Source organism: Phaseolus vulgaris, chromosome 1, assembly GCF_000499845.2.
Source record: "Phaseolus vulgaris cultivar G19833 chromosome 1, P. vulgaris v2.0, whole genome shotgun sequence".
In the NCBI taxonomy this organism is placed as follows: Eukaryota; Viridiplantae; Streptophyta; class Magnoliopsida; order Fabales; family Fabaceae; genus Phaseolus; species Phaseolus vulgaris.
The window spans coordinates 16,802,035-16,874,123 of NC_023759.2; the positions used below are offsets into that span (position 1 = coordinate 16,802,035).

Here is a 72,089-nt window from a genome sequence, read left to right on the forward strand (position 1 = left end):
GAGGTTGCTCAAAGATCAATCTCTCAGAAAGTTCTTGGAAATGAAGGGAAACATCTACCTAGATTTGGTAAGGGTTTTCTACACAAATCTCAAGTTTGAGGGAAACAACCTAGTTTCTCATGTAAAAGGTGTAGATATGGAGATTACACATGAGGTGTGGGCTGCTGTTGCTGGTCTAAAGTACTCAGGCCTCGGGATTAACAAGGGAAACCTTGGAGTAGTGGAGGATTTCTACAAAATCCATACTACAAGAGTTGCTTGAAGAACCAACATGCACAAGTTAGGACTTGCTCGGTTGGAGGCTTAAAGCTTGATGAAAGGTTGCTAGCCCTCATTATGACTTGGATTCTAACTCCAAGGGGGAGCAATCATTTTGTTCTTACTGAGGAGGATCTGGTGTACATCTTCTGCATTATGAAGAAGATCAGAATTAATTGGATCCACATCATCAAAGAGCACATGCAAAAGGCAATGAGGTTAAGTGACTATCACTATCCATATGTTGTTTTGGTTTCTAAATTTCTACTCTATTTTGAAGTGAACCTAGAGGATAAAACATCTGAGTTGGTCAAGTCAACTCAAGAGTTGAACAATGGATCTCTCAGCAAACCCTTTGAAGGATGTTGAAGACTAGGTTGTGCTTGTTGTTGCTGAGCTGTTGATGTGAATGTAACTACAAGAACACGTGATTCTTGACATTCTTAGGAGCAACTTGAGCTGGATTTGAAAGGCACTTTACTTTAGAATTGGATCAATGTTCTAAATTCAAGAACTCACCAAAACTTAGCACCAACCAAGACTCATATGGAAGTCCATGTATTGTCAAATTGAATCAAACACAAGGAATGAAGAACAAGAATTAAAAACTGGACAGAATTGAAAAGCTAAGCTACTGCACCAAACAGAATCAAGGAAACAATGCTGGAAACACAAAATTAAACAGTAGAAAATGAAGTAAAACTCTAGGAATCAAAAACTACCGAATGGAAAATTGAAGAAAAAGGAAGAAGAACACTTATAGGAAGATGCTTGCTGGATTTTGAGAATTGGAAGAAGCCATTCACGCCACTTGGAACCTTGAACCAAGATAAGTGATGGAGTGCCGCCACTTGAAGCTCACCATTGCTCACAAGATAAGGCAAAGGAAGAAGAAGACTCAAGACTCACAATTTCTCTCCAAATTTGAGTATAGTCTCTCTACTATAAAATTCCAATCTGAATTGTGAAGGACCTAAGCCCTCCTTTTATAGGAGTAAGGGCTGGTCATTTACATAGCTTATTCCCTAAGCTACCCAAAAAATTCCTAAGATCACACCCCCCTTACTAAGCTCACTCCCCAAGCTTCTAGAATTTGCTAAACTAAAGCCTGAAGATGCTTTTACAAAAGAGGTGTCTTATGTTTCCCTCTAAGCACCTTTCTAAACATTATTCTATATTATTTACAATTTAAAAGAAACTATAAAGAGAGATATTTAATATGAAGCCTATTATTTAAGAGTTTGTAGACTTCTTTATCTTTAGGCTTGATCTTCTCTTTGACTTCTTTTAATTTGTGAGAAGACTAGAAGGAAGAACTTCAAATGTGTAGGTGAAAATCCTCTTCCTTCATTAATAAAATCCTCTCCTAGTGGATATCCATCAGCTGTCTTAGATAGGATCTGGGGTAGATTGTTTGTAATCCACTCTTGATTGAATCCAAAGCATACGCATTATCAATCTTTTAAAAAAGAAAAGTGTTTTTCAAACTAAGTGAAAAACAATCAATTGTTTTGTCGAAACAACCGATTGTTTTATACTTAGGTGTTTTGAGAAAAGGTTGAAAACTGTTTTTCAAATGGTTGAGCTGTTAAAACCAAAACAACCGATTGATTCGAAGAAACAACCGATTGTTTGTTTTGGTACCATAATAGAAAAACGGTTTGTGCTTTGACTGAGCATTAAATGTTTTTCTAACTGATTACGCTCCAGTTTTTAATGCTTTGACCAATCTTTAACTCATGAAGGTACGAATGAGGTAAAGAGAGCTAGGAAGCATACTCTAATCCAAGAGTATGAGATGTTCAGAATGCTCAAAGGTGAAACAATTGATGAGGTGCATAAAAGATAGGTATGGAAACAAGAAATCTAATGATTTTAATTCAAATAACTATACTTGTTTTGGTTGTGGTGAGCAAGGTCACATAAAGGCAGATTGTTTTGGTTGGTTGATGTAGCTCTGGGTTTAGAGTGAACCAGTATAAACATCGGTGTGCATTCTCTCTATCCTTAATCTCTTTAAATTCAGTTTTGATATTTGCAAACAGGTATAAACAACCGATTGTTCTGTGAAACAACCGAGTGTTTTTCTGGTGCTGTTGTTTTTGCTTATTGTTTTGGCAAACTGAATTCCTTATCTTTTGTTTCTTAAAGTAATTTCATTCTTGACTTAAAAGTTTTCGAAATCCCTCTTTAAACCATTCACCCCTCCTCTAGTTTAATGCCATCCATTCTAACAGAAGCTTGAAAGTTTCATTAGTAAATGCGTCAAAAATACTTCAACACCCTAGTCCCACATTAACTTCAAATCTTCAATTAAGGGACTTAGATAAACATCTATGTCACTCCCTGGCTATTTCGGACCGAATATCATCATAGACAACATCATGTATTTTCGCTTCATGCACAATCCAGGAGGTAAGTTGTAAATAACTAGTAAAATAGGCCATGAACTATGATTTGTGCTCATATTACCAAACAAATTCATTCTGTCTATAGCTAAACCAAGTCAGATATTTCTTGATTCTTTACCAAACTCTGGAAACTCATCATCAAATTTCTTCCACTGAATAGAATCAGCTGGATGTCGGTACATGCCATCACATTTCCTCTCATTTGCATGCCATCTAAGATTCTTAGCATTGTTTGGGTTTGCAAACAAACGCTTCATCCTTGGAATGATGTGAAGATACCACATAACCTTCATTGGGGGTCCATGCTTTTCTATATCTTCAATAGTATCATCATCTTTTTGTTTCAACTTATAACGTGATAACCCACACCTCAAACAACTTTTCAACAATTCAAAATCTTTCCGGTATAATATACAATCATTAGCACATGCATGTATCTTTTTATACTCCATACCCATTGGACAAAGAATCTTTTTTGGCTTCATAATTACGATTAGGTAGAGTATTTCCCTCTGGAAGCATATCCTTCAACAACTGAAGCAATTTTGTGAAGCTTTTATCAGTCCATCCATTTATTGCCTTCAAATTCATCAATCTTAACACCGCCGACAACCGTGTGAAGTTATTTTCTCCAGGATACAATGGAGTCTCTGCATCGCTCGACATACTTCCATATCTATGCGCTTCTACAAAAGACTGAGCTCCCACATCACAAATCATGTCCTCCAATCGATCATCATCTACATCATCATGTACTGCATCATCCATGATGGACCCCACATATTCTTCAGTTACAGAAACACGTGATAAATTTAACAATTCACTATGCCATGTCCAAGTTTTATAAGATCGAAGAAACCCATCACATAGAAGGTGTTCCCTCACTATCTTAACATCCAGTATCCTTTCATTTAAACAATTAACGCACGAACACCTGATCTTTGCATCATGAACAATTTTGCGAAGAGAATTAATCCAATTTCGATTCATTCTATTTTGAAATAATCATTCAGGTGTTTTTTAATCAGTGTTCTATCTCACGCGATTGTCGAGGGTCGAACACCCCCGGACTCAATACCAGCACGTATCAATTGTCGAGGGTGGAACACCCTCGGACTCAATACAAACACGATAATTCTATTCTAAACTAACAACTAACATAATATAAATTAAAATTAAAATAAACACTAAATAATATAAATTTTAAAAAATACAAATTATAATACATAAAAAAGATAATTCGTAACATTAAAAAAAATCAAAAAATAGAAAACATCACCAACCTTGTGTGTGAAGGCAACGTTGCCAAGAGTGGCACGACAGTGGACGCGAAAGCAGCAACGGAGCACACAAGAAACAAAGAAGAACCACGAAGGCAATGCAACAGTATCAATGAAGTTGTATCAATGAACCCACGAAAAAACATATATACATTGGTGAAAAAGAAAGAGAGCTCAGAAACTTACACAGGCACGAACGCGTATCAATGAAGTTGCAAGAAGAGAGGAACGTGAAGCGCAAATGCGAGCAGAAGTGCAAACGCGAAACGCAAAGAGGAGAAAGAAAGTAAGAAAGAGTAAGTGGCGCGCTTCTGAAGTTAGGGTAAAAATGATTTACGAGTGCGGCTATTACAAATAGCCGCATTTGTAAATGAACTTAATTTCAAAAATGTCACCGTTGTGTTTGTTCATAAAGTCGCACTTAATAAACAGTAGTTGTTTCTACATTTTGCACTAGTGATGTTTTAATTAATTATACTTGTAGGTATTTATCTATAGTATGTATTAATGACGGGAAACATGATGTTTACAAATTCATGGATCCCCAATTAGTTAATCTTATGGGAAATAGGAAAGTTGAAACCCAAACATACATCACGAACTCTCTAGTTACAGGGGGAAAAAGTATGTTTATCCCCTTATATTAATGAGTAAGTACAACTTTTAAGTTGTCAATTATTAGTATTCCATCAGTTGTACTTATATTAATGGTTTTTTCAATGCAGGTGTCACTGACAGCTACTTGTGATATCTCTAAATGGTCACCTTGTTGCGTGGTTCTGCTCATTACACTGAAGCAAATAGTCCATTGGTAATTAAATTATTAACTTGCGTCATTTTATTACTTAAATGTTTCCTAACTTGTGTTTTTTTATTATGTAGCTCATATAGTGGATATAACATTCTGAGAGGTCGACCAATTGCAAAGTCCCAGAAGCTTACATGGTTGCACCTAAAGGTTATTTTTAATTTTCATTAATTAATTTCTTATTTTATTTTGTTTGTGAAATAAATATCTTTATGAAGTCTTAATTAATATTCAATTTAGTGCAATAAACAATTGGAAGGATATGAGTGTGGCTATTATATAATGCATTGGATGACTATCATTGTACGAGTTGACATTGATAGAAGTTGGGACTAGGTAATCACATTTAACTAATTCTTTATATAAAATAATTTCTACTTTATGGATTAATTTCAACTTATTTTTTGTTACAATATTTTATGGATGTCTCACCACTTAATTCCAAATCAATGGATTGAGGAAACTTTAGGAGACATATTATCTTAACTTCTACAACTCTGTTATATATGATGATTTTTGGATTAATTAAATCTTAGGTTGTATAGTACTATTTTCAATTTATGTATTTTTAGTGTATACACATTTTTAGCATACGGTTTAAAAAAATTTAAACATATTTGATTACTTTCGGTGAATAGAAATTTGATTTCTTTACATATTCTACTTTTTTATGAGTATTTTATAGTATTTATATGTTTTACTAACATATATTTGCATCTAGTTGGGGCTTACTAAATTATAGATTAACAAAGAAGAGGAAATGAACTAAACAAATTGTACTAAAAAAATTTTAATATAGACAACGATTCATACTAAAATCGTAGTTTATATAGCCATATATGTACAAAACTGTCATCTATAAACGTTTTCTACTCTATTTTTTTTTGTTGCACATAGATATAAACTATGCTTTATCTAAAAATGTAGTCTATAAGTATAATTATAGGCGACGATTGTTTTCTAGAATCGTCTTCTATGTGAAATTTATAGACGACATCATTGTCTATAACATGTATGTTTAGACGATGGCTCCATATACAATGATTGTAAATTCGTCATACTACTCAAATAATCATAGCCTATGAGCCTTTTTATCGTAGTGATATTTTTGAAATACTATTTTAGAATAAGTTTTCCAATTTTAAAAGATAATGCAAAAAATTTAAAAGAGAAAAATGTATTATAAACATTTTTAGATGAGAAAAGTGTAAAAGTAAAACAAAATCAATTTTTTATAACTTAAAGTTCATTTATAAAAAGCTAATTGTAGAAGTTATTTTAATTAGTTTGATTTCAAAAAAAAACATTTTTACTTTATATATAAATTAATGTTAACTTATGAAGAAATTAACTTTTCTTTCTCTTCTATTTTTTTTCTTTCAAAAGAGTTTATAGAAGTTTTGATGACTGTTATTATTAAGATTTCGTAGAATAGATTTTAATACATTTATGCCGTTAGGATTTAAAATATTTTAAAGAAAGGTATAGATTTAAAAAAATAAAATAGAATTTCATAGATTTTTAGAAAAAGAATGAAAATTACAAGAGTTAATGAATAAAATACAAAGTTTGGACAATAAACGTAAAACTAATATTTGTTTACATTTTAATAGTAAATTGGTTTTAACTTCATGTCTTCCTATATTCCTATATTAGCCTTTTTATTATGCACTAACATGTTTTCATTTCAGTTTTTGGGTAGGGTTTGAATGGTAAATTTTAAATTATGGTCTTAGTTAATAATATGAATATAGAAAGATATATATGGTTAGAGTAACGGTTTGTGATAGAAAAAGTTAACACGACTGCACACAAATTTCTTTACCGCCTTAATAAGGAAGGAATGGATTATTTGTGATAGATACAAAGTATAACAATTTAAAAAAGAAAAAAAAATCATGATAAAAAAATTATATGAAATCCATCAAAATTCTTCTTAAAATATTATTCATTAAGTTTTGCATAATTTAGAATACCATAAAATTTCTATGTTTTAAAAAATATTAAGTGAACATCATCAAATTTTATTATTATTACCTACTTAAAAACATTTAGATTATCTTAAATTAAATACTAGAAAAAATTATATCATTTAAGAGTTTTGATTAAGTATAAAAAATTTCTTATAATTTTTTTAAAAAACCCTTGAAATCTCATAATCGAATACACTCCCCTACTATTTTTATGAATTAAAAAACATAAAGTAAAAACAATACTTCCATTACTATTCAAAAATAAGAATATATATATAATATATTCCGATATAGTAGATATTAAGTATGTTAAATAATATTATTAAAATTAATCATAATTTTTTTTTTTTAAGATCTAGAAAATTACTTTAGAGTAGAAGTGGTATATTTTAAATGACATTTGAATATTTTATTATTAAAATAAAAAGAACATATAAATAAAAAATTCAGTTATTCAGGTTTCATTTCAAAAAAATCATCATCTCTCTAGAAATTTATTTTTCCTTTCCTCTCCCTTCTCAAGATTCTAACATCCTCACACATCAGTTTGACGATTGGAGTCTGTCATTAGACTCCTGACAACGATATCTACAAGACTCCCCGATCAGAATCTCTGATAGAGTAATTTCAATTTTACTCTTCTCTTTGAGTTAAATTTTGAACTTGTAGATCTATCTCAATCTAAATTTACACATGTGACCCTTTTAACTTTGAGATTAGTCTTTGTTAGCTCAGAGTCCTAGTGGTATAGTTAGATTTTTTATTAGGACTCTGTGGTGCAGGTTAAGCTACTCTTGAAGCTTTTGGTAGATTTGGAGCTTAGTCAACATCTGCTCAAGTAAAGGTAGGGGAAGCTAGTTTAAAATTTTCAATAGAACCCTAGGCTAAAAGATCTGGATGTGGGGGTGACGTGGTCACTAGTTCCAAATTTCGTTGCATGATTTTTTTTTTTTAGTAAATTGTAATTTGATTGAAATTGAAAGTGTTGTGATTGAGAATTGATGGTTTGATATTAAATGATTTTGATTTAAAAATCATATATATGTACAGATTGACATAATAAAGCAATGATTTAATGAGAGTGCTTGTATAATTCTGAGCCGGAACTGTCAATGTAATGTGTAGATTTATAAATTTATGAAATGAATGAATTGTTGGTTTAGAATCTAATAGGTATAACAGGTTTATGCAGAAATTTTCTGCATATCTCGCTCAAGCGAGACCTAGGATGAAATTTTGGGTGCTCCCGAGTTGAATCTTACTCAAGAGAGAGAATTTTCGCTTGAGTGAGACTCATCGCTCAAGCTAGATTCTCTAGAAAAAAAAAAACTTAAAACTTTTAGTTTTGCTTTTGAAAGCCTAATGTATTATTGCTTATTGTTTTAAGTAAAAATTCTAAATCTTATTTTTTTTAAAAAATAAATAATTAAAGGAACTTAGTTATGTTTTTCATTTTGAGATATATTTGAATTATTTAGAAAAGTTTAAAATATGATATGATTGAATGATGCATTGATGTGTTACATGAGGTATGGAATGGTGTGAAAGTGTGATGAAGACATAGTATTTTCAGGAAAGGAAATACTGTGTTGAGATTGTTGTTAGGGTGTATTGGTTTGTCAAGCCCGTAATGAGACATCCTAACTCTACTAATATAATGGAATCACATAGATGAAGTTATTCAGTTGGTGAGAGTCGATGGAGGTTCATATGACTTTCTCTGCAGTTTGAAATATAATCTGGTCTTTCAATTCATATGGATTTACCCTGTCATACGAGAAAATGATGAGATATTGAGATGTTATGCGCATGGCTGTGTGGATTCACAACGAGTAGTATGACAGGTGTAGGTCCCAGGATTCTAATTTCAATACACGAGTCTTCTAGAAGTATAGTCAATTGTCTATGTGTTGTGCATCAGTAGAAGTCTGACATGAGAAAGATGAATTGTGAATTTCTTTGATAGACAATTGATGGTTATGTGAAATGCTTGAGAATTGATTACTTTATGTGGATGTTTAAAGTTATAGTTATATTAGAAGTTTTTAAAAATAGCTAGTTTACCTTTGATGGAGATCAAGATCAAGAAGAAATAGAAGCCAATATTCAAGGACAAGAAGAGGTAGAGGCCCAAGTTGTAGACGCTCAAAGAGTCATTAGCCCACCTCAGAGACTTACAAGGAGCAAGTTCAAGGAATTAGGAAATAGTGGAAGGTTGTTTTCTCTTTTTATAATATCTTTTGTTTCAAAAGGTGCTTAGAGGGAAACATTAGACACCTCTTTTGTAAAAGCATCTTTAGGCTTTAGTTTGGGGAGTGAGCTTAGTAGGGGGCGTGAGGTAGGAGTCTTTTAGGTAGCTTCTAGAATAAGCTTTGTAAATGACCGGCCCTTGCTCCTATAAAAGGAAGGCTTAGGTCCTTCATAATTCAGATTTGAGAAATTGATATAGCAAAACTCTCCCAAATTGGTGATAGAGTGTGTGAGAACTTGTCTTCTCCTCTTCCTTGTCTCATCTTGAGTGCCTTGGTTCTCTCAAGTGGCGGCATTGCTCACTTATCTTGGAGCCTTCACACTTCAAGTGGCGTGACCATCAACCAAGCTTTTCATTCTCATAAGTTCCTCTCTTCTTCATCTTTTCATTTCATTTCCATTTTCATACAAATTCAAAAACAGGTCTAGGTTCCTTCTATTCGGTGTTTTTGAGTTCAAATTCATATAGTGTTCGGTTCTTGCTCTCTTTTGTTGGATTCAAGTGTTTCTTCTTCATTTTCTCTTAATTTGTTCGGTGCAATTCAGTTTTCAAGCTTTTTAATCGGTGTTTTTGTTTTCTTAACTCTTTTAATCGGTTCAATTGGTAAGAAATGGATCTTCCATGTGAGTTTGGTGTTTGGTGCAAGTTTTCGTTAGTTCTTGAATCATAGAACATTGATCCAATTCTATTAAAAGTGCCTATTCATTCTCCAACTCAAGTTGATTCCATAAAATGTCAAAGAATCATCTATACCTTGCTAGTGGAATCATATCATGTGGTATCTAGAGTTTAGGTTTGTTCTTGTTTAATTTTGAGTTGTGTTGCACTTTTATTTCAAGAGCTCTATAATTCTTGTTGTTTATCTTTCTGTTTTTTAGGCTTACTTTTGAGTTTTATTGCTGTTTTCTTAATTGTGCCTATCATGTGTTTGTGTCTTTTCCTTTTTGAATCCTTTTAAGTTTTGTCATAGTCATGTTTTTCCAAGAATGTTATCAATTCCTTGTGTTCCTTTTATTGTAATTTTTGTTTCTTGCTTTGGTGTAATACAGTTTTTCTGAACTTGATTCTTCATACTTGTATTTTAGATCTATACAAGTTCTTATACAACATTTCTATTATGTCTTTGCTAGTTCTTAATTCTGTTTTTCATTCATATTAGGATTCCTCTGTTCTTCAGAAATTGTGCTCACTGTTTCGATTTATTGCAATTGATTTACTTACTGGAAAATTCTGAAATTCTGGATTTGTGTTCTTCAAAGTGTTATAAAAGAGTAGAAAAAAGAAGTACTTCAAAATTCAAAGTACAAAAAAAATGATAAATCAAAAACAAAAAGTGTGCAATTCTGCCGAAAAAAATACAGTAATCTGGCAGCGATTTTAGAAAATTTATCTCAATTAATTGGCTTACTTTTTTTAAGTAATTCCAGTGCCATTGTTGAGTAAGATCTTAAACTTTCTGTGGTTAAAATTTCATAATCCAGTTCGCTTTATATCATTCCAGATAAATCGGTGAACATCAAGCACAATTTGCATAAAAAAAAATTTCAGTAGTTCTGTTTTTTGTTTTCTTCATCTACTCTAGTGCTTTTCTTTAGGTATCTTTTGTGTGCCTTCTTTTTCATTGAGTACCTTATTTTCTTGCTTGTCTTTTGTCATTAATCTTTGATTTTGTCATATATCTAGTATTCCTTTTGTTATAGCCTTTTACTATTTCCACCTTTTCTTGTTTGTCTTTCATTGATTTATTGGTTTTGTGGTGATTTGCTTTGAGATTGTGTGCTCTTTCTTTGACATCTTTCATTTGAGGATACTCAAGGCCTCAAGATCAGATTGGTAAAGAGGAGTATTCTTTCTTTGGAGTGATTTAAGTGACACTTCACTTCGGCATCTTGCTCCAATTTCTTTTTGCTAACCTTGATTTCTTAACATTGTTTGCTATTTTGTTTGCTGTTTTCTTTTATAAATGGCTTCATATTCCAGCAGTGATGCTTACAAACAGAACTCTCCTAGTAAAGCTTCTGTTCTTGGTGAATTAAAAGAAGCAAAACGAACCATTACTCTCCAAGATGAAGCTATTAGACGGTTGGAGGAAAAATTGCAAAGAGTTGAAATGAAGCAAGCTAGGTCCTCTCATTCTGTCCATGGAGAGCGTCATTCTCATAGACCTTCATCTAGAGGCTTTTCCAATGATCATGGCCGTGAAAAGGAAAATAGAAGAAGGAGACCTCATCCCCACTTTCATGGATATACACCTCATGCTCATGGAGATAGACATCACCGTGAAGATGGCCACTACCAAAACGCCAAGGCTAAGCTTCCTTTGGTCAAAATTCCTAGTTTCAATGGGGATAGTGATCCTAATGTGTACCTAGATTGGGAGGCTAAATGTGAACAAATTTTTGAGATCCATGAGGTCCATGATGACCACAAATTTAAGCTAGCCACCTTAGAGTTTAGTGATTATGCCATGAGATGGTGGCATAGTGTTGTAAATGACATTATCTATCACAGGGGTCCTCCCGTGGACTCTTGGAACTCTTTAAAGGATCAAATGCGCCTTAGATTTGTGCCACCACACTTTAGGAAAGACCTCATGTTGAGACTCCAACGGTTTCAACAAGGCACGCTAAGTGTGGATGCTTATTTCAAAGAATTAGAAATTCTTTTGCTTAAGGTAGATATGCGTGAGAGTGAGGAAGCTATGATAGCTAGGTTTGTGAGTGGTCTAAGGAAGGATATTCAAGATATTATTGAGCTTCAAGAGTATTCATCATTGGGTTCTTTGGTTCATCTTGCAATGAAGGTGGAAGCCCAACTTGCTAAGAAAAATACTTTCAAAAATGCTCCCAATGATGGTTACTACAACAATTCTTGGAAGAACAAAAAGTCTTTTTCTAAATTTCCTTCTAAAGATTCTTCTTTCAAACCAAAGGAATATAAGCCTTCTACTTCTATGCCTAAATCACCAACTAAATCGTCTAGTAAGAAATGCTTTAAGTGTATGGGTTATGGTCACATTGCGGCTAATTGTCCTTCAAAAAGGAATATGTTTGTTCATAATGGCATTGTCATGAGTGAGCATGATTCGGATTCACCTAGGGATTCTTCACATTCTAGAGCATCTAGTGAGAATGAGAGTGAGAGTCCACTTGAAGGAGATTTGTTGGTTGTGAGAAGACTTGATATGGTTCCACTAGCACACTTTGAATGATTCTAGACATTCTTAGGAATCATCTTGAGTTGGTTATGAGATAGGCACTTTAACATAGAATTGGATCAAGGTTCTATGAACAAGAACTCACCAAAACTAGTACCAAAACACAAACTCATATGGAAGTTCCAATTATTGTCAAATTGAACCGATTAAAATGAAAGGAAAAGCAATTGCACCGAACAAAACAACATAGAACTGAAATGTACCGAACATAAAAGCTAGAAAATGCAAAACAAGCAAGGATGAATCGGTAGAAACACAAAACCGAAGCAAGAACAGCAAGATCCACAAAAGTACCGAACAGAAAATCAAAGGAAGCAAACTAGGACATGAACAAATAAATAGAAGGAAGGAAGGATAAGAGAAAGCTCATGAAGATGGAGGAATGGTTGGATGATCACGCCACTAGGAGGATGGAGACTCCAAGATAAGTGTGCAAGCCGCCACTTGAGGTAACCATGGAACCATCAAGATAAGACTAGTGAAGAAGGCACAAAGCTCTCCAATGCTCTCTCAAAAATTGAGTATAGTTTCTCTAATCAAAATTCAAATCTGAAATGTACAAGGGCAGCACCTTAATTTATAGCCTAGAGGTGCTGAAATGCAAAGCTAAATGAATTCAAAATTCCCCCCTAAATTCAAAAGCAATCGGCGCCAACTATGGTCATGAAGAAGGTGTGACCTTCTTTCTCGCTTTGGCACCTCCCTAGTTACTCCTACACCTATCTACTAACGCACCACCCCCCCTAAAACTCCAAACTAAGGACCTAAAGATGCTTTAACAAAAGAGGTTTCTAATGTTTTCCTCTTAAGAACCTTCACACAAAGAAATTACAAAAAGAGAAAATAAACGTCCCTTAGCTCCTAAAGCTTTGAACATGCTTCTTGTAAACCTTTGAGGTGGGCTTTGACCTCCATGGGCGTCCTCCACTTGAGCCTCAACCTCTTCTTGCTCTTGATGATTGGCCTCCATGTCCTCTTGAGCTTGATCTCCATCATACTCCCCGAGTTGGAGAGAATTCGACCACGAATTCTGGAGACCTACAGAAAAAGGAGTTAGATCGCTGACGTTAAAAGTATGACTACCTAAGAATGTATCAGGCATATCTAACTCATAAGCATTATCATTAATCCTCTTGAGGACTTGGAAAGGTCCATCCCCACGAGGCATTAGTTTGGACTTTCTTTGAGTAGGAAAGCGATCCTTCCTTAAGTGAAGCCAAACCCAATCGCCCTCATCAAACAACAATGCTTTTCTCCTTTTATTGGCAAGTTCAGCATACTTGCCAACCTTCTTCTCAATTCTCTTCTTGATGTCTTTATGCAAAGTTTTCACAAAAGAAGCTTTTTCATCCCCATCTTTGCACAAGACATCTCCAAGAAGGGGAATAGGAAGAAGATCAAGAGGTGTTAAGGGGTAGAAAATAAAAGCTTAGTTCCAAGCTTGCCACCCACAAACCTCGGTTTGACCATCAGTTTGTGGGTGGCAAGTGGTAGAAAATAAAAGCTTAGTTCCAAGCTTGCTCCACAAGGTCTTCCAAAAGTGACTCAAGAACTTGGGATCTCTATCGGACACTATAGATCTAGGGATCCCATGCAAATGAACCACTTCTTGGAAGAAGAGGTTTGCAATGTGGCATGCATCATCCACTTTGTGGCAAGGAATAAAGTGAGCCATCTTTGAAAAACGATCCACTACCACAAAAATGGAATCCTTTCCCTTTGATGTCTTGGGTAATCCTAAGATGAAATCCATAGATATATCAACCCAAGGCATTGAAGGGATAGGAAGAGGAGTATATAAACCATGGGGATGCATCTTAGACTTAGCTTTGCGGCAAGCTATGCATTTATCACACAAACTATGAACATGTTTATGCATATGAGGCCAAAATAAATGTTCATGCAACACATCCAAAGTTTTAGCAACCCCAAAATGACCCATTAAACCCCCCTCATGAGCTTCTCTAACAAGAGATAATCTAATAGAGCATTGAGGAACACAAAGACGTTTTCCTTTACAAAGAAAGTCATCTTGTATAAAAAAAAGTCTTTGTGTCCTCCTTTAAGACACTCTTGATAGGTAAGAGAAAAATCTGTTGGGTTTAATAGTGTCAAAGTTCAAGAGGGGGGGTGAATTGACCTTTTAAAGGCTTCTCGCAAAAACAGTATTTAACACAGTTTACAGAAAATAAATCGATTTATATGGAAATGAACAGATTTATTTTAGCATTGTTTGTGTGTTTGAAAAGTGTTTATGCAGCAAGGTTAATCACAAGATCTGCAGATATATTTTCCAGATGCTCACACACTGATATTAGAACGAAAAACAGTGAATCACCAAAACAGCAACCTTCAATTTCAAGCAAGTGATTAAGGTTCAATTAATGGCTTGACAGTTTATTGAGTGATCTATTACAATCAACCTGTTCTAATGGCTTTTAACAGATTATAAGTGTTCTTATTGAAATCAACCAGTTTTCCAGAAATTAAGAACAATATGAACCGTGCCCAGACAGAACAGATTTATTTTTAATTGAACCGATTTATTTCTTTGCTGTTTTATCAATTATGCAGAAACTTAATTGCAGAGATTGAGAGAGAATGAACACAGGGCAATTATACTGGTTCACTCAACTGAGCTACATCCAGTCTTCACCTAAACCAAGGTGAAATTCACTAAATCACAATACAAACAAACACAATTCCCACTGTTCTTGAAACCTACAAGAACTTAGGTATTCTTGCTGAAAAAACCTATTTCAGCTCACACACACTCTTCAAGAAAACCTATCAAGAAGAGTGTTCAACCAAACTATTACAAGAAATGAAAAGTGAAATGACTACACCTGATTGAGGATACAAAGATCTGCCTTAAACCAGTAGGCAAGATTGCTATAACAATAGCAGCACCTCACACCAAGCTTTTGGAACCAAACCAAGAACAAGCACTTTGTGATTTTCAAAATCTTTGAAGAACAAATGCTAATTCTTTGTAAACTCTTAACTCTCTGCTGTAAAACTTGTTTTTACAAATGTATGAACGATGATTAAACTCAGAAAACAAGTTTTCATTTTATAGAAAACCAACTTATAACAGATTTTTGAAAAATAGTTAAAGCTGTTATAAAATGAACAGATTTATTTTCAAAAATAGTTAGAGAATTTGTTATGTGAGGAGACTTAGTCAGCCATTCTGGTGTAGGGACAAAACTGAAAACCGTTTAAGATAGCCATGGCACCAGAGTCAAAAAGAATCTATTCATTTACAGATGAACAGATTTATTTTTCAAAACGAAAACAGAGAAAGTTTAACTATTTAAAACTCAGTCGTTTTGAAAGGTAGAAGACTTAGTCAAAATACTTGATCCACAAAATCTAATTTTCACAAGACTTAGCCCAGGCATCAGATTAAAAAAGAATCTGTTTATTTAGAAAAGAACAGATTTATTTTTATGCAGTAAACGTGTTTTTTGTAAAACATGTGAAAAACAGTTTAAGAAACCTTATGCTTGTTCTTATCACATGGCCAGGGTAGGAGGTGAGTTACTCAGCAAAAAGCCCACTCTTAAACAACCTCAAAACACTACCTAAGACACACTTAAAGCAAAAGGGAATATACATGAATAGTACATAGAAGTCTTCATCAAACACATGTCTTGAAGGGGCAGCAACCATCTTCAACAAAATCAAGGTCATCATGATAAAGTTCCTTAATGTGATCAAAACCAAGATATTGAGAGCTTAAAAGATTTAGCAAAGTGTATCTTCTAGAAAGTGCATCCGCCACAATGTTTACTTTGCCTTGCTTGTGTTTGATCACATAAGGAAATTGCTCAATGAATTCCACCCACTTAGCATGCCTCTTGTTAAGCTTGTTTTGGCTTTTCAAATACTTAAGAGATTCATGATCACTATGTATCACAAACTCTTTGGGAAAAAAATAGTGTTGCCAAGTAAACAAAGCCCTAACAAGTGCATATAATTCTTTATCATAAGTGGAATAATTGAGATGACTTCCCTTCAATTTCTCACTAAAATAGGCTATGGGGTGGCCCTCTTGAAGGAGAACAGCCCCAATACCTATGCTTGAAGCATCACACTCAATCTCAAATGTCTTAGTGAAATTAGGAAGGGCCAAGATGGGAGCATTAGTCATTTTTCTTTCAAAGTTTCAAAAGCTTTTTGTTGTGCTTCTCCCCATTGAAAGACCACATCCTTTTTCACTATGTCATTGAGAGGTGCGGCAATGGTACCAAAGTTTGGGACAAATCTTCTATAGAAAGAAGCAAGTCCATGAAAACTTCGTACCTCATTCAAGGTTTTCGGTGTAGGCCAATTTTGAATGGCCATCACCTTTGTTTTGTCTACATGGACCCCTTTGCAACTCACAACAAACCCTAGGAATTCTATATGATCAAGAGCAAACATACATTTAGCAAGATTAGCATACAAATGTTCCTTCCTAAGGGTTTCTAAAACTTGTCTAACATGCAACCTATGTTCCTCCAAAGATAAGCTATAAATGAGAATGTCATCAAAGTAAACAACAACAAACTTACCAATGAAAGGTCTAAGAACATGATGCATGAGGCGCATGAAGGTACTTGGTGCATTAGTTAAACCAAAGGGCATAACTAACCACTCATATAAACCAAAGTTGGTCTTAAAAGTCGTCTTCCATTCATCACCCGGTTTGATACGGATTTGATTGTAGCCGCTTTTAAGATCAATCTTTGAAAAGATTCTTGGACAAGTTTCACAACCTTTTGATGAAAGTCAAAGGGAAAATATTTTTCATACAAGATGTCTTATTCAAAACAACATTTGTTCTTTGATAGTGGATGGGGGTAGTTGTGCTAATGTGGCTAGTACAAGAGTAGTAGATAAGCTTGGATTGCCTACTATCTCTCGTACAAAGCCCTACAAATTGCAATGGCTTAGTGAAGTAGGCGAAATTATTGTGAATAAGCAAGTCCTCATCCATTTCTCTATTGGAAAATACAAAGATGAGGTATTATGTGATGTTGTGCCCATGGAAGCAACACATGTTCTTTTGGGAAGGCCTTGGCAATATGATAGAAAAGTTTTTCATGATGGCTTTACCAACAAACTTTCTTTTGATTTCCATGGTCACAAGGTTACTTTAAAATCTCTCTCTCCAAGAGAAGTCCATGAGGACCAAATTCTTATGAAGAAAAAGAGGGAGAGTGAAAAAGAAAAGAGTCCTAAGCCTACGCTTCTTGTGTCTAGGCATGACGTCCAAAGGGATATAGTGGCTCACAATCCTATATTCTTAGCTATCCCTAGACCTCTTAAGTTAGAACCACTTGTAGATAGTCCTCATTGCTTAGATAATTTGGTAAAGGAATTTCATGATGTGTTTCAAGATCCTCCAAAAGGCCTTCCACCTTTGAGAGGGATTGAGCACCAAATTGATTTGATTCCAGGATCTTCTTTACCCAATCGTCCGGCCTATAGGACCAATCCAAGTGAAACCAAGGAAATTCGCCAACAAATTGAGGCTTTGATTGAAAAAGGTTGGGTCCAAGATAGCATGAGCCCTTATGCTATGCCTATTATCCTTATCCCTAAGAAAGATGGCACATGGAGGATGTGTTCAGATTGTAGGGCTATCAATAACATTACAATTAAGTATAGGCATCTCATACCTAGGCTTGATGATTTGTTGGATGAATTGCATGGTTCCAAAATTTTTACAAAGATTGATCTTAAAAGCGGCTACAATCAAATCCGTATCAAACCGGGTGATGAATGGAAGACAGCTTTTAAGACCAACTTTGGTTTATATGAGTGGTTAGTTATGCCCTTTGGTTTAACTAATGCTCCAAGTACTTTCATGCGCCTCATGCATCATGTTCTAAGAGCTTTCATTGGTAAGTTTGTTGTTGTTTATTTTGATGATATCCTCATTTATAGCTTATCTTTGAATGACCATAGGATGCATGTTAGACAAGTCTTAGAAACCCTTAGGAAGGAACATTTGTATGCTAACCTTGCTAAATGTATGTTTTCACTTGATCATATAGAATTCCTAGGGTTTGTTGTGAGTAGTAAAGGGGTCCATGTGGATCAAGCTAAGGTGGTGGCCATTCAAAATTGGCCTACGCCTACTACTATGAATGAAGTCCGAAGTTTTCATGGACTTGCTTCTTTTTATAGAAGATTTGTACCTAACTTTGGTACAATAGCTGCACCTCTCAATGATATAGTGAAAAAGGATGTGGTTTTTCAATGGGGAGAAGCACAACAAAAAGCTTTTGATGTTTTAAAGGAAAAATTGACTAATGCTCCCATCTTAGCCCTTCCTAATTTCGCTAAAACATTTGAGATTGAGTGTGATGTTTCAAGTATAGGCATTGAGGTTGTTCTCCTTCAAGAGGGCCACCCCATAGCTTATTTTAGTGATAAATTAAAGGGGAGTCATCTCAACTATTCCACTTATGATAAAGAATTATATGCACTTGTTAGAGCTTTGTTTACTTGGCAACATTATCTTTTTCCTAAAGAGTTTGTGATTCATAGTGATCATGAATCTCTTAAATATTTGAAAAGCCAAAACAAACTTAACAAGAGGCATGTTAAGTGGGTGGAATTCCTTGAGCAATTTCCTTATGTGATCAAACATAAGCAAGGCAAAATAAATATTGTGGCTGATGCACTTTCTAGAAGATATGCCTTGCTAAATCTTTTGGGTTCTCAATATCTTGGCTTTGATCACATTAAGGATCTTTATCATGATGACCTTGATTTTTCTCTTATCTATCAAGAGTGTCTCAAAGGAGGACACAAAGATTTTTTTATACAAGATGGCTTTCTTTTTAAAGGAAAACGTCTTTGTGTTCCTCAAAGCTCTATTAGATTATCTCTTGTTAGAGAAGCACATGAGGGAGGTTTAATGGGTCACTTTGGGGTTGCAAAAACTTTGGATGTATTGCATGAACATTTCTATTGGCCTCATATGCATAAACATGTTCATAGTTTGTGTGATAAATGCATAGCTTGCCGCAAAGCTAAATCTAGAATGCATCCCCATGGTTTATATACTCCTCTCCCTATCCCTTCAATGCCTTGGGTTGACATATCTATGGATTTCATCTTAGGATTACCCAAGACATCAAAGGGAAAGGATTCCATTTTTGTGGTAGTGGATCGTTTTTCCAAGATGGCTCACTTTATTCCTTGCCACAAAGTGGATGATGCATGTCATATTGCAAACCTCTTCTTTCAAAAAGTGGTTCGTTTGCATGGGATCCCTAGAACTATTGTGTCCGATAGAGATTCCAAGTTCTTGAGTCACTTTTGGAAGACCTTGTGGGGAAAGCTTGGTACTAAACTTTTATTTTCTACCACTTGTCACCCACAAACCGATGGTCAAACCGAAGTGGTAAATAGAACTTTGGGACAACTATTGCGATGCTTTATAGAGTGTGGGAGAATTTACTACCCCATGTTGAATTTGCTTATAACCGTGTAGTAAATTCTACCACCTCACATTCTCCTTTTGAGGTTGTCTATGGGTTTAATCCCTTAACACCTCTTGATCTTCTTCCTATTCCCATTCTTGAGGATGTCTTGTGCAAAGATGGGGATGAAAAGGCTTCTTTTGTGAAAACTTTGCATAAAGACATCAAGATGAGAATCGAGAAGAAGGTTGGCAAGTATGTTGAACTTGCCAATAAAAGGAGAAAAGCATTGTTATTTGATGAGAATGATTGGGTTTGGCTTCACTTGAGGAAAGATCGTTTTCCTACTCAAAGGAATTCCAAACTAATGCCTCGTGGTGATGGACCTTTCCAAGTCCTAAAGAGGATTAATAACAATGCTTATGAGTTAGATATGCCTGATACATACCTTGGTAGTCATACTTTTAATATCAGTGATCTAACTCCTTTTTCTGTAGGTCTCCAGAATTCGTGGTCGAATTCTCTCCAACTCGGGGAGTATGATGGAGATCAAGATCAAGAAGAAATAGAAGCCAATATTCAAGGACAAGAAGAGGTAGAGGCCCAAGTTGTAGATGCTCAAAGAGTCATTAGCCCACCTCATAGACTTACAAGGAGCAAGTTCAAGGAATTAGGAAATAGTGGAAGGTTGTTTTCTCTTTTTATAATATCTTTTGTTTCAAAAGGTGCTTAGAGGGAAACATTAGACACCACTTTTGTAAAAGCATCTTTAGGCTTTAGTTTGGGGAGTGAGCTTAGTAGGGGGTGTGAGCTTGGGAGTGAGCTTAGTAGGGGGCGTGAGGTAGGAGTCTTTTAGGTAGCTTATAGAATAAGCTTTGTAAATGACCGACCCTTGCTCCTATAAAAGGAGGGCTTAGGTCCTTCATAATTCAGATTTGAGAAATTGATATAGCAAAACTCTCCCAAATTGGTGATAGAGTGTGTGAGAACTTGTCTTCTCCTCTTCCTTGTCTCATCTTGAGTGCCTTGGTTCTCTCAAGTGGCGGCATTGCTCACTTATCTTGGAGCCTTCACACTTCAAGTGGCGTGACCATCAACCAAGCTTTTCATTCTCATAAGTTCCTCTCTTCTTCATCTTTTCATTTCATTTCCATTTTCATACAAATTCAAAAACATATCTAGGTTCCTTCTTTTCGGTGTTTTTGAGTTCAAATTCATATAGTGTTCGGTTCTTGCTCTCTTTTGCTGGATTCAAGTGTTTCTTCTTCATTTTCCCTTAATTTGTTCGGTGCAATTCAGTTTTCAAGCTTTTTAATTGGTGCTTTTGTTTTCTTAACTCTTTTAATCGGTTCAATTGGCAAGAAATGGATCTTCCATGTGAGTTTGGTGTTTGGTGCAAGTTTTGGTGAGTTCTTGAATCATAAAACATTGATCCAATTCTATTAAAAGTGCCTATTCATTCTCCAACTCAAGTTGATTCCGTAAAATGTCAAAGAATCATCTATACCTTGCTAGTGGAATCATATCAACCTTTTACTTTGTTTTGTGGTTTGTTTTATTTAATCTGTGATGATCGTGCTATTTACACGGGAGCAAATAAGATTGCAGGTGAAAAAGCTCCTCAGTGAATGACCATATTAAAGGATACAGATACCAGAGTTATAGAAGGATCATAATATTAATTGGGTGTATTTTCTAATTATCAGTTGTTTCTCTTTATAGAGGAGAATAATTGGGTATCTTTTCTAATTATCAGTTGTTTCTCTTTATAGAGGTGAATAACCTTTATTTTGTCTTTGTGTGTTATGATTCTAGTATTTAATTATTGATTCTTTCCCTCTTTAGTTAAACCTAGAATGAGTGTACTACTTGTATATATTCAGACCATTTGTTTTGATTTCAAGAACAAGAAAGAAGAGATATTCATTCTCATATCCTTTGTCTTCCTTTTACTCTTTTGTTCATCTTTGTTCTCTTTTATTCATCTCTGTTCTATTTCATAATAGAACAGATGATGAGATGTTTTTCTTTTAAATGTTTTGTTTCTAATACTTTTGTGTATATTTAAATCCTTATGAAGAGGGATATCTTTTTTTATATACAATTACGAGATAGTTGTATATATTCAAAAAGTTAATTATTGTTTGTTTTACTTTTATTTTATTATATATAAATAAAAATTAGGGATGCATAATTTTATCATTGATTTTATTTTTAAAATACAAAGAATAAATAGATGAATGGATGTTTAAATATTTTTAAACTCAACAACTTTAGTGATGTGAATTTTTTATTAACAAAGTATTTTTTTTTATGTAGATCTCAAGTTTCTTAAAATTTAAATTGGTTATTTATATAAAAACTTTCTTCAATTCCAAAGAAGAATTCATGTTTGTAAAAGTCAAATTAAAATAATATTTTACTGATAAGAAATTCTTAAAAAAACCTTTATTTTATTATACTACATATACCTAAGCGTGTTACTAGAATTGATCACTTAATCTTCTCCTAAACATTTAAGAAGTTATCAAGTTTCACATGGTAAGAATTATTAAAATCAATTCAATTTTTTGAGGAATGAAAACTATTTTTTATTAACACTAAAATTAAAATTTGGCAATTAAAAATCTAACTATAAATAAGCAAAACTTCTATTTAAATTGATCACTTCTATTAACTATTGTGTAAAGACATGGTGTAAGGTCAGTTCTTGGAACTTGTCCTTTTCACCACTCTCCTTTTTCCTTTTCATGCTCTCTTTTTGTTGTTAAACTTCTTATTTTCACTCAAATGTCCATCCATGTGAGCTTTCCATTTTCCATCTACCAACTGCACCATGTATTTCGAAGACAAGTCACAAAGTCAATAATTTACTCTAATATATGAAAGAAGCATATACCAAAAAAACAATGATTAAAAACAACAATATACTATTATTATTATTATTATTATTATTTTTGTTGTTGTTGTTAAATTAAAACTGGCCAAGAAACACTGAGTTGGCATTAATTTATTTTCCACGTTTGCCATATTTGACTTGGCAGGTATGTGTACGGACTCCAACTTTTAAATTTTGTTTTTAGTGGCTACATATGTTCTAAATTAATAAAAGAATCCACTATATGAGCAGATTCTCGTTAGGAGAAAAAAAGAAGTAAAATGATAAAGTGAGAATCACAAACTGGGTTTCGAGCGCCATCAATTAGTTCAACGGGTCAATTTTTTTAATTTCTCAATCTGTAATCTGTATTCGTTCCATCCATTTAACTCATCAATATGGATAAAACAGGTTAGGCCACCATTCATTATTTCTTATAAAAATTTTATGTATTTTTATATAAACCTTTATTTATATTATTTTTTTATACATAATTTAATTTATTAAAGTATTATTAATATTTATTTTATTTTATTAAATATTAATTTTTTTATTAAAATATGATTTTTTATTAAAATATTAATTTTTATTAAAATATTAAAATTTGATTTAAATTTATTGTTTTTCTTATATTTTTATTGTTGAAAAATAATTATTATAACTAAATAGATCTAAGATAGAAAAAAAGAAAGTTAAAAAAAATATTGGAAGTGATGGATCAACTTATTAAACTCTCAATCCACATTATAAAAAATATATTATCAATTTGAACTTATATAAGTGCACTTCATTTTTAACGAACCAATAACGAAGTAAAAAAAAATGACCCGTTTTGTCATCTTATAACAAAGTGATAAAAGTAACCATTGTTATGAAAGGAAGAAAGAAGATAACTAAAGAGGGAAACCAAATTACAAAGACATTTATAATAATCTTGGCAACGTGCTCCTGATTTACGATATCTCACTCGTTTATACAAAGATATTTTTTAAAGCAACAAATTCCTATTATAGTAACGTAACAAACAACTTGTAAGCGTCTATATATTTTATATTTAAAATAAGTCTGATTAAATCCTTGTTATCGGAGCTCTAAATATTTAACATGTAAATATCTTCTATTTGATTAAGTTTTATTTAAGATTTTTTAGGAAAAATTAAAAAATACAACAAATTTTCTTAAATAAATTATAACAGTATAAATAAATAAATAAAAAAGAATAATGAATGTTGTATTACGATTTGAAAATGATAGTCAAATGAAAAAAAAATCTTTGAAAAATAGGATAGTTAAAAGAATAATAAATGAAGTATTTATGTATGGAGTCACAAATATTAATGAATTTAAATCAGAAATAAATAAATAAAATCTCTCTCTGAAAATAAAGGCAACATAATGAATAAATAATTATCATAATGCACATTTTAATTTAAATGGCATATAAGAGTCAACTGATGAAGGCAGATACGATGTTTGAGAGTGCTCTCCATATAGTCTGATGGTAATATGGGAGCATTCATGATCCTCCTTTCCTTGCAGCCCTTCTTCCTCCTCATCCTCTTCTACATAGCACTGGTAGAATTCCGGCGACGGAATAAATTTTCCGGCACAGGTCCGGCTACCTATCCCCTCATCGGATGCCTCATATCCTTCTACAAGAACAAGCACCGTTTGCTAGATTGGTACACTGAGTTACTAGCTCAGTCTCCCACCAACACCATAGTGGTTCAAAGGCTTGGTGCACGTAGAACCATTGTCACTGCAAACCCTCAAAATGTTGAGTACATACTCAAGACAAACTTCAACAACTTCCCCAAAGGCAAGCCCTTCACTGAGATCCTAGGTGATTTCCTTGGCCAAGGAATTTTCAACGTGGATGGTGAGCTGTGGCTTACACAGCGCAGATTTGCGAGCCATGAGTTCTCTACCAAGTCCTTGAGGGAGTTTTTCATGCACACGTTGGAGAGGGAAGTGTGTGAGAGGCTTTTGCCCGTGCTTGAGGCACTGTCTGATGAGAACAAGGTGGTTGACTTGCAGGAGTTGCTTAGCAGGTTCTCATTTAATGTGATCTGCAAGTTCACACTGGGGACTAATAGGTGCTGCTTGGACCCTGCCGTCCCTACTTGTTCCCTTGCAAAGGCTTTTGATGTGGCTGCAGAGGTGTCTGCCAGGCGTGGGGCAGCACCTTTGTTCATGATCTGGAGGGTGAAGAGATGGCTCGGTGCTGGATCTGAAGGATTGCTTAAAAAGGCTGTTGGGGAGGTTCAGACTCATGTCATGAGAATGATTCAGGAGAGGAAGGAGAAGATAGAGGAGGGTGAGGAAAATGGTGGTGTTGAAGATCTCTTGTCAAGGCTTTTATGTGCAGGTCACGAGGAGGAGTTGATTAAAGACATGGTGATAAGTTTCATTATGGCAGGGAGGGACACTACTTCAGCAGCTATGACATGGTTCTTCTGGATACTGTCACATTATTCCCACATGGAGAAGCAGATAGTGGAAGAGGCAAAAGGGGTGTTGGATTACGAATCGGTGAAGAATTTGAGTTTCTTGAAGGCATGTTTGTGCGAGTCTGTGAGGTTGTATCCCCCAGTGGCATGGGACTCCAAGCATGCCAGTGGAGATGATCTGTTGCCAGATGGCACTGTGGTGAAGGCAGGAGATAGGGTAACATATTTTCCCTATGGAATGGGGAGAATGGAATCTTTGTGGGGGAAGGATTGGTTTGAATTTAGACCAGATCGATGGTTTGTGGAACCAGGAAACAGTGAGGGAATAATGTTGAGTGAGGTTTCTCCTTTCATATTTCCAGTTTTTCAGGCTGGTCCAAGGGTGTGTCTTGGCAAGGAAATGGCCTTCATTCATATGAAGTATGTGGTTGCTTCAATTCTGAGCCGATTCAAGTTTAGAATTATTGGTCCAGAGAGGCCTATATTCGTGCCACTGCTCACAGCACACATGGCTGGCGGCCTAAGAGTATTGGTTTGTAAAAGGTAAAAGTTCAGTGATTCAATCATATTTTTAAATTCCATTCAGTCAATCGCACTCATTAATTACATATATTTTTATCCACACACTTCATTGTGTACTCCCTTTCCTCTTCTCATATTCAGTGTACTAATTAAATATTCTTACTACATCCCTCGTCAAAATACGTTTAACTTTATTTTTACCTTTTCTGTTTTCCAAAAACTGTATAGCAAATACTGAAAGTAATAGAATCGTATTGTTGCTTACTTTACTCACTACAGACAGCGTTAACTTGTGACTTCTTTCTGTTTTTTGGGCAAAGAGAATGACAATGAAGTATTATTCTGCACACGTGTTCACCAGCCTAACCTTTGTCATTTTACATCTTCTTCATCATCATCAGTGTGAACTCAATTCCTGCAAAACGTGCTTTGTTTTTTATTTGCCTAAATTTCTTTGAAAGCTGGTCAGAATATTGCACATGCTCAAACTAATTGATTATTATTTCAAGGTATGGTCTATTAAAGAACCACGTAAGATGATTTTGACTAACTTATCTTGTTACTGTACGGTGAGACTAAAGCACTCTTTTAATTTTCTTGAGCACGTTGCTTGATGTATACAATTCATAGGTAGAGAATCTGAGTGATATTAATGGTGGCTAAACTAAATCTTGAATGATTTGTTTTTAAGTTTTGTTCCAATAACTGGTGAGACAGGCCTTTTCAAAAGTAGACTTCCAAATTGCTTGGATGCAAAAACTTCAGCCGAGGAAATAGATTTCAGTGAAATTCTTATGTCAAAGACAATTTAGAATTAATTGAGATGAATATATATTTTTCCAATCTATTGATTATGCATGCAACATGGTGCATGCCCGAAGACTAGATTGCTGCATACCCTCCATTGTCAAATTATAAATTCTGTAACTTATATTAAAACTATGGAAGATAGAGAACAATTAGCCTGGTAAAGAAAATTATCAAGTAAAAGCAGAGTGAGTCATGAGAAGAAGAAAAAATAAGTACAGTGTATTTAAATTAAGAATGCAGGCACTAAATAACAGTAGTTTTATGGAAGCTAAGATATAGACGGTTGAATTTCTTTGAATAATTTAAGCATATGACTCTTCATTTTACTCACATTTTTTGGAAGGGGAATTAGTGTGGTGACAAGTTTTCTGACTTTGGTTCCAGATTTCAAAGTTTCTCCTAGTGGGATAATGTATCCGATTTCTTAAATGGTGTATTATTTAGAGATAGATTTTCTCTATCACAGTATTGTTTTTTAGTAGGTTTTGGCCTAATCCTCCACTTGCTCGTATGACACTTTTATTTGTTTTTACGGTACTTGAGATGCTACAAATGATTGTTTTATTTGGGATGACAGATAAAATAGTGATATTCTTTAGAACTAAAATATTTTCATAAAAAAAAAATAACAAGCCAAATAATATGTATAGGGAAAAATGTTGATACATTTCGCTAAGTAGGGAAAAAATGTTGATACCTTCTGCTAAGTTGCAAATGATATTTATTCCCCCCTGATACCTTGGATACCCCTTGTCTCCACCTCTCTTACCTACAATCCTAGCACTTGTCTCTCTATGTCATGTACAAAAAGGTTAGGCACATGAAAGAGTATGTAGAAGAAGATGGGAATCATAATCTGTACCTGAAGTCTCATGCTTCTTCATCAAGCTTTTAGGGAATCTATTAAAACAAATCAAGCTTTTAGGGACCATTTGTAGATATTTGTAGCCCCACTATAACATTTAGCCAGCTTGTATAATAACATAGTATTGCAGAAAAACCATTCTTGCACACCGTTTGGGAGGAGACACATTTAGAGAGAGGAAAACAAGTAATTGATATGATAAATGATGTGATGTAAGGAAGAAAGATAGAGAAAATAAGAGATACAAATGAAGTAAAAATCAAGCATGAAAACACAAGTTTATGTGTTCGAGGCACAATATCCTAAAGTCAGAAAGATAAAAAAAACTATTCTTGTCAGCAAAAACACCCGTACTTAGAAAAAAAACAGCACTCAATCAACAAACTTTTTATCAGATCTAAAACTAGGAAGTCATTTTCATAATAGTAGACTTTCTTAGAATTTTTCTTTAGTCTTAAGACCGAAAGAAATATATAGAGTTTATCTCATGCGAATTTATGAAACCGGATATTGACTGGAGATTTATCAAATAAGGAATAATTGTTAAAATGAACTCTAATATCTTAAAAAGTTATATTTTAGATTTAATTCGATCTTAAAATACATTTCCTTATGTGTTGGACTAGAAAGCTCAAGCTTCCCAATACATCATTAACACAATACGAAAACAATTTATAGGAAGCAGGATTAGCTAGCTAAAAGGACTTCGGCAATTAGAATGCACAGCGACCATTTCATAGCTACATATTAACTTACTGGTAAGAAATATTCCTCGTGCTGAAAATTCATCATTGCATTTCAACTAGCAAAGATGAAACCGCCAATGTTTTCCCTTCCGGACTGAAACCATAACCAATTATCCAAGGTTTTAAAAAATAGTCTCCAACCACAATTTTGTCAGCAATATCAAGATTATTAGGTTTCTTTATTACTACAATTATGATGGTACTAGTCGCAACTACCATTGTAACTTGCAACCAGTAGCTAGCTACCCATTAAATAAAGACTGGCATAGACCAAAATATGGAACGTGACAAAAAACAGAGAATAAAAACAAACAGAAAATTGAAACCATTTTTAACAACTGTACGCAGAATTGGGTCGGGTTGCTGTAACGCTGACATGAAGGTTTTCCTACCCTTCATTTTGCAATTGGGCAGAGTAACAAAACTTGACACTTTACAGTGGACAAATAGAAGCAGGTTTCTTCAAAGGGTAGTAGAGATCATATGACCATTTCAGTCACAATTCTTGGCTTGTTTGGATACCACTAGTTTCATTTCATAATGGGTAGAGAGTATAAGAAAAATGTTAGGAACACACTCATTTTCATTGGTTGAAATGTATTTATAATGAGCTTCACAATAAAAGAAGTACCAATATCATCCCACTGGGCATCTATCCCAAATCCCAAATCAAGTTTCTCAAGAAGCCTAAGGAAGCAAATGCATACATCACAAATATGACAAGACTTTTAATCAAGAAAGTTAAAGAAACGTGAAGACAGAGGGAAAACGATACCTATAGTACGAAGGATGCGCAAATTGAATAGGATTATAGGATGTGTGCTGAGAAGAACGCGAGAAGACGGACGTCTATACGTGCTTTGTCTTTGCCTCATTTACATTAGTCTCTCACTACCCCTTTACTTTCGTGTAACATAAAAAGTTCCAACCCACGTGCCATTGGCCACTTTAGTCCCAAAACGAGGGAGCAGAACAGAACATCACATGAATTTTAATGTAGAGCTAACGTGGATTCACAATTTTCTGTTTGTCTTTATCAATTATAATTTAATCCAATGAAAAAAAAATTATCGTTAAGCTCAATGCTAACACTGATTACACGCATATTTGGATTAAACATTAAACACTGACATAGGATACGTTGGAACTAGGAGTAAAGAGTTGTTAGTTAATTTTTACTCTAATAAAATTAAGCAACATATACACGAAGAAACAGTCATTCCTTTTTATCTTATCCCCCATAAGACAACTTAAGTCTGAAATTAATTGCTGTACACCTATCAAGTCAAGAACATTGCCTCCACTTTAGTAACATATGAACTGCAAGGCAAGTTGCAGCACTGAAACTACTAATAAGTAACTATCAACTTAAACAATCAGAGCTTCCACGGGCTCAAACGAGCCATGTACAATGATCAGCACGAAAGACTAGCTACATCTAAAATTCCCAGAATAAACTTAGAACTCCAGGCATCATGAGCTCCCTGGGGCATTGCTTCCTGCTGCTGGTTTGCGATTCAAATAGCGAACAATAGCATCCTCAACCCTGTTCAAGTTTTCAAGCAAGGTTATAAGCATAACATTTAGCAGTGGCCACACTCATAGAAAACAAGAACATGAGCCTTTTTCAAGTTTAATCATCCCAGGCACATGACCAAAATGTAAAAAAGTATATCATGCTCTTTTCAGTCATTTGAATTGAAACAAAATCATATACAGGGTCAAGGAAAGTGCACGTATCCAACTAAAATGCAATTCCAATTATATCATGCATCATCATCACCTTTTCTAAGGCAATTTATTGAAAGGAGCTATCAATAAAGAAATTTTAGACCTGGATTTAAATCATGTTGACTAAGCTAATGATCATCCATAAAAAACTGGTGACATGTTACAACAACTAAATGAAACAAACGAAATGAAAGAATAGAGGACAATGGTAAGCTTACCATGGTTGCTTAAAGAAATCTGATTTGCGCTCCTTATCAGCATTGTGACCAGATTCTCCAAGTAAAACTTTGAGATCCTTGTTTTGAGATTCAACCAAGGCCTTAATAAATTCCAGAGGGGATTGACTAAAACCAACAAAGAACGCTCGTCTCCTGCGGTGCTCGTGTATTTTTCTAATGATTCCGCATATGGATTCATCACAGGCATCAATCTCTTTGTTTCTCTCCACATTGGCCACCAGAGCATTCAATTCCCTCTGCATGGGAAAAGGAACATCAACCATCACATCATAACAAGCAGACCCAACCGGACTATTCCCCGAGAGCTTGATCATATGTTCCAAAAGAATAACCTGAGGAGGAAACAAATGCTGCGATATCTTCTGCGAAACCATCGAGAACCTAACCTTATCCTCCCCAAACACCTTCTGAAGAGCCAGATCGCAGTGAAAGTACGAAGGATCATTCTGGTTCTGCAACTTCCTCGCCTTCACATAATGCCATATAGCTGAAACAATCCTTGCCCGCGTGTCAACCTGAATACCAAGCAATTCCCTCAACACCGGCGATAGCATAAACTTCTCTGGCACGTAATTCATCTCCAACCGAATCTGCGCCGAGAACTCCTTATCCCCTTTCCTCTTCACCTCAAAACCTTCATGAGTGGCAGAGGACCGTGAATTCTCCCACGTGATGACATGGTTCTCTGGATACAGCCTCTTGTCGAGGGAAATCGTTACCCTTTTGAAAAAGGCAGAAAATTTCGGGTACAAAGGTGGCATCCTGTGAGCAGCAACTCCAGCTTGTTCAGATTCTTCACCGTCTTCCAAAATCCTCCCAACAATCTTAAGAGTCCACGTGGGAGCGGATGAATCCACATTCTGGTTCGCAAACGTGTTAAACACGAAAATTCGAAGGGTTTTCTGGATGAAGGGTGGGTTTTTCACTGCTTCTTGAATGTCAACCTTCTTTCTAGCGAGTGCAGCGTCCACACGCACCTCCACGTCGAGGAGCTGCGCGTAGAGTGCCGACTCTGGGAGAATTGCCAAGGCTTTCTCCGGAAGCTGTTTCTCATTTTGCTTGTGCTTCTTCCTTCGAGGCCCAGGCACGGATTCCGTTTGTTTAAGCGGCGTGGCGGTATGAACGGGGGGTTTTGGAGGGAAACGTTTGGCGTTTGGGGCGAAGGAAAGCCCGTGGGCTTGGAGCTGGGCCTGAAACTGCGCTTGGACGATGGCGTGGGCCTGGGACTGAGGGTATTGGCCCGGCGCAATTTGGGGGTGTTGGGTGCCGGAGGAAGAAGCCCCAAGGGGCTTCATAGAGTTGTAGTTGTTGTACATAGACATTGGCTTTCTAATAATGGCCAACCAAAGGCATATATACCAAAATTTGTATAACTGAAACACTAGATTTGACGTGGAAAAGGAAGGATTTACCTTATTGAGAGAGAGTGTTGAAGAAATCGTGAAGATTGAGCTTCGAGTTTCCGCGAAGTGGTGCCTAGGGCTAGTGAAATGGGGCAAACAGAGGTCAGTGTTCGTTCAGTACTTCAGTGTTTGGAAAAAGAAGTTAGAATTTTGAAAACGTTTGTGTAGAACGTAACCACGACTTTCCAAACACACTCCAAGGTTTTTGCTTAACTGTACTAGCAAATTAAAAGATGAAGAGCTTAATAACTAATACATAATACTATACTTTCTATTTAACTGTTAGTATTATCCCCTAGAGTTTATGGTTAATTTCTTTTATGTATTTTATTATTAAAATCTTTAATATTTTATTAATTCATTGAGTTTCTAGTAAAGGCATAACATGTTATAAAAATTTATAAAGAAATAAAATAAAGTTAAAATAACATTTTTTATTTTTTTATGTAATACTCACATTTTTTGTTAAAACTTTAACAATTCAATGAAATGCATAAAATTTTGTAAAATGATAAAAAAAATTAGTTTTAGATCATGAACAGTTTTTAAAGAGATATAAGCTGTTACCTTGTAAATAAATCTATTAGTAAAAAATTAATAATAATTAATGAAAACATATGTAATTTAGTTCAAAATTAAAATTCATTTCAATTCGAGGTGTCTTTTGAAATTCCCTAATGTCTTAATTTAATTGAGAATTTAAATATATCAAATAAGAAATATTTTTATGATGAAAGAAATAAATTTTAATTAATCGAATTATCTTAAATCATTTAATTTTGTACGTATATTAAGTTAACTTTTTTTCTAATGTTTTTGTGTGTCTGGATGGATATATAGTCAGAGATTTTAATACATATTGTACTGAATCAGAGTGCTCGGAACTCAACACTTAGTGGTTGGATCTCGGTACATGGCGCAGACAGATCAGTTTGGCTCTTGGGCCAGAATAGCAAGCCATGTAATTGGGTCCCAGTTGTATGTATAAGTCCATTTTTATATAATTAAGGTAATCTTTCGCATGTAAAACCTAGGCGGCTAGTGAAGGGTAATTGTGGACCTAGGGGTGCGCTTAGTGCGTATGGAGTCTAAGTGATATGAGTTGGATAGACACTTAACAAGAAACAACACTTTAAGGAGGCTTAAGGTCATCTCAATGGAGGATAATGCCATCCAAGAGAGAAACCAAACTCATTGAACAATGAGTGTCATGTCCTTTTCACAAACACTTGGCGGAATTGAAAGGAAAGCAAGAACAAATCAAGAACACAAATAGAAACACAATTGAAATATGTAATTAACTAAAAATGGACAGAATTGAAAGAGGAAACATATCTACCAGTTAAAATCATCCAAAGAACACAATGAACCGATTAGAAACTCAAGAACAACACAAGAACCAAACTAAACGGTACAAATTGATGAACAAGACATAAAAGCTGAAACTACCGAATAAAAACAGCAAAGGAGATGAAAAGAAATGGAACTTAGATTGTTGAAGTCCGGCTGGAATGGATTAGGAGAATGATCACACCACTTGGTGATGGAGTCCCAAGATGAGTGAAGGAAGCCGCCACTTGAAGCTCTCCAAAAGCTCACAAGATGAGACTATGCTAAGGAGATCAAAATCTCACAAAAGGCTCTCTCAAAATTAGTAGAGTTTCTCTATATCAATTATCCAAATCTGAATTTACAAGAGTCCAACCTCTCTATTTATAATAGAAGAGGGCTGAAATGAAACACAAATGAAACTCAAAGTTCCCTCTAAATTCAAATGCAAATTGGTGCCACCTAATCATGAAGTAAGTGTGACCCACTTCCTATTTTCAGCACCTCCTAAAATGCGTCTACACCCCCTAACTATTCACACTTTTTATTTAATGTTCCGTCCGGTTGACCGGGACGTCTTCGTGCGCGACCTCAACCGTCAGCTAAGGACTCCTTCCCACTGATTGCCTGTGAATTCCTGCAAAAAAGAGGACAAAGAGGCGCCCTAGCGGCCGTTTGCACTCCGACGCTCAAGTCAGCCAGCAAGAAACACCAAAAAACTGTCCACCCACGTATCTGAGCACCGCGTGTGGCACTCTGAAGGTGGTAAAAGAACTGTGTATCTGTGTGTGTGTTGTCTCCTTTAGGCAAAAATATTCTCCGGTCACTTGTACGTAACCTTGAAGCACGGGCAAGCAACCAAAGAGTTTCCTCGTAAATTTGCCAAAGGTTCCAACCCTTTTTCCGACATTCTCAGCGCTATTTAAACTGCCCCAGCATTTAAAGCGCCTTAAAGCGCTTTTAATCTCTAACGTAACGTACCCTTTAAAGCGCTTAATTACGAAACGTAGCGCATTTAAGACGTTAAAGCGCTTGGGAGCCCTAATAGTACCAGAATGCTCGAAAGGGAAACTGTATTGAATATCTTTAATTACCTGGCACCTGACTAGAGGGTGTTTCCATTCTGGCATGGCTGTCGTACACGTGGAGGGCCTCACGACGCCATGACCCCATCTGGGGGCGTTTCTGCCCATCTGGGGACGTTTCTACGTGTGGGTCCTCCTGCCTGGGAGTGCTACTGCGCTAGGGGTGGCTTTTTGGGTGCCAACTCATGCCCCCAAGTATCTAGCCACTTACTCTAAGAGCGTATCTGCCTTCCTCTCACACCCTGCACCCGGTTATCCTGGGCGTGACCTTCCTCTTGGGTCGTATCTGTCCCGAAGGCGTCTCTGGGGCGGCAGGGGTACTTCGCGAGTCAGGCTGCCCTTTACTGGTACTATCACTATGGCCTTGAAGCCACCTTTTCCTTCTCTTTATCACTTTCCCGAGATATCGGGTCCTGAGGCTTTCCCACGGCGTCGCTCCCTCCATGGTCTTTCCTACCCATGGGTATCGGGGAACCACACCGTGGTTGCCTTGCTTTTACACTGTTTGATCTGGCGACGCCCTGGTTGGGCGACGCCTCTACGCAGGCGACGCCTTGCCTTGGCGACGCCTCCACCCAGGCGACGCCTTGCTTTGGCGACGCCTTGCCCTGCCTTGGCGACGCTTCCTCTTGGCGTCTCTACACCTGGGCGACACCTTGAGTTGACTTTGACTCTCCAGTCGTTGACTTTGACCTTGACTTAGTCAACGCCCTGATACGGGACGGTACATTTAATATTCACACCCCTATACAAAATTAATTCAAATGATACTCTTTTATTTAGTGTTTGGCCTTTCCCCTCATGGTTTGGACTTGGGCTTTCTTGGGCTTGGGCTTTGGGCTTGGGCCTCATCTTTTGCAAAGACTAATAAGAAGAACTTTAAATGATTTGGCCCTTGTCCATTTCTTCTATTGATAACATCTTTTTGATTCTCATCACTAAGTTAAGTAAGTGTTTTCTTTTAAACCTAAGCTCATGTGTGTTATGGCACGTAGAGGTTAGATTGCATGTATAATGAAAAGTGTAGCACCACGGAGAAGGTGCCTATGTAAACAGGCTGGACCCCTGATGTTGGTACACGAGTTGGTACCCTGGTGGTTATTTTGTTATTATTTTTTGCACTCCCTGGAGGAAAGATTTCGTTTTGTTGCAACACCAAGAGAGTGTGCCCTTGAACAAAATATTTTCCTGTTGAGTAAGCTTTCAGTTGATATTAGATTCTCGTGATGGAAAGTTGTTACAAGAGGTAAGCTATAAAAGGGGCTTGAGACCCCAGGTAAAGGTACGTTGTTTCTAAGACTGAAACTTATTACTTCTTAATTCTTATAAGCCTTGTACTGACTTGATCGTCGGAGTGCAATCAACAGGTAGGGCCCCCTCTATTTCAACGGAGATACGTTCAAGAGTAGTAAGAGATAGGACAGATTCGTAAAGAGACAGACCGAGCTAGAGCTTGTCATCAGAGTCAACCGACGAGTAAGTCAACCAGCAAGAACATTTGACGCCCACCGTGGGGCTCAATAAAACTAGATCCCACCCACAGTTGTGCTCGAGTTTCTAGACATGATCAGGAATACAAGGTAAGGTCCATTGTGATCTGAAGGGAATGACAACCCCACCATACAATAACTTATGGAAATTGTGAGTGCTCTCTAGGAGGCAATGACAACATCTAGGGCTGAACAGGAGAGACTCATGGCGGAATCCCGAGGTAAGCAGCTGCTCAAGCAAGACCAGCTGATGGCGAAAATAGACGCATTTAGAGCAAGCAATGACGAGTTACGCAAGACCAATGGAGAATTGCGTAGGAGTCTACAACAGCTTGACAAACGCTCCGCAAGGGAGCGAGGCCCGATTGTCCAACTAAGGGCTCGCCCCAAACCATTTTCGCAGGCGATTATGGACGTTGTAAAACCAGTCAATTACATAACGCCCGAGATTAATTTCACAGGTTTACCACCTAGATGATCATCTCGAGAGGAACCGATGTCATACATTGTAAGATGTTCATGGGTACGCTCACAGGCACAACATTACAGTGGTTTGTTGGCCTTCTTGATGGCCACATAACCTCCTTCGACCAATTTTCCGAGTTGTTCAAGATAAACTCAAAAACCAAAGCTCTGAATACCACATGATGTGAGTTGATTTTTAGATGTTTTCATTTAGGTGACATTTTACTTTTAAGATTGATTTTAACAATTAAGGGTGAGGACTTAAGAAAGATTCCCACTGGACACGAACTTAACCAAGTGGTTAAGTACGTGTGAAGGTTCACTTCACAGAGGCAAAGATGAAAAAACAAGATATGGTGTGATGTGATCCAAAAATACATAAAGATGACCAAGGATGCTACACTTGAAGGGTCATCTCAACAAGAAAATAAAGACCTAATTAATAGGAGAAATGGACAAAGCCCAAAGCATTTGAAGTTCTTCTTATTAGTCTTCTCAAAATATGAGGTCCAAGCCAATTAATATCTTTTGTAATATTTTTTAGAATAGTTTCAAGATAGAACATTAAAAGGGAAGTAGTAGGAAAAGTCACTTTTCTAGAATAAGGAAGTGACTTGAAAAGGGGTGGCATTTACCTTGTCTTTTCATATGCCTTGCCTTTTCATTTACAAGTGACTTTTCATGTATTTTTACCTTTTCATGACCGGTCCTCTATGCCTATATAAAGAGGAGCCTTGCTTTTGTAAACATAAGTTGAAAGTTGAATATTGAAATTGAAAGTGAAGTTACTCTTTAGAATTTGAGTGGTTTCTTTGTGAGACTTGCTCTCCTTCTCTTTTTATCTTATCTCGTGGCTCTTAGGAATCCTCAAGTGGCGGCACTCCCACTCATCTTGGAGCCTTCCACCATCTAAGTGGCATGATCACTCCATTGTCTTCAACCACATAAGTTTCTTCAACTCTTCATCTTCTTCTTCCATACCCATTCTATATCAAAAACTCTAAAACATGTTTTGTTTCTTGTTCTTGATTTTCAATCGGTCAAATGTTGCTATTGAATGTTTCTAATCAATAGTTTTTCATTGGTTCTTGTTTTAATCGGTTGGAATTACTTGTTTATGTTCTATTCGGTTCATGTTTTTGAAATGGGTTTCCCATGGGTTTCTTGATTTGTGTTCTTTAAATGAGTTTCTAATGGGTTTCTTGATTTGTGTTTTTGTATTGCTTGTAGAATCTTGATCCAATTCTTGAAAGTGTCATATGATGTTTCATCTCCTAATCAACTCATATCATGGTGAATATGGAATGCAATTGTGAAAGTGAATTGGGGACATGGTAAGCATCAATGGTGGTCATTGCCAAACCAAATGATGATGCATACTCAATAAATGAGCCAAAACCTAAGAACACAATTCAAGGAAAACATATGAAAATTAAGAGCATAAATGGAATGGAAAATGGAAAGGAAAATGGAAGAAGAAACTTAGGGAAGGGATGGTGAGGATGATCACGCCACTTGGGGTGTGGAGGCCACCAAGATAATTGGAAGGGTCGCCACTTGAGAGCCTCACACTCTTCAAGATAAGACATGTAAAGAGGAAACAAGCCTCACTCTAATCTTTCACAAAATGTGCAGAGTTTCTTTACTTCTCAAAACTCAATATGTAAAATACAATGGGTAAGCCTCCTATTTATAGGTGAAGGAGCCTTGGAAAACAAGCAAGAGGGGTAGGATTGGAAAAGAGAAAAAATGGGCAGCCTTAGGGTTTGACTAAGTCAAACCAGCATCCTAGGTTTGTCCTTCTAGAAACTAGATCAAATTGCCTTCTTAAAGGGCTAGGAACAAGCTAAAATGATACATACACCCCCTATTATGCTAAAGGCACCTTATTCTAGCCTATCTTTACTATTTGAACCCCTAAAGTGAGCCCAAAATTATTTACAACATATTCTATCTCTTAAGAAGACCAAAAGGAAGAACAATTGGTGCTTTGGTTTATGCCCATCTCCTCTGGTTGAGTCCATAAGATCCTTGGTGGGGTCTTGAATTATTTGCTGAGATGACTGCTCGCCATGTTGTGCTTTGTCTTTTTCTTCCTTGGTCATCTTCATAGGTACTTGGTTTGTATCACTATGTGCCTTGTCTATTGCTTCCTTGGTCATCTTCATAGCTACTTGGTTTGTATCACAATCCTATTCCACACTTGAGATGATCCAAAAGTTCTTTGAAAACTATTTTTGATTGATCTCTCTCACTTAGTTAATGCATAGGAGCGTAAAATAACATTTTTATTTTTCAATCAAATGGTTAAACAGTTAAAACAAAAAGCCAAAAGTTGTTGGAATCATTTAAAACAGAAAAACCACTTAACAAAACTTTGTTAAGGTTTTAAGAAAAACAATCGATTGAATTATCGAAAAAATCGATTGATTTTTGTTTGACAGCAAAGGCAAAAGCAAAGCTTTTCCAAATCATTTTAAAATCCACTAAGTATCAAACAACCTGTTGATTCGAAATTTCAACTTGTTGAAATTTGTTTGACAGCAAAGGCAAAGACAAAGCTTTTCTAAATCATTTTAAAATCTACTAAGTGTCAAACAGCCTGTTAATTCAAAATTTCAACCTGTTGAAATTTCACTTCCTTTTAAAAAAACCCATATTTTCAAAAGGTTAAGGATTCAAATGAACTTGGATCATTTTAAGGAGTGAATTAACAAGTTTCAAACAACTAGACACACATACACACACAGAGCAACAAGGTCTTCAAGCTTTCCACTTGGATTTGGAGACATCAAAGCATCTTGTTCAATAGAATTCACCCAAAGACGAGGTCTTATACGAATTATAGGGATAACTGGCTCTAGAAGGGAGGTTAAATGGAACCTTGAACTGTTTTTGTAGAAGATATAACAGACCTTTAGAAAATAGTCTAACAAGCCAAGATAAAGAAAATAATAAAAGTAAAACAACTAGCAAGAGTAAGGAGAGAAACAAGACATAAGAATTCATCCTAGTTCATTCGAACCCGAGCTATGTCTAGTCCCCTTAAGCCAACTACTTAAGGGATTTCAGTAATCAAGACACCTTGATTACAGTGAGTATACCAATCTATCTAGGTTACAACGATTATATCAACCTCTCTAAGTTATCCTTCTCAATCTTCCCTTGATGCCAAGAAATCTCAAAGAAAAACACTCTCAAAGAGAGCACAAGTAAAGCTCATTAGGGTATAACTTCACATAGTGAAGAATTTACAATGGTTTTCACTCAACCGAAAAAATAGATGCTCAATAACTAATAGGACTATAAAACTCTTTGCACATATTTCACTTGTGTATATCTTGTATATCTTCATTTATAGGTTGTATACATATTAAGTTCATCTTGTTATTCATCCTTGATTTCTTCATATATAGCTTTTTTAGATGAGACTATTGAAGACTTGATCAAGAAGGTCTTGATCTTCTGCAAAACTCTTTTAAGGTAGACTCTCAATATGGAAGGTATTGATTTGTCCTTAAAAGCTTTCATTTATATAATCCTGTAAATAGAGATAATTTTGCAAGTATTGTATATAAAGAAACGAATCATGATATTGATAAGGGATAAACAGTAGTAAAATTCATAGATCAATAGGCATGTAATTTGCATAGAAAATGTATGAAAACAAGTGAAAAACATACCAAGAACCCTCCAACTCCAGCTGCAATCAGAGACAAGCAAGAAAAAGAGAAAATTGTAGAAAAAAAGCAAAAAAGCAAGTAAACAAGGATGGAGCAAAAGGAGTCAATCCACCCAACAAATTGAATCCATAGAGTTTGTTAAAAACCCTAAAAAAGTTGAGTGCTTCTATATACGCTGAGCGGATTGGGGTCAGAACGATGAAAGAATTCCAAAGAAAAAAGGGCTTAGTGAAAGTAGAAGGGTTGAGCGCAAAACATTCTTAATCATGAAGAAAGTCCAATTTCTCTTAGAAAGAGGCTTGAGCCAACTTGCACCAAGTTCGAGAACAAAAGGATTTCGTTTAAAGCCTAAGCCAAGCGAATTTTACTTCATGGTTAGGAAAGGTCAGTGTTAGGCTTAATTTGGAGCAAATCCCAGGTAAATATTTGACTTTGGAGATCCAAAGAAGCCTAAAGATTACTTAAGGATGAAGACAGACAAAACGCTGAGCAAATTCACCTGCACTGAGCCGATGTTGAATCCCTCTGAAACTCATCCAAAAATTCTATAAATAGGGACCTTGGGTATCACTCAAAAACATCGAGAGGAAAATCATCAACTTTTCTTAGGCATATGAGATAGAAAGCCTCAAAGTTGAAGCCTAGAGAAATCTCTCGAGGAAGGAATCTTGAAGCCTAAGTTGGACCACAACACTCAAGGATCCATTAATGCAATCCTAGCTTGCATCATTTGTAGACTTCTTCTTCATTGTTTTGATTTGAATATCTTCTACTGATGGAGATCAAGCTCAAGTGGACATGGAGGCCAATCACCAAGATCAAGAAGAGGTAGAGGCTCAAATGGAGGACGCCCATAGAGGTCAAAGCCCACCTCAAAGGCTTACAAGAAGCATGTTCAAAGCTTTAGGAGCTAGGGGATGTTTATTTACTCTTTTTGTAATTTCTTTGGTTGAAGGTGCTTAGAGGGAAACATTAGAAACCTCTATTGTTAAAGCATCTTTTAGTCTTTAGTTAGGAGTCTTAGGAGGGGGGGTGCGTTAGTAGATAGGTGTAGGAGTAAATAAGGAGGTGCCAAAGTGAGAGAAGAGGTCACACCTTCCTCATGCTTGGTTTAGGCGCCGGTTCTAGTAGCTTTTAGGAGGGAATTTTGAATTCTTTTAGTTTGATTTTCAGCACATCTAGGCTATAAATATAGGTGCTGCCCTTGTACATTTCAGATTTGAATTTAGAGAAAAGAAATTATACTCAATTTTTGAGAGAGCATTGGAGAGCTTTGTGCCTTCTTCACTAGTCTTATCTTGATGGTTCCATGGTTACCTCAAGTGGCGGCTTGCACACTCATCTAGGAGTCTCCATCCTTCTAGTGGCGTGATCATCCAACCATACATCCATGTTCATGAGCTTTCTCCTCTCCTTCCTTCCTTCTCTTTCAATTGTTCATGTTTAGCTTGTTGTTCTTGAATTTCTGTTCGGCAGTTTTCAATTCTTAGGTGTTTTGGTTCGGTTCCTTTGTTTCCTTGCTGTTCATTGTTGTTCTTATTCATTTCCAGCCTTTATGTTCGGTTCATTTCAGTTTTTAGCTAATTCTATTCGGTGCATTTGCTTCTTCTTTCATTTTAATCGGTTCAATTTGACTTTAATTGGAACTTCCATATGAGTTTGGATTTGGTGTTAGTTTTGGTGAGTTCTTGACTTCAAACATTGATCCAATTCTAAGAGAAAGTGCCTAACTATTGTCCAACTCAAGTTGATTCCTAAGAATGTCAAGAATCATTCTCTTCTTTGCTATTGGAATCACATCATGTGGTATCAAGAGTTTAGGTGTGTTCTTGTTTAATTGTTGAGTTGTGTTGCACTTTAATTTCAAGAGCTCTTTATTTTCTTGCAATTTAAGGTTCTGTTTTAGGCTTATTTGAGTATTGCTTGCTGTTTTAATTTTTGTGCCTATCATATGTTTGAGTATTTTCCTTTTTTGAATCCATACAAGTTTTGTCTTAGTCTTGTTTTTCCATAATTGTCATCACTTCTTGTAGTACTTTTATTGCTTTTGTTGTTTCTTGCTTTAGTGTCATATAATTTTCTGAATTTGATATTGATCCTTTGTGCATTTTTTCTTTTAGAATTGAGTTCATACTTGTATTCTAGACCTATACAAGTTCCTATACATCATTTTCCATTATGTCTTTGCTAGTTCATAATTCTGTTTTTCATTCCTATTAGGATTCCTCTGTTTTCTGAAAAAGTGCTTACTATTTTTCCTTATTGCAATTGATTTACTCACTGGAAAATTATGAAATTCTGGATTTGTGTTATTCAAAGTGTTATAAAAGCATAGAAAAAAGAAGTACTCAAAAATTCAAAGTACACAAAAAATGATAAATAAAATACAAAAAGTGTACAATTCTGCCGAAAAAAATACGGTAATCTGGCAGCGATTTTGAAAAATTTATCTCAATTAATTGGCTTACTGTTTTTAAGTGATTCCAGTGCCATTATTGAGTTAACATCTTGAAGTTTCTGTGGTTTAAATTTCATAATCCAGTTCGCTCTATATCATTTCAGTTAAATCAGTGAACATCAAGCACAGTTTGCATAAAAAAAAAAAAAAAATTCCAGTAGTTAATTTTTTGTTTTCTTCATCTACTCTAATGCTTTTCTTTAAATATTCTTTTGTGTGCCTACTTTTTCATTGACTTCCTTATTTTCTTGCTTGTCTTTTATTCATTACTCTTTGAGTTTGTCATACATATAGTATTCCTTTTATTCATTGTTTTGATTTGAATATCTTTTACGGTGTGAAAGCATAGAGAATTGTAGAAATTTGGAAGATATAAAAATTATTACGGTGAATTTAAGGGAGGTTATGCCAACACTCTAGGAGGAGTCTAGCAAGAAGATAACTTTAGAGAGAATTTTGAACAAGTAAAAGTGTCTCAATTGGACAACATTTCATTACTCAAATCAATGTGAAAAATCATGTATAAGAGACTCCTATTTGTAGGATAAAGTCTCTCAAATTCTCTCAAATGAGCATGTGACAAGTGTCACTACCTCATTGGTGCAAACCCTCTCCATTGAGGAGAGACATGTGGAGTCTCATGCCTTCCTTGCCTACATTTCTATTTGCACCCCTCTTTTACTATTTTACACTTTACTTTCTTTTCTATTTACATCCTTCTTTACTTTGGCCCAAAATACAAGGCCCAAAACTTCATAACTACTCTATATAATTTTTACAAGGCTAAGAAGAAGAAAACGACTTTATAATCATCCATGTTTGTTGTTTCTTAGCTACTTATACTTAAACTTTCACTGTAAGATCTTATTATGAGTTGTTAAATTTATCTTATTGAGATTGGATGACAATGTGATATTTCTAGAGTTGTTGTTGTTTATGAATGCATGTTTTTGTTTGAGATTCAAATTCCTTAGGTTTGGTAGGATGATTAATGCTTAATGGTGAGGAACAACCTTTGATTGTCCATAGAAAATGAATGAGGTCGAAAGGCGATTTCATGTATCTGAACCCTATTCCGCATACCATAGGATTTAATGGTCCCAAATCACAGAGTTAGGACTATGGTTGATGGAAACCATCCAACCTCGAAACTTTTGGCTAAGCAAATAGACAAAGATTGAATATTAATGAAGATATTGTAGAGTCTTTTTGTTCTTCTTAGCCTTGTAAAATTTGTACAAAGTAGTTAGAAAGTATTGGACCTTGTATTTTGGGCAAAAGTGGAGTAGGGTGTAAATAGAAAAGAGAGTAGGGTGTAAAATAGTAAAAGAGTGGTGCAAATAGAAATGTAGACAATGAAGGCAAGAAGGTCCACATGCCCTCTCCTCAATGAAGAGGATTTTACTCCAATAAAAGCATTCCACTTTTTGGTCTCCCAATAGTGAAGATTTGCACCAATAAGGTGGTGACACTTGTGATGTGAGTTGATTAGGAGATGAAACATCATATGACACTTTCAATAATTGGATCAAGATTCTACAATCAATTCAAGAACACAAATCAAGAAACCCATTAGAAACCCATTTCAAGAACACAAATCAAGAAACCCATGGAAAACCCATTTCAAGAAAATGAACCGAATAGAACATCAACAAGTAATTCCAACCAATTAAAACAAGAACCAATGACAAACTATTGATTAAAAACATTCAATAGCAACATTTGACCGATTGAAAATCAAGAACAAGAAACAAAACATGTTTTAGAGTTCTTGATATAGAATGGGTATGGAAGAAGAAAATGAAGGGTTGAAGAAACTTATGTGGTTGAAGACAATGGGAGTGATCATGCCACTTGGATGGTGGAAGGCTCCAACATGAGTGAGAGTGCCGCCACTTGAGGATTCCCAAGACCCACAAGATAAGACAAAGAGAAGGAGAGCAAGTCTCACAAAGAAACCACTCAAATTCAAGAGAGTAACTTCACTTTCAATTTCAATTTTCAACTTATGTTTACAAAAGCAAGGCTCCTCTTTATATAGGCATAGAGGACCGGTCATGAAAAGGTAAAAATACATGAAGAGTCATTTTAAATGAAAAGGCAAGGCATATGAAAAGACAAGTAAAATACCGCCTCTTTTCAAATCACTTCCTTATTCTAGAAAAGTGACTTTTCCTACTACTTTCCTTTTAATGTTCTTTCTTGAAACTATTCTAAAAAATATTAAAAAAGATATTAATTGGGCTTGGACCTCATCTTTTGAGAAGACTAATAAGAAGAACTTCAAATGTTTTGGGCTTTGTCCATTTCTCCTATTAATGAGGTCTTTATTTGTTTGTTGAGATGACCCTTCAAGTGTAGCATCCTTGGTCATCTTTATATATTTTTATCACATCATGCTCTCCAAGTTGGAGAAAATTCGACCACGAATTTAGTACTCTTGCATAAGAGAAAGTCTGATTGCAATTAGATAAGAGAATGCAAGAAGAGATAGGGAAACTTAACTTAGTATTTTGAAACGTTGGGAGTTCAGAAAAAGATGTCCTATAAACAGACCATGTTGTAAAATATTGTTTGGAAATTGTGATATTCTTTGGAAAAAATCCTCTTAAATGGTGTAAACCATTATAAGGTATGTAAAAATCATCCCTAACATTCTTTAACCAAGATGGTGTTGAAGTAGGAACCTTGGGTAATGAAAAAGACAAAGAAGAAGAATACCTTGGAGGTTCAAGTTGAGGCATAGCACGAGTCAACATGATTGATTTAATTGGTAAGGTATTGTGACTCGGATTAGCACTTACTTCCTTTGCTTTCTCATTTTCTCTTTTAGTTTTCATTTTTATTTGGTCCTCATGAACCTCTTGGGGAGAGAGGGGTTTTAAGGTAACCTTGCGCCCTTGGAAGGAAAAAGACATTGTATTGGATATGTCATCATGTAAAACATGTCTATCATATTGCCAAGGCCTTCCTAAAAGAACATGAGTTGCTTCCATGGGCACAACATCACATAAAACCTCAGCTTTATACTTTCCTATTGGAAAGTTTACGAGGACTTGTTTGTTAACCATGATTTCACCTTCAGTACTAAGCCATTGTAATTTATAGGGCTTGATATGAGAGATACTGGGTAAGGCTAACTTCTCCACAACTCTTGTACTAGCCACATTAGTACAACTACCCCCATCAATAATCAAGGAACATAACTTGTTGGTGATAAAACATCGGGTGTGGAAAATATTTTCTCTTTGGGTATCATCCAAAGGTTTTGGAATTGTTCCCAACATTCGCCTTATCATAAATAAGTAACCTTCACAAGGTATTTCACACTCATATTCACTAAGAGTTTTTGATGGGGAAGGGGAGTTAGATCTAGATGAGTTATCACTAACTACTTGACCCTCCTTAACCATCATGGTTCTCTTTGTTGGACAATTTGCGGCTGTATGACCAAAACCTAAACATTTAAAACATTTTTTACTTGAGGTCTTGGTAGGTGATATAGGAGTTGAAGGTGAGGGTTTTGAATCTTTTGGTTTGTAAGTGAACTCCTTTTTAAAATTAGAGGGAAAAGTTTAATTAAATTTTTGTTTATTTGTCCAAGATGTGTGGTAAAAGCCATCATTATGAGAATTTTTAAAAGATTTTTTCTTTAAAAGTTGGGATTCTACCTTGATGGCAAGGTGAACCAAATTTTCTAAAGAAGAATATTCATGCAATTCTACCACATCTTGGATTTCCCTTTTAAGACCACTTACAAAGCGAGCCATTTTGGACTCCTCACTTTCATGGATGTTTATATTAGTTAAAAGCGTTTCAAGTTCCTTGAAATAAGCATCTACACTTAGCGTGCCTTGATGAAACCTTTGGAGTTTCAACAAAAGGTCTTTCCTATAATGTGGAGGCACAAATCTAGCGCGCATGCATTCTTTTAAATCATCCTTAGAAACCACGGGTGGTCTTTTGTTTAGCCCAATGTCCATTGCAAGTTTATAACACCATTGCATGGCATAGTCTAAAAATTCTAGGGAGGCTAACTTTACCTTTTGGTCATCTTGGACCTCATGTACATTAAAAATTTGTTCACATTTAGCCTCCCATCCCAAATACACATTAGGATCACCATCTCCATTAAAACTAGGTAATTTTAAGGCTTTGCCACATTTTGGCGCTTATCTTCATAATGTTGGTGCCTCCTCCATTCGACTTCCTCATCATAACCACCATAATTGTGAGAACTCCTTGAATCATATCTATGATGATGCCTTCTTTGTCTTGGAGACATTTCATTCATCATTTCTAATATTTGAAGTCTTTCTTCCATTTGTCTCATTGCTTCCTCCTTTTGGGCAATTGTCCTCTTAGCTTCCTTCAATTCTCCAATTAGGAAAGTGATGGAGATCAAGCTCAAGTGGACATGGAGGCCAATCATCAAGAGCAAGAAGAGGTTAAGGCTCAAATGGAGGACACTCATGGAGATAATACCCCACCTCAAAGGCTTACAAGGAGCATGTTCAAGGCTTTAGGAGCTAATGGACGTTTGTTTTCTCTTTTTGTAATTTCTTTGTTTGAAGGTGCTTAGAGGGAAACATAAGAAACCTCTTTTGTAAAAGCATCTTTAGGTCTTTATAGTTTAGGAAACTTAGGGGGGTGTGCGTTAGTAGAGAGGTGTAGATGTAATAGGGAGGTGCCAAACTAAGAGAGGAAGTCACACCTTCCTCATGCTCTAGGATTGGCGCCACTTTTTGGGGGGAATTTTGAATTTAATTAGCTTTGCATTTCAGCACCTCTAGGCTATAAATAAAGGTGCTTAGCTTGTACAATTCAGATTGGTAATTTGTATTAGTGAAACTCTACTCAATTTGAGAGAGAATTGGAGAGCTTTGTGCCTTCCTCACTTAGTCTTATCTTGAGAGTTCTTGGTTACCTCAAGTGGCGGCATAACACACTCATCTTGGAGTCTCCATCCTCTAAGTGGCGTGATCATCCAACCAATTCCTCCATCTGCATGAGCTTTCTCTTCTCCTTCCTTCCTTCTCCTTTTATGTTCATGTCTTAGCTTGTGTTCTTGCATTTTCAGTTCGGTATTTTTAGTTCCTTTGCTGTTTTGCTTCGGTTCCTTTTGCTTTTGCCGATCCTCTTTGCTTCTTCTTCATTTCTAGTTGCTGTTTTTTATTCAATTTGACAATACATGGATCTTCCATGTGAGTTTGGGTTGGTGAGTTCTTGAACATAGAACCTTGATCCAATTCTATAAAAAAGTGCCTACCTCATATCCAACTCAAGTTGATTCCTAAGAATGTCAAGAATCATTCATATTGTGCTATTGGAATCACATCAGAAAGCTTTTTGAGGAGAATGTTGTTTAGAGGATTCTCCACTAGAAATATGATCCATATTATCAAACAAACACAAAATACAATGAACAAACAATTAGAAAAACAAGGTATATAGCAAAAAACATAAAAAATTGCCCACGGCCTAAATGAAAGAAAAGGGAAGAATTACTCAAGAAAACAAATTCTTTCCTTAACCAAGTCTCCTTGTGGATTGGGTAAATCTCAAGTGAAAGATGCCAAAGCAAACCACACTTGCTCAAAGCTAAATCACCACAAAACTTTAAGGAAGAAGAAAAGACAAACAAGAAAAGGTGTAAACAAGAAATAGCTAAACCAAAGTGGAAGTAAAAGATATGACAAAACTTGGAAAAGAATATTGAATGAAAAAGACAATTAAGAAAATAAGGCACTCAATAAAAGATAGTACACAAAGGGAACCTAGAGAATAGTACTAGAATTGGATGAAGAAAACTAAAAAACAGTACTACTGGAATTTATTCTGGAAAATAGTACTACTAAAAAACAGATTCGGGAAAAAACAAAGGAAATCTATTATGGAATTAAAAACAACATTGAGAACTTCAAGAGACACAATAGAAATGATGTTTATGAACTTGTATGGATCTACAAACAAGTATGAACTCAAATCTAAAAAGAAAAATGCACCAAAGGATCAAAAACAGAAATATAAAACTGAACTCAAATAAAATCAATCAACCAAAATTATCAAGAAGATTACTACATAGAATTGATGACATTTTGGGAGAAACATGACTTGACAAAACTTATGTGGATTGAAAAATAAAAATGACTCAAACACAATTAATTTGTACCAATTAAAAACAACAAGAAAGACTCAAATACAGTAAAAACAGAACAACACACAAAAAAAGGAACCTAAAAACAAAATTATGCACAAAATAAGGTGCTGGAAAATAAATTGCTTGAATTAAAAGTGTCAAATCAACTCAAAAAAAGAACAAACCCATGGCTCATGATACCACATGACGTGAGTTGATTAGGAGATGAAACATCATATGACACTTTCAAGAATTGGATCAAGATTCTACAATCAATTCAAGAACACAAATCAAGAAACACATTTCAAGAACACAAATCAAGAAACCCATGGGAAACCCATTTCAAGAACATGAACCAAATAGAACATCAACAAGTAATTCCAACAATTTAAAACAAGAACCAATGACAAACTATTGATTAGAAACATTTAATAGAAACATTTGACCGATTGAAAATCAAGAACAAGAAACAAAACATGTTTTAGAGTTTTTGATATAGAATGGGTATGGAAGAAGAAGATGAAGAGTTGAAGAAACTTATGTGCTTGAAGACAATGGGAATGATCACGCCACTTGGATGGTGGAAGGCTCCAAGATGAGTGAGAGTGTCACCACTTGAGGATTCCCAAGACCCACAAGAGAAGAAAAAGAGAAGGATAGCTAGTCTAACAAAGAAACCACTCAAATTCAAAAGAGTAACTTCACTTTCAATTTCAATATTCAACTTATGTTTACAAAAAGCAAGACTCCTCTTTATATAGGCTTAGAGGACCGGTCATGAAAAGGTAAAAATACATGAAAAGTCATTTGTAAATGAAAAGGCAAGGCATATGAAAAGACAAGTAAAATGTCTCCCCTTTTCAAATCACTACCTTATTCTAGAAAAGTGACTTTTCCTACTACTTCCCTTTTAATGTTCTATCTTGAAACTATTCTAAAAAATATTACAAAAGATATTAATTGGGCTTGGACCTCATCTTTTGAGAAGACTAATAAGAAGAACTTCAAATGCTTTGGGCTTTGTCCATTTCTCCTATTAATGAGGTCTTTATTTGCTTGTTGAGATGACCTTTCAAGTGTAGCATCCTTGGTCATCTTTATGTATTTTTGGATCACATCAACTTGTCACACTTGCATTTGGTTTTGAGTGAGAGACTTTCTCCTTCAAATAGGAGTTTCTTGTGTTAGAATATACGGCATTAAACAAGAGGGGGGTGAATTGTTTATGAAATATTTTCGTAAACTTTGAAGGTATATTGAAAGCCAAAGCAGAATTAGAGAGAAAGGAATAACGGAATTAAACACACAAAACCGTTTAAGTTGATATTAAGAAAAACAACTGGTTGTTTCTGCGATTCAATCGGTTGTTTTTATCAACAAAGCTTAAAACAACTTAAAAGCAGAATGTAAATGAGTTCAGGGCAAGAGAAAAGCACACAAGCAATTTATACTGGTTCACTTTTATCCCAAGAGCTACATCTAGTCCCCAGAAACCACTGGGTATCTACTATGCAATAAAAACCAGATTACAACACCACACACCCAAGAAGTGACCTTGAACACCTCAAGCTACACACTTCTTTTGGCACACAACACCACAGAAATCAAAACACCCTTTGATTCTGCACTTACACAACAATTCCAGAAATACAAGAGATAAAGAAAGGATTTCATCTGACCAATATCCAAAAAGAAAAGATTACAACAATCTTATTCCACTCCTTCATGAAAATCCAAAAGCTTGATGCAAATCTTGGAAACTCAAATCTGTTTTCTCAAACTCAAAAAGTCTAAAATGTTTCTCTTTTCTTTAGGAGCATAGAACAAACTTTATATACTCCAAAAGTTTGTTAAAACATTTAAAGCAGGAGCTAAAACGGTTATAAAACATCAAAAGCTGATTTACAAAGCATAACAAAATTCTGTTATGGATTTTCAAAAAAATAATTTGTTGAATTCTCGAAACAGTCGATTGAATTGGTTTGACAGCTTCAAACCCTTTTCAAAAACCACTAAGTGTCAAACAACCTATTGATATGACAAAACAACTGGTTGTTTTCCCACTTGTTTGGAAAACACTCTTTTTTCAAAAAGGTTTTGATTCAAATCAGTTCTAGATTCAAACAAGGAGTGGATTACACTTTAATCTACCCATAACCCACCCACACAAGCAGCAACTCTAGCCTTCCATCAAACACCATGGATTTGGAAACATCAAAGCTCAAGATCATCCTTGATCAACAATCTCCCCCTATTTGATGAAGACAAATCCCTGGTTGCTTGTGTTGAACTGTTAGAATCTGAATTAGCACCTGCAAAACATAATCTATGCAAACACAAAGAATATATAACAACAGGTTATGAAGGCACACAAACCAGTTTTCTGCATAATCAATTTTTGTAGAAAAACCAATTAAAATAGTGTGTGCAACAACAAATTTAACATGTTGAACAAGAGAATATAAACCATTCAAGATCAAAGTTTTGCAGCAGGTTACACAACACATAAACCAACACCTTCTCCCCATATTTGTCTTCACAAATAGAATGAAGAAAGGGTAAAACAAAATCAAGAAAGAAATTGTCCAGAAATTTAAAGCAAGAAAAACATAACACATCTTTAGTCTTCCTTTCCATACTGCAGCTCAAATAATTGGTTTTGCACAACTTCTATCTGCTCATCCAAGTTCTGAAAACGTGCATCCTTGCTCTGGAATCTGTCATCAAAGTTTTAAAAATTGGTAGCACAAAATTCATGGAGATTCCTTTGGTTCTCTGGAAATCTGTGCATCCTGTTAACCATAAACCTTTCAAAAGGAGACATTGATGTTATGCGATATCCTATGTTCCCAACACTTGGTCCAACACCAAAATCAATAGCAGGTTCATTCTCTTGAGCATCGATTCCAGCACCTTCAGTAGCAGCAGCTTGTTCTTCCTCTTCTTGTTCAGCTTGCACACCACTTGAGGAACCACCTTGGTCTCCATCCTTGCTTATCCATCTTCCACTAATTTTGGTGAATCTCATCTTACTAAGTGAACCATTGTTCACTTTGTGTGATGATTTCACCACTTCAGTTTGTTCTTCCTCAAGATCCACTTCAAAATCATTCAGAAATTTAGAAATCAAGATAACATATGGATAGTGGTAATCACTTAACCTCATGGATTTCTGCATGTGCTCCTTGAAGATGTGGATCCAATTGATTTTGACCTTGTTCATGATACAATATATGTAGACAAGGTTCTCCTCGGTAAGCACAGAGTGATTACTCCCCCTAGGTGTGAGCATCCAAGTCACAATGAAGGAAATTAGCCTTTCATTTAGCTTTAGTCCACCCACTGAAAAGTTTCTTACCTTTGCTTGAGGATTCATCAAGCAATTTTTATAAAACTGAATTTTGTTAAATTCTTCCACCACATCAATATTTCCTTTGTTAATTCACAGTCCTGCATACTTTAATCCCGTAATGGTAGACCAAACATCATGTGTAATTTCCATGTCAACTCCTTTTACATGAGATACAAGATTATTACCAACAAATTGAAGGTTGATGTAAAAAACCCTCACAATATCAAGATACATGTTTCCTGACATTTCTAAGAACCTCTTTAGCAACTACTCTTTGAGAAGACTCCTCACCTTAACCAACTTTTTATCCCTCAACTAGTTGAAAGAGATGAGCTTTGGATTATTTATAGCTTTCCTATTTGTCTCATATAGATATTTCTCAATCTTTTCATCTTCACTCGAGAACCACGCTTCAAGACGTCCTCCTCTTCTAACTGCCCTAGTTTTAATCCTCTTTGATGAAGGGGATGTGGAATACATGGAGGTAGAAGGAACAACAAGAGATGTGACAATGGGTTGTTTTTGTGAAGAGAAACAACTACATAGGAGTTTATATATGCACAGAAAGCAATTCCAATCCTTGGCTTTTAGTGGGTTTTAGTCTTCAAGAAAGAGATTCTAGTCCAAGACTTCATAGTGGCACGTCACTCAGTGGTAGTTTTCACATGGAAAGCACATGTGGACTTTGACTAGTCATAAAAGGCTATTAATTTTCCAAGAAATTATGGAATATATTCCATTTATGACTAATGTAACACCCTTTCTGAACGAAAATAGACCCATGATAAATGCACTTTGACCATAACTACTCGAGGAGTGAATCTGCAACAAACAGAATGTATAGAGAAATTAAATCAATTTAATGCAGTGCTGTCAGAGGGGAAACAATCAGTTGTTTCGTGAAAACTATCAGTTGTTTTTCTGTGACAACAGTTAAAGCATTTCACATAACAATAATGACAGGCAGAGATGAATCAGAATAAAACTTTCACATACACCATTACATAGATATAGAATAAATACATCAATTAAGATTTTTCATACTCCAGATTTAAAGAAAACTTAAAATAGAAAAGAAAAAAAAAATCAAGTCTTATCCTTTTAACAAAGTGGTTCTCTCAATGAGTCATAGTTCATGATCAAGAAAATTCTCTTGACTTCTAAGAAGACTGAGTCTGGTACAGATCTGTAATTGGGAGTTCAGATAGAATCTTTTCCCTTCATAAGCTTGATCTTTTGACTCAAGAATCCTTGATCTCTTAAAAATCTTGCAAAACCATCAAATCAAGCAACAAGATTTGGTCCCCTTACAAATGTGGGTCCTATGGCATTAACTTTATCACTAGGAACCTCAGAATTATTGGGAACTTATCTCATAACACCTTTAGGAACAAAAAATTTCCTAATTTTACAGAATCTAACAGAGTGGCCCCTTTTCATGCAACAAAAACATGTAACAATCGATTGTTTCAATTTTTCAATCGATTGTTTTTCTGGCACAGTTGAAAAAGATGTTGAAATCCCACTTTTCTTAATCTATGGATTAAATCCTAAACCTGATTTTCTAAAAACACATTGAGCTTGTTCATCTCCAACTCATGCTTCCTAAGCTTTCCAAACAAGGAGGCTGTAGTCAAAGATGCCAAGTCTTTAGATTTTGAGATAGTTGTGACTTTAGGTTGCCAAGATCTATCAAGACACTTGAGGATCTTGATGTTCAACTCTTCTTTGTCAAGGACTTTTCCAAGATTCATTAGGTGATTGACAATGTGAATGAATCTCTTTTTCACATTTGCAATTGTTTCTCCTTTAAGCATCCTGAACATCTCATGAGTTACATCTAGAGTATCCCAAATCTCCTTAGCAGATCCTCATTGTGAGACCCAAAAAAACCCATCAGAGTTTAAGGCAGAGGTCATGATATTCTTACCAATGCAATCAAACTTGGCCTTTTTATTTTCAGCATCATTCCATTGGGACCATGGTTTTTCAATAAAAACACCATCCTTTTTAAACTTAGGAATAAAAGGGTCATGTTCAATTGCATCCCAATTCCTCTATCTAGTGATTCAACAAAGATTTTCATTCGTACCTCCCAAAACTGGTAATTCAAACCACAAAACAAAGGTGGCCTGTTTATTGAGGCACCCTCCCCAAAAGGTAATTTTTCAGCCATAAGAAAAAGATATAGGATTGAAAAACTTGAATGACTTTCAAGAACTTAGCTCTTGATGCCAATTGTTAGAATATATGGCCTTAAACAAGAAGGAGGGGTGAATTGTTTATGAAAGATTTTTGCAAACTTTGAAGATATAATGAAAGCCAAAGCAGAATTACAGAGAAAGGAATCAAGGAATTAAACACACAAAATTGTTGAAGTTGATATTCAGAAAAACAACTGGTTGTTTCTGCAATTCAATCGGTTGTTTTTATCAGCAGATCTTAAAACAACTTAAAAGCATAATGAAAATGAGTTCAGGGCAAGAGAAAAGCACACAAGAAATTTATACTGGTTCACTTTTATCCCAAGAGTACATCCAGTCCCAGAAACCACTAGGTATCTACTATGCAATTAAAAAACCAAATTACAACACCACACACCAAAGAAGTGACCTTGAACATCTCAAGCCACACACTACCACACAAATCAAAACACCCTCTGATTCTGCACTTACACAACAATTCCAAAAAATACAAGAGATAGAGAAAGGATTACACCTAATCAATATCCAAAAAGAAAATATTACAGCAATCCTATTCCACTCCTTTGTGAAAATCCAAAACCTTGATGCAAATCTTGAAAACCACTTGTATCTACTATGCAATCAAAAAACCATATTACAACACCACACACCAAAGAAGTGACCTTCAACACCTCAAGCCACACACTTCCTTTGGCATACAACACCATAGAAATCAAAACACCCTCTGATTCTGCACTCACAACAATTCCATAAATACAAGAGATAGAGAAAGGATTACACCTGATCAATATCCAAAAAGAAAAGATTACAACAATCCTATTCCACTCCCTTGTGAAAATCCAAAAGCTTGATGCAAATCTTGAAAACTCAAATCTGTTTTCTCAAACTCAAAAAAGTCTAATTTGTTTCTCTTTTCTTAGGAGCGTAAAGCAAACTTTATATACTCCAAAGGTTTGTTAAACACATTTAAAGCAGGAGCCAAAATAGTTAGAAAACATTAAAAGCTAATTTACAAAGCATAACGAAATTCTGTTATGGATTTTCAAAAGAACAATCAGTTGAATTCTCGAAAGAACCGATTGAATTGGTTTGACAACAAAGTCAACCAAGTCAAACAACTTCAAACCCTTTTCAAAAACCACGAAGTGTCAAACAACCGATTGAAACGACAAAACAACAGGTTGTTTTTCCACTTTTTTGGAAAACACTATTTTTCAAAAAGGTTTTGATTCAAATCAGTTCTAGATTCAAACAAGGAGTGAATTACACTTTAATCTACCCAGAACCTACCCACACAAGCAGCAACTCCAGCCTTCCATCAAACTCCATGGATTTGGAAACATCAAAGCTCAAGATCATCCTTGATCAACATCTTGTACATGTTTTTGAACTTTGATTTAAGTAATGAAATGTTGTCCAAATTTTGAGACACTTAAACTTGTTCAAAGTTATATAGTTGTCTTCTAATGACTATTTTACGATAAGTGTACCGTGTCAGAAGTAATAATTTGTTCCTATGGACAAATATCGAACCCACAAGGAATAGTTGAATTATCAAGTATAAGGTTCACTAAATAGAAAACAAAATAATAAAGTTTGTTGCGAGTTTGTTATAATGATTTCAAGAATTATAAAGAAAGAAAGTCAAAGAGTTTGTTGGTTCAATTGGAAAATTTGGATTGAGGTTCATCCTTCTTACTCTTATGTATTTTGAAAAGCATAGTAATATTCTATCCTTTGATTGATGTTGATGCCCATATAAAAGTCATTTAGATCGATTCCTCACATATAAAATTATTAAGAGAGTCTCCTAAATATCGATTCCTCGCATTTAACATTACAATTAGATGTTGATAGCAATTAACATTTCAAATCCATTCCTCGCATTCAAATATGTTAAGCATTATCATTTTGGTCAGAAACTTAGAGATACTTTCCAGTCAAATCTAAGGATCTTTATCATGATAAACAAGCATTACAAATAAAATGACAATATCAATCATCAATCAAGAACAAAATATTATATTTAAATATCACCTCAATACATAAGAGTTTGAATAGATTACTCCCAATCCCAAATGGTAGAATTATCTACTCATGTTGGCCCTTACAAGCATGGAAAGCAAGAAAAGAAGATCCAAGATGTTTCTCCTTGATGATTGCCTCCTTTAGAGTTTTCTAACACCTTCTATTCTCCCAATTGATGTCTACGGTTGTGACTCAAGCCTCCTATTTAACCTAGTTGGACTTGGGCTAAGTGACTTCTCGCCTGGGCGTGCTTGGATTGCCTGCGCGAGTTAGACGAAAACAAGCCCAACGTCTCTAAAGTGATCTCGCCGTGGCGAGATTGAACTCGCTTGGGCGAGATCCTTTAAGAGCTTCTGGCTTGGGCGAGTTTGGGAAAATGTTTGGAGCGTTCCAACTTCCCCTTTTTATCTTGTATATTCTCCTTTTGCCCTTTCATCTCCATTCTTCCCTAAAATCTTGAAATTAACACAAATTTGAGAATAAATTGTTCTTATTCATATTATAATCACAAAATATGTAAAAAAAATTAAATTCATAAATTAGGTATTATATTATAGTTATTTATGAATTAATATCCATACGTGTCTATATTTTAATATGAAATATGACACTTATCATCTTCTTGCTAGACAAACTTCTAGACTCCTCCTAGTAGTGTTGGTCAAACCTCATTCTAGAAACTAAGTGTTGGCCTAACTCCAAAATTTCTACAATTCTTCATGATTCCGCAATATCATTCATCTTCCATAGAAGATATTCAAATCAAAATAGTGAAGAAGAAGATCTACACATGATATGCAAAGCCGGTTTGCATCATTTGGTAATTAGAGCTTTGGTTTACAATATAAGTAACTTCTTCTTCGAAATTTGTTCTTATTTCCATGTTGTTCATATTTTTCTTGAATATCTTAAATGTTTACCGATTGATTTTGTGTTTTTTTGTCTCTTTGTTTGGTTCAAATTTATTGTTCTTACTTGAACATTCATGTGTGTGCTTTTAGGTGTTATTGTGTTCAAATTCGTGTGTTCTTTTCAATTTTTTTGAGTTTTCTTCAAAAAATTTCGGTGAAATTTTCTTATATTTGAGTATGTTGATTTTAAAATCATATATGTTTGGTCTAGAGTAATGTTTAGTCCAAATTTTTCAAAAACTTCATTAGTTGAATTTTTTGAATTCTTTTTTGATTTTTTTTTTGAGTGTTTTTTATTTTCATTTTTGAGTTCTTACATTGGTAATAGATCATTAACATTTTTCTTTAAAGTTAGGTTCCATTATCATGCTCTCCAAAAGTTATTTCGAAAATTTTCGAAATTTTCCAAAAATGTTTTAGGTGCAGAAAGCAAATCCAGATGTGAGAATATAAAACGGATATGTTTGTGAATTTCATTAGATCGGTGGTGCAGACAGTAAATCCAGAGGTGCGAATAGCAGATCTGGTTTAGGTTTTCAATTCCTGAAATTCTTCTTGATGCGCTTTGATCGGTGTTCATCTTCTGATTCATAATTGACGCGTTCATTAAATTGTAATCGGAACAACTCCGATGACGAGTGAAAATGGTGCGTGAGTTTGATCGAAGAACGGTGACGGTGCCTGTGATGGTGTTGTTCATCTTGAAATGGTGCAAACGTGATTGATCGGAGAAACGATGCGATTAGTCCGCTACAGAGAATTACATTCGTGATTTTTTCTGGCAAAATCTATGATTGGAGAATGGTGATTTTCCGGTGCGAAAACATTATTGAAATTGTTCTCGCTGGAAAGTTCATCGCCGGTGCCTGTTTCAGTGTCTATCTAGACATTTTGGTGTCCAATATGCTAACTTAGAACAGAAACACATACAGTCAACAACTGGAACTTATATTTGAGCTGATTAAACTTTGTTTTTTGATTGAGATGTACTAAACTGGTGCAGCTGGAATTGGTGTTTGATTGTTGAAGCAGCTGTTTTGCTGAAGCTGCAACCAAGGTGTTTGTTGCGGGAATCATTAAACACCTAGGACAAGAGCAGATTTCTGGTTCACTTATTGGCAGCAACTAAAATAATTAATGCAGCAGCAGGAGTAGGCATAACATAACAAATTAGAGAAGTAATTTGTGCATTGAGAGCTAGTGCTGGTTTAATTGTCTTGGTGCAAAATTTTGGTGCATTAAATCTGCTGGTGCACTTTTTGACCAACCAAAACAAATATTTTCAGCAACTGATACAGTGCATTAAGCTTAAATTTGTGGCATGCAACAGTACAGTTTGGCTGCAGTGAAATATTTGGGTCAAGCCATATTGGGCCTGAAATTATTTTCTTTCTCTATACACCATTGAAACAAGGCAATTACTTCCTGCACCCAACGAACTTTTTAAAACCCCATTCTGCCATTGTCTATTGACCTTTGAGATGCAAATTATTTTTTAGTGCGATTTTTGGAAAACTAACATTGCTAGGTAGCATCTTAGAGAAGAAAAACATCAAGCTAAAGATGACCACCATAGAACAAACAAATGAAAGTTCAAAAAGAAAGAGTGATAAATACTTGAGAGGGGGAGTTAGCAAGCTACAAAGATCAAACATATTTTTTTTTTAAAATCATATTGTCACGAAACTTTGTGTTACTTTTTCATTTGTAATTTTGTTTGCTTTATGTTTGGGAAAATGCTATTAAAGCAATCCCAAAGTTAAACATTGTAATAATAAGTGCTTAGTCTTGTGAAAATGTGTTAAAAGGCTCAAAGTTTCACTTGCATTTTCACTTAGGATTTTTTTTTAGATTTCTTACTTTACTTTCTTCTTGTTAATTTCTTGCTTTCCTTTTATTTTTTAAGTCTCCATGATATCTATCGTGTATCTCTCAAATTTTATAGTTGACATTTCTTTGGTGTCTAAGACTTTTTATACACATATAGAAAAATCGTTTTGAAGTTTCCTTAGAGGAAGATTTGTTTAAGTTATTAGAGGAATCTCTGACTAGGAAAGACATTGGTTCTTAAGTGGTCCTAGTGACTCAACACTCTTTCCTAGAAGTGAACTCCGAGAAATTTTGACTTTTTGACCTTGAGAGAAACTTCCAACTTTTAAAACCTATTTTTGAAATTTTTGATCACTCATTGGTTAATCAAAGTTCTTGTGATTTTTTTTTTTCATTTTCAGAATGAGTGATCATTCTCATGCATCTAGTGTGTGAAACAATAATAAGGATCCAAGTGAGGAATATGGTTGGAGAGAGGAATAGAGATTTATGAGAGAAAATTGAAATAAAAAATAGAAAAAAAACAAGAAAGTACAAATAAAAATTTGGATGATCTAAGGAAAGATCTGAAGGACATGATTACACAAATGACTTTAAATCAAAATAAAGGCAACTTCCATAGGGAAGAGAAGCCTAGACATAGAAAGGAAGAGGAGCCTAGACATAGAAGAAGAAGGATCCCTGACTCCAGGAATCAAACTAAGGGGTGGTATAATCCTCATCATAATGAAGATTATTACCAACTACCCCAAGAGATCATTATAGACCCATATATGAATCTTTCAATAGAGATCCAATGGTAGACCTTCATCCCTTTTATGGTAGGGATAATGTAGAAGAATTTTTAGATTGGGAAATGAAGGTAGATCAAATCTTTGAAAGTTACCATATTGAAGAAGAAAGGAGTGTCCTTGGCTATGCACAACTTTCAAAGAACAACTTTGTATTGGTGGGCATTTTTTAAAGACTCTTTGGTTCATATTAGATATTGGAATGAGCTTAAGGGTACCCTCAAGAGACGACAATTACCCTCTTATTATCATTGTGATTGATGTATCAACTCCAAAGACTTCAACAGAAGGATAGAAATGCCGAGGAATACAAGCAGAAAATTGAGTTACTAATACTGAGGGCTTGTATAAAGGAAGGGTCAAGTGTTACCATTGCTAGATTCTAGAGTGCCTAAACCTTGAAATCTGAAAATAGGGTTGAAGTTTTTCCTTTTAATGAATTTAATTATTTGGTACAACTATGTGTTAGGGTAGAAGAACATATTAAGAGAAGGTATACCTCTAGGGAAGACTATCCTAACACATCCTATTCCAGGAGAGAGCCTAAGAGGGAGAGTTACCCCTCCAAATCCAATTATGAAGAGTCATGACGGGAAGATAGGAAAAGAAAAATAGAAAATGAAAAAACAAAAAAGTCTTTGTCTAGAGCTAAACTAGATATTGAGAACATTTTACCTTCCATAAAAAAACCTTGTGATGACGTGCTTGAAGAAAAATCTGTGTCTTGAGCTAAACTAGATATAGATAAAAACTTGTCCTCCACTTAAAAAGCCTAAAGATTTGATTGAAAAAGAAGAAAAGGAGGAAACTAGAAAAGAAAAGTTTCTTATGACACCTCTTGCAGGCATTATTGAGAAAGAATCCTTAAATGTGGATTGCAATACTTTGAACTCTTCTTTTCAATTACATAATGCTAGTTATTCTTTACAAAAATCTAAAAAAAAAAACATTTTGTGATGTTGTTGCCTAGATTGGGTAATGTACCGTACGGTCCTCGGGCATTGACCAAAATCAACATGGTGAGACCCCGAGAGAGGAATCCATTAGAAAGTACTGCAGGACAGGAAGGTGTTTTCTGTAAGGTCCACAGCCTCGGGTGTTGACCGGCCTTGGGCGTTGCCCAGGCTCAGCATGATAAAGGCATTTGGGACGTTTTGGCAGGCTAGGGAAGTGTCCCCTCCTGATACCCGCGAGCAAGGACAATCGTGGAGGAGGCGGCACAATAGGAGGCAGCACAGTAGAAGATGGCACGGTAGAAGGGGGCACGGTAGGGGTGTGGAGCCCTCGAGCCTCGGCATCCCAGACAGTAGCAAAAGATAAAGAAAGGTGTTTCTCAAACCACACCCCTAGTACCAGAAGGGAGAGACCCGACTCACGAAGGATCTGTGCATGAGGTGTAGGGATGCGGCAGTACGCACCACTGCTGGAAAGCCACTGGGACAGAAACGACCCATGAGGAGGTCACGTCCCAGAAGATGATCTGCATGCATGGCACATGAGGAAGGCAGGGTACTCATAGGGCGAGTGACTCAGAGAATGGGCGCATGAGTTGGCACCCATGCAGTCACCCCTGTGCGAGTTGCACTTCGACAGGGCAATCCTACACACTGAGAAGACCTTAAGACTGGGAACGGTGTTGCTAAGGAGCGCTCACAAAATACGCAAGTCTCAGGCTGACACTTGGACAGGAACACTGGAAGGTATATAAGGTTTTACGGTAAACAGAACAAGGTACGTTTTTCACACATTCGCATACAAGTTAACTCATTTGAGAGAATTTAGTTACACATTTCTCTGGACATTGATCTTACGGTGTTCTGTGACGAGAAGTGTTTGGTGTTTCCTATCCAATAGCTGACTTGATCGTCAGAGTGCAAACAGCCGCGAGGACGCCATTTGTCTCTCTGTTTCAGGTGTTCACGGCGGAGGAAGAAAAACGTTGGAACAGAAGTGAAGGGGCTCTTGAAAGTGCAGTTCGTAGATACGCACGAAGGTGGTCCAAGTCAACTGGCCGGAACAGGTAATGAAACACAAAGTGAACAAAACTATTTTGTAAAAAAACCCTATGTCTTTCTTTCAAAACCTTTATAAAAATATGAAAAGGCCTTATTTCTTTTGTTTTAATTTTCTTTTAAAGAAACTTGTCTCATGTTTGTTTGATGTTTATTATGGAATGACATTTGATCAAGGAGGAATTAGAAATAAACAAAGGTTGTTGTCAATTGAGCATAATTCAGATATGAGGACATATCCTTCTCAAAAGGGAGTGAATGATGGAAACCATGTAGCCTCAAAACTTTCGGCTAATAAGATACACGAAAATCGTGCTTTAATGAAGAGATTGTAGAGTCTTTTTCTTCTTCTGAGCCTTGTAAAAATTGTGTAGAGTAGTCAGGAAGTATTGAGACTTGTATTTTGGACCAAAGTAGAGTATGGGGAAAATAAATAAGAGGGTAGGCTGTAAAATAGTAAAATAGTGATGCAAATAGAAATGTCGGCAAGGAAGGCATGAAGGTCCACATGTCCTCTCCTTAATAGAAAGGATTTTACTCCAATGAAAGGCATGCTACTTGTCACTTTCCCAATAGAGAGGATTTGCACCAATAAGGTGGTGAAACTTGTCACACTTTCATTTAAGAGGTTTTGTGAGACTTTCTCCTACAAATAAGAGAGTCTCTTTTGTACATTTTTTTTAACTTTGATTTGAGTAATGTAATGTTGTTCAAATTTTGAGACACTTACACTTGTTCAAAGTTCTCTCTAGATTTGTCTTATTGCTAGACAAATTTCTAGATTCTTCCTTGTAGTGTTAGGCCAACCTCACTCTAGAAACTAAGTGTTGGCCTAACCTCACTTAGAGTCATCTCATAATTTTCATCTCGTCCAAAATATTTACTATTCTTCATGATTTCGCAATATCATTCATCTTCCGTAGAAGATATTCAAATCAAAATAATGAAGAAGATCAAAGCATGAAATGCAAGGTTTGCATCAATGGTGAACCGTTCCATCTTAGTGCAAAAATAAGTCATAACAGTGACTTATTGTTCTAGATAACCTTGTGCATGGAATTAACTTGGTTTGATCATAAGGAATATGGAGTTTGAAAAAAGATTGCATTGATAAATAATAGTAACAATAAAATTCATAAAGTTATTTCAATTCCAACATTTGTGCTATATTGTCACTCTTTTCCTTCAGTTATTTTTCCATCTTCAACTCTCGATCTAAATCATAGTAGTATTATTAATTGGTTAGTTATTTATAACAAAAATATATGCAAACCACCTCCAATATCACATCTCTTCATCTTGAAAGATATATCTATTGTCATAACCATTAATTATTTGTAGATTGGACAACCCTGAACTGTTGACTCAGTCCGCTTGCCGAGTAAAAGAAATAGTATTTGGCATAAACCACCACCAATTTTTCCAGCGTCGTTGCTATGGAATTAACTGGTTATCAGGTAGTTTTATCCTTCATTCTGGATAAGTAAATTTTGTGAATAGCTAACTTCTAACTGTAAATCTAACTTTAGATTAGACTAACTTCTCTAAACTATTTCTCTTTCTAGTTTTTGGTTTATTTTTCATTTTTAAATTTTGTGAATAATGATGTCAAAGCCCTTAACAAAGGACCAACCACTAGGGCAATGACCAGAAGAATCTAAGAAGAGTGGGACTCTGCTACTCCAAGTAGCAACATTCTTTTATACATGTTTGAAAGATCCATAACCTAGTGGTATAACCTAGAGGTATAACCTAGAATCAAATTTAAAATTTCTTGCTTAAAAGTAATATATAATTTTGGTTTGTATTTTGGCCTTGAGTGAATTAGAGTTAGGGTTACATTTCTAAAACCTACATAGGGTATAATTGGGTTTAATTACCACCCACATTAAACTTTAGGTCGATCATTAGATCTAAATTGGTCATATTTTTCACACACACTCACACTTACCTTGTGACTAGAATTAGGTGCCAACTTTGAATAATTTAGAATTCAAATTTCCCTCTCATTTCTTTGTATCCTTGGCCGACCCTTTCTACTATAAATGAATGTGCTTGACTATGGAAAATGCATATAAAATATATTAGAGTTATGCTGCCCATATTGCAAGTAAATCTCTCCTTATCTCCTCTCTCTAGGCTAGACACCTTGTTTGATCTCTCTAAAATTCTCAAGTGATTAGGCCTAACCTATCACTCTCCACACTCTTCATGGAACTCTTAGGATCCAAGGGTTCTTTGCAATCTGATACAAACCATCTCGACAAATAGATGACTAAGGACACAACAAACACTTCACAATGAAGTCAGTCATCTCAACATCCAAGACAAGGCCCCTTAAAACTTCAGAAGGACCTCAACAGAAGAAGAACTGGACATAGGCTGGAGCATCAAATGTTCATTCTTCTGTTCTTTTTAAAAGACAAATTTAAGTAAATAAATTGGGCTAACTTTGGGGGTCCAAATAGAAGAATAAGCTAGAGTATAATGTGCTTAGTAATTTGAGTAGGGTGTGCTTAGTAATTTGGGCTTGTGCCAAACCCACCTTTCATGACATGTGCACCTAGGTTTAGAGTTTCTTTAACCTACCTTCTAGAAGGTTTCTCACAAATGACACCCTTACCCCTCTCACTCTTGCTCCCCAAGTCACTCTCTTCTATATAAAGGGGGCCTTGCCTTATGTATTTTTACACATTGAATTTTGAATAGAAAAGAAACTCTGTCAGAGTGTTTAGTGAGCTGAGTCTCCTAAAGGTTCTTGGGTCTTATCTTGTGAGTGTAGTGCACTTCAAGTGGCGACTCTTCACCACTCATCTTGGAAGCTCCCATCCTTCCAAGTGACGTTATCCATCTTCCATTCCATAAGCTTTCTCTCATATTTCTCTTTTTTGTTTCTTCCATTATGCGTTCCATAATTCTATTTCTATTTGCTTATTTGTTTTTCATTTTTTATTCGGTCATCATCTTGCTTCCTTCGATCTTATGATATTTTAATTCTTGCATGTCATCATCATCATCACCTTATATTGTGTTTTTCTCTTTGTCCTTTAAAAGTGAACCTTCACACTTAGTTAACCACTTCGTTAAGCTCGTTTCCAGTGGGAATCTTCTTTAGGTTTCTCACCATAATTGCTAATTCAAAAAATCCTAAACAAAGTGCAACCCATAAAATGTGCAATCCTAAAATCAACTCACATCACAACCTCTCCTTGACCTCCATTCTCCATTTCTTCTGCATATAAGTCCATGAAGCCAAGAACCAAGCCAATCCATGGAGGTTTCAAGCTATCATTTGGTATCATGAGCTTGACTATAGTTCAAGCTAAGTTATCTTCAAATATTTTTTCTTTCATTTTGTGTTGTTTAATTCAATTATGTGTTGTTCATCATGTTACTTTCTTGTCTTGAAGTTAATTCACCATTTGAATTGTGTTCTAAATACTTTTTTTCGGTTCAATTTCTTTCACTCTACTTGAACCATCAACATTTTCAATTTAGGAATTCAATTTGGGCAAACTGTGTAGTTTTTGTTAATTTTGCTTAAGTCTCTTTTAATTGTTTGGTTAAATTCTTTGTGTTCGAGTCATTTTAATTTCTAAATCCATTTCAAGTTATGTCAAGTCATGTTAATCCATATATGTCATCAATTCTAAGTAGTACTTTCATTCAATTTTTAATTGCTTGTTTTGTTTGATTTCTGCAAGAGTTGGAAGAAAAATTTAAAGAATATAAAATTTGTTATGCCTTTGATTTGCTTTTATTTTCTATATTTGGATTCTATACTTGTTAATTAGTTTAGTAAAATGTTCATAGAGTTAGAATTTCTATTGTGTCTTGAGTTTGTGTGCCAATTTTCATTGCATTCCTTTAGGTTTCATATTTTGAAAATTTCCATAAATTGAGTGCTAGTAGAAATTATTTTTCATAATTTGATTCACTATCAAAAAATTTTGAAATTTTGGATTTAAGTACCTTGTTAGAAAAAAACATAAAAAAATTATATCAAAATTCAAAATAGAAAAAAATATGAAAAATCATATACAAAAGTCTATTAGATGAACTTTGCCGAGCAGGTTGAATGTGCACCCAATTTGATGAACTAAGCTGAAAAATTGCCAAAGATTTATTAAAATTAATTGTTGTGGTGTTTTGATGAAATTCCAATGCCATTTATTCAGATAATTGATCATATTTTAAGTGATAAGAATTTTAGAAGCCGAAACCAATTACATCTTTTATGATAAATCATGCAATTGTATTAGTGTTTTGACTTATATTCTTTCATAATTTTGGTTTTGTTAATCTACTCTAGTTCAAAGTTTAGGTTCAATCTTTGTGTGACAACATTTAATTCAGCACCTTAATTTCAATTTTTCATTTTATTCTTACTCAATTAGTGTTTGTCAATATCAATTCCTTTTGCAGTAGTCCAATTTCAAATTAAACTTTTGTTGCCTTTTTAATGTGTGACCTCTACTTAGATGTTGGAAAATCTTTGGTGTTGTGGAGCTAGGAGAAGAATATGCTGAATCAAGTGTATTCAAGCTTTGAAGAATCCAAATACTTTGAGTTTGATTGAAGGCTAGATGTGCTTGCTGTTGCTGAGGTGTTTTAGAATAGGATCTGGGGTAGATTATCTGTGTAAATCCACTCTTGATTGAATCCAAAGCTTAAGTATTTTAAAACCTTCTGAATTGAAAGTGTTTTTCAAACTAAGTGAAAAAAACCTGTTGTTTTGTCGAAACAACCGATTGTTTTGCTCTTAGGTGTTTTGAGAAAGGTTGAAAACTGTTTTTGGTGGTTGACTTGCTATCAAACCAAAACAACCGATTGATTCGCACATTCAACCGATTGTTTGTTTTCAAACCATAACAGAAAGCTGTTTTGAGCTTTGACTGAGTTTTAAATGATTTTGTAACTAAATGCGCTCCTGTTTTAAATGCTTTGACCAGTCTTTGAAAGCTATAAAGAGTTTGTTCAGATTTTGTAACAAACAAGAACTGAGATCTAATCATAGAAAAACAAATTTGAGTTTTTCATTGATTTTTCTTTTCAAGAGTTAAAGATTGCTTTGATCAAGAGAGAGTGTTATAGGATTTTCATTTGAATTGATTTTAGATCATTTTGTAACAAGTGTAATCCTTCTGTACTTTGTGTAAACTCTAGTGTGTGAGGCCAAGAGGTGTTGTGTGCTCTTGAGGTTGTCAAGATCAACATTCTTTGTGGTGTATGTGTTGAGCCAAAGGAAGTGTGTGTCTTGAGGGGATCAAGGTCACTTCTTTGGTGGTGTGTGTAAGTAATCCAGGTTTGGTTACTTAGTGGATTCCCTAGTGGTTTCTGGGAAGACTGGAAGTAGCTCTTGGTTTAAGAGTGAACCAATATAAACTGTGTGTGGCATCTCTCTCCCTTAAACTCTTTAATTTCAGTTTGTATATTTGTCAACTGGTATAAACAACCGATTGTTTCTGCAAAACAACCGATTGTTTTTCTGGTGTTGTGTTAAATTGCTTTGTGTTTTTGGCAAACTGAATTCTGAATCAAGTTTTCTCAAAGGAATTTCATTCTAGACTAAAAAGTTTGCGAAAACCCTCTTTAAACCATTCATCCCCCCTCTAGTTTAAAGCCATACATTCTAACAATTGGTATCAGAGTTTGGTACTTGAAAAATACTCAAGTTTGATCCGAAAATCTTTTTTAATGACTGGAAAACTATCGTTCGAGGAAGGTGCTTCAATCAACAAACCACTTTTATTCTGTGGTTTGAATTATAAGTATTGGGAGGCTAGAATGAAAATCTTTGTTGAATCCATTGATCAAGGAATTTGGGATTCAATCGAAAATGGCCCTTTCATTCCAAAACTTAAAAAGAATGGATCTTTTATTACAAAACCTTGGTCCCAATGGACCAATGAAGAATGTAAGATGGCTAAGCTTGATTGTGCTGCTCAAAACATAATAACTTCTGCATTGGATACTAATGAATTTTTCAGGATATCAAAATGCAAATCTGCCAAAGAGATGTGGGACACACTCAAAGCTACTCATGGGAACATCAATGAATCAAAGGAAGTAAGGACAAGAAGTCAAGCACGAAGGAAAAGGAGGCAAAAATGAAAAAGCCTCAACCTCTGCTTCATGGCCAAAAAGGAAGATGATTCAAGCAGTGTAAGTTCCTCTAACTCCTCAAATTCTGAAAATTACAGTCAATTGCTTCAAACTTTTCAAGAAACACATGAAGAAGCTAACCGATTGGCCCTCTTGAACAACCGGTTAAAGGGAATGAATAGCTGGCTTGAAAACAGAGTCAAAACACTGGAAGAAGAATTGGAAAATTCATAAACAAATTTTGAAAACCTTGAAATAGTTTACAAAAACTCTTCTTGCAAGTGTGATACTCTTATTTGTGAAAATTGTGAAAATCTTGAAAAGAAAGTTCATTATCTTGTTAAAACTGTGGATAAGCTTTCAAAAGGTCAATCAAACTTTGAGAATGTCTTGGTATCTCAAAACTTTGTTTTTGGAAAAGTAGGATTAGGTTTTAATCCACAGAACAAGCAAGATAGATTTTCAAAGTCATTTTCGAAACTGCCAGAAAAACAACCGATTGATCTATCGAAACAACTGGTTGTTACATGCTTCTATTGCATGAAAAGATGCCATTCTGTCAGATTCTATAAAATCAGAAAATATGTTGTTCCTAGAGGCTTTATGAAGTGGATTCCCTAATGTTGTAAAGGTTCAAATGATGAATGTAAACCAAATGGACCCACATTCATAAGGGGACCAAATCTTTGTACTTGAAAATCTACTTTGTAGAAAACCTTGAAGGAGAGTATGCAACAATGGTACCTGGACAATGGGTGCTCAAAGTACATGACTGGGGACAAATCAAAGTTTTTAAGCATCTCCCTTAAGGAAGAAGGGCACGTTACCTATGAGGACAACAACAAGGGAAGGATTATTGGAAGAGGATCCATAGGAGACAAAGATATCTTGGTCATCCATGATGTTCTCTATGTAGAAGCTTTAAAGCACAATCTGCTGAGCATTAGTCAATTGTGTGACAAAGGATATCAAGTTATCTTCAAAACAAACTCCTGCGAAATATGTCTTCCCAACACAAAAGAGGTAATGTTGATTGGTAAGAGAATCAATAATGTTTATCTTTTAGATATCTCTTCCCCTTGTTCAATTGGTTGTCTTCTTTCTAAGCATGACGAGTCTTGGCTATGTCATAGAAGAATTGCTCACATTCACATGAATCACTTGAACAAATTAATATCTAAAGATCTTGTGATTGGGCTGCCCAAGCTCAATTTTGAGAATGACCATATTTGTGAAGCTTGCCAAAAGGGGAAACAAGTGAAAAACTCTTTTAAAATAAAAAATGTTGTTTCTTCTTTAAAACCTCTTGAGCTACTTCACATGGATCTTTTTGGATCTTCAAGAACCATAAGTCTTGGTGGCAACTATTATGCTCTTGTTATTATGGATGATTTTTCTAGGTTCACTTGGACTCTCTTCTTGGAATCAAAAAGTGATGCCTTCTCTGCATTCAAGAAGCTTGCTAGAAGACTGCAAAACACAAAGAATAGCAACATTGGCTCAAGAAGAAGTGATCATGGAGGTGAATTCCAAAATGAAAAGTTCAGCAAGTTCTGTTAAAAGATGGGTATTCTGCACAATTTTTCAGCTCTAAGAACTCCACAACAGAATGGTGTAGTGGAAAGGAAGAACAAATCCCTTGAAGAATTAGCTAGAACAATGCTAAGTGAATCTTCTCTTCCCAAGTATTTTTGGGCTGATGCAGTTAACACCTCTTGATATGTGATGAATAGAGTGCTAATAAGGCCAATTATGAAGAAGACTGCCTATGAAATCTTCAATTGAAGGAAACCAAACATCAATCACCTCAGAGTTTTCGGTTGCAACTGTTTTGTCTTAAACAATGGAAAGGAAAACCTAGGGAAATTTGATGAAAAAGCTGATCATGGTATCTTCATTGGCTATTCACTAAATAGTTATGCATACAGAATCTACAACAAGAGGCAAATGACTGTTGAAGAGTCTGTTCATGTTGTCTTTGATGAAGTGGATCGCAAAAGCATTCAAATCTCAACGAATAATGTTGAAGAAGATGAGCAGAACATCAGTTTGGAGAAGCTGGACATCTGTGCAGAAAAACAACCGGTTGATTGCTAGAAACAACCGATTGAAATTCTGCAGCAGAGTGAGTTGCCCAAAGAAGGGAGGATTCCTAGAGATCTGTAAGTGGAGAACATCATTGGGAAGATAAAGGAGTGTTTCTACACGTAGCTCTATCTCAAACTTCTGCAGGCACACTGCTTTTGTCTCTCAAATTGAACCAAAGTCAATTGATGAAGCTCTCAAGGATGAAAAATGGGTTGAAGCTATGCATGAAAAGCTGAATCAGTTTGTGAGGAATGAGGTATGGTTTCTTGTCCCTAAAACAGCTAAGATGAACATCATTGGTTCGAAGTGGGTCTTCAGAAACAAACTGGATGATGATGGTATGATCACAAGACACAAAGCAATGCTAGTTGCCAAAGCTACAATCAAGAGGAGGGAATTGATTATGGGGAAACCTTTGCTCCTGTTGCAAGATTGGAAGCTGTGAGGTTGCTGCTGGCTTTTGCATGTATGAGTGGATTTAAACTCTTTCAAATGGATGTCAATAGTGCTTTTCTAAATGGCTACATCAATGAGGAGGTGTTTGTGGATCAACCACCGTGCTTTGAAGATCATTAATATCCTAATCATGTCTTCAAGCTGAAAAAGGCTTTGTATGGGCTGAAGCAAGCTCCAAGGCAGTGGTATGAAAGGCTTAACAACTTCCTTTTGTCACATGGCTATGAAAGGGGAATGATTGACAAGACTCTCTTTGTGCAAGATATCAAGCAAATCCAAAGGAATCCCACTTCAAAGCTGGAAAGAGAATTATGAAATATCTCAAAGGAACATCAACTGTTGGGTTATGGTATCCTTCTCACTCTCCCATTCATTTAATTGGCTATTCAGATTCTGATTTTGCAGGATGCAAGATAGATAGGAAAAGCACAAGTGGCACTTGCCACCTTCTTGGTTGAAGCCTCATCTCATTGCATAGCAAGAAACAAGCTTGTGTGGCTCTCTCTACTACAGAGGCTGAGTACATTGATGCTGGAAGCTGTTGTGCACAAATCCTCTGGCTCAAACAACAACTTGCAGACTTTTGATTGTAAATCAGCAAGTTCCCTTTTGATGTGTGACAACACAAGTGCTATCAATCTTACCAAAAATCAGATTCAACACTCAAGAACTAAGCATATTGAGATTCGCCATCATTTCATCATGGATCATGTGAGCAATGGGGACTGTGAAGTGAAGTTTATTGAGACAAAGCTGCAACTAGCTGATATCTTCACAAAACCTCTACCAAAAGAAAGGTTATTCTTTTTGCGAAATGAGTTAGGTATCCTTGACCTTCAAAATCTTTCCTAAATCTGTCTTATAACTGTTATAGTCTATTTGTGAAGACAAATAGGGGGAGAATTGATTGGTTCTTGTGTGTCTTTCTCTGGAAATGCTTTAAAACTGTTGAAATCTCTGATATCATAACTGTTTCTGCTTATGCTGATAGAAACAACCGATTGTTTCGTGTAAACAACCGATTGTTTATCTAGAACATTGTTTTCAAAATGTGAAAAACTAACTTGCTACTGTAGGAAACACTGGATTGTATATATGTTGTTTTTACAGGAACTGCTTCAGATTCAATCAAATCCAACACAAGCAACCAGGTATTTGTCTTCATCAAATAGGGGTAGATTGTTGAATCAAGTGTGTTCAAGCTTTGAAGAATCCAAATCCTTTGAGTCTGATGGAAGGCTAGATGTGCTTGTTGTTGCTGAGGTGTTTTAGAATAGGATTTGGGGTAGATTATCTGTGTAAATCCACTCTTGATTGAATCCAAAGCTTAAGTATTTTCAAACCTTTTGAATTGAATGTGTTTTTTAAACTAAGTGAAAAACAACCTGTTGTTTTGTTGAAACAATCGATTGTTTTGCTCTTAGGTGTTTTGAGAAAGGTTGAAAACTGTTTTTGGTGGTTGGCTTGCTGTCAAACCAAAACAACCGATTGATTCGCACATTCAACCGATTGTTTATTTTCAAACCATAACAGAAAATTGTTTTGAGCTTTGACTGAGCTTTAAATGATTTTGTAACTGAATGCGTTCCTGTTTTAAATGCTTTGACCAGTCTTTGAAAGCTATAAAGAGTTTGTTCAGATTTTGTAACAAACAAGAATTGAGATTTAGTCATAGAAAAACAGATTTGAGTTTTTCACTGATTTTGCTTTTCAAGAGTTAAATATTACTTTGAGATTGCTTTGATCAAGAGAGAGTGGAATCAGATTTTCATTTGTATTAATTTCAGATTATTCTGTAACAAGTGTCATCCTTCTGTACTTTGTGTAAACTCTGGTGTGTGAGGCCGAGAAGTGTTGTGTGCTCTTGAGGTTGTCAAGATCAACATTCTTGGTGGTGTATGTGCTGAGCCAAAGGAAGTGTGTGTCTTGAGGGGATCAAGGTCACTTCTTTGGTGGTGTGTGTAAGTAGTCCAGGTTTGGTTACTTAGTGGATTCCCCAATGGTTTCTGGGAAGACTGGATGTAGCTCTTGATTTAAGAGTGAACCAGTATAAACTGTGTGTGGCATCTCTCTCTCCCTTAAACTCTTTAATTTCAGTTTGTATATTTGTCAACTGGTATAAACAACCGATTGTTTATGTGAAACAACCGATTGTTTTTCTAGTGCTGTGTTAAATTGCTTTGTGTTTTTAGCAAACTGAATTCTGAATCAAGTTTTTGTTGAATCAAGTGGTGTTCAAGCTTTGAATAATCCAAACCCTTTGACGGATGTTGAAGGCTTGACTGTGCTTGCTGTTGCTGAGCTGTTTTAGTTAGGATCTGGGGTAGATTGTGTATTGTAATCCACCTCTTGATTGAATCCAAAGCATAGGCATTCTCAATCTTTTTGAAAGAAAAA

The 72,089-nt window shown here is 35.4% G+C and overlaps 2 protein-coding genes and 1 long non-coding RNA gene across 3 annotated transcripts; 1 reads left to right on the forward strand and 2 right to left on the reverse strand.

Annotated features, from left to right (window-relative positions):
- The first annotated feature begins 23,818 nt into the window (after positions 1-23,818).
- LOC137813684 (cytochrome P450 94B3-like) lies at positions 23,819-25,745 on the forward strand. Its single transcript, XM_068616062.1, has one exon. The coding sequence runs from the start codon at positions 24,007-24,009 to the stop codon at positions 25,495-25,497; it is 1,491 nt and encodes a 496-aa protein (XP_068472163.1). The 5' UTR covers positions 23,819-24,006; the 3' UTR covers positions 25,498-25,745.
- Positions 25,746-26,952: 1,207 nt separating this feature from the next.
- LOC137813686 (uncharacterized) lies at positions 26,953-28,800 on the reverse strand. Its single transcript, XR_011081479.1, has 3 exons — positions 28,669-28,800; positions 27,145-27,182; positions 26,953-27,074 (listed from the first exon to the last, which is right to left on the reverse strand). It is a non-coding gene; the product is annotated as an uncharacterized lncRNA (long non-coding RNA).
- A 294-nt stretch (positions 28,801-29,094) lies between these two features.
- LOC137813685 (SWI/SNF complex component SNF12 homolog) lies at positions 29,095-31,486 on the reverse strand. The gene is made up of 2 exons (XM_068616063.1): positions 29,843-31,486; positions 29,095-29,439 (listed from the first exon to the last, which is right to left on the reverse strand). The coding sequence occupies exons 1-2, from the start codon at positions 31,183-31,185 to the stop codon at positions 29,367-29,369; spliced, it is 1,416 nt and encodes a 471-aa protein (XP_068472164.1). The 5' UTR covers positions 31,186-31,486; the 3' UTR covers positions 29,095-29,366.
- Between the last annotated feature and the right edge of the window lie 40,603 nt (positions 31,487-72,089).

Coding starts and splice junctions, on each gene's coding strand:
- LOC137813684 (XM_068616062.1), top strand. CDS start 24,007: ATGGGAGCATTCATGATCCTCCTTTCCTTGCAGCCCTTCTTCCTCCTC.
- LOC137813685 (XM_068616063.1), bottom strand. CDS start 31,185: ATGTCTATGTACAACAACTACAACTCTATGAAGCCCCTTGGGGCTTCT. Junction 29,440..29,842: donor GATTTCTTTAAGCAACCATG/GTAAGCTTACCA, acceptor AAACTTGAACAG/GGTTGAGGATGCTATTGTTC.